The 60,948-nt window shown below is 38.6% G+C and overlaps 4 protein-coding genes across 5 annotated transcripts; 3 read left to right on the top strand and 1 right to left on the bottom strand.

Moving 5' to 3' along the window:
- Positions 1–2,041: 2,041 nt before the first annotated feature.
- Positions 2,042–12,940, top strand: LOC117301615 (integral membrane protein GPR137B-like). Of its 2 annotated transcripts, XM_033785669.1 has the most exons (6): positions 2,042–2,594; positions 7,309–7,584; positions 8,382–8,522; positions 9,739–9,867; positions 11,513–11,640; positions 12,180–12,940. In XM_033785669.1, the coding sequence occupies exons 1-6, from the start codon at positions 2,229–2,231 to the stop codon at positions 12,367–12,369; spliced, it is 1,230 nt and encodes a 409-aa protein (XP_033641560.1). In that variant the 5' UTR covers positions 2,042–2,228; the 3' UTR covers positions 12,370–12,940. The 2 variants fall into 2 exon arrangements, with proteins under 2 accessions (XP_033641560.1, XP_033641628.1); XM_033785737.1 differs by lacking the exon at positions 9,739–9,867.
- Positions 12,941–23,063: 10,123 nt separating this feature from the next.
- LOC117293577 (rab3 GTPase-activating protein non-catalytic subunit-like) lies at positions 23,064–44,406 on the bottom strand. The gene is made up of 21 exons (XM_033775939.1): positions 44,399–44,406; positions 42,424–42,563; positions 41,321–41,543; positions 40,150–40,379; positions 39,351–39,415; positions 38,532–38,762; positions 37,096–37,393; positions 36,506–36,603; positions 35,182–35,427; positions 34,658–34,870; positions 33,827–33,953; positions 32,529–32,675; positions 31,757–31,863; positions 30,913–30,979; positions 30,011–30,117; positions 29,514–29,588; positions 28,456–28,615; positions 27,264–27,409; positions 25,677–25,952; positions 25,142–25,300; positions 23,064–23,344 (listed from the first exon to the last, which is right to left on the bottom strand). Exons 1-21 carry the CDS (start codon positions 44,404–44,406, stop codon positions 23,198–23,200), a joined length of 3,270 nt encoding a protein of 1,089 aa, XP_033631830.1. The 3' UTR covers positions 23,064–23,197.
- Positions 44,392–50,967, top strand: LOC117293588 (E3 ubiquitin-protein ligase TRIM56-like). Its single transcript, XM_033775951.1, has 3 exons — positions 44,392–44,444; positions 44,615–44,910; positions 46,766–50,967. The coding sequence occupies exon 3, from the start codon at positions 46,799–46,801 to the stop codon at positions 48,770–48,772; it is 1,974 nt and encodes a 657-aa protein (XP_033631842.1). The 5' UTR covers positions 44,392–44,444; positions 44,615–44,910; positions 46,766–46,798; the 3' UTR covers positions 48,773–50,967.
- Positions 50,968–54,231: 3,264 nt separating this feature from the next.
- Positions 54,232–58,098, top strand: LOC117293725 (E3 ubiquitin-protein ligase TRIM33-like). Its single transcript, XM_033776156.1, has 2 exons — positions 54,232–54,461; positions 55,602–58,098. Exons 1-2 carry the CDS (start codon positions 54,428–54,430, stop codon positions 57,587–57,589), a joined length of 2,022 nt encoding a protein of 673 aa, XP_033632047.1. The 5' UTR covers positions 54,232–54,427; the 3' UTR covers positions 57,590–58,098.
- Positions 58,099–60,948: the final 2,850 nt, after the last annotated feature.

Genomic DNA, 60,948 nt, shown 5'->3' with positions numbered 1-60,948 from the left:
ACAAGGCTGTGAAGGCGAGATGAAAGGGGTACCGTCCGTGTGACGTGTAATGTGATTGTAGTTGTACATATTGTGATGTGTGGATGAGGCAGCATGAATAAATCTCTACGTGAACTCACCTTGTTTCAAATCGGAGGAGAGTGTAGAGAGATGATGCACAAATATTCCATAAAACAATAAGACAACGAGTCCCTTATACAGTGGTCTTCCCGTCAATGGCAAATGAGTATTTTGTCACTGAGTGTTGCTGTCCACTCTCCTTTCCCGAAGTCTCTTTTTAGTTGAAACTGTCCAATGTTTCTCAGTTGCTCACTTGTCAACTACCTAGCCCATGAGAGCTTCGCGACACATCATTGCCTAATTGCAAATAGTCAGGGTCCAGTTTACGACTTAAAAAAACACCACCTGCACGTCAAAATTGTACACAAACTAAATGTCGCCCTCTGTTGAAATTAGGAGATTGAGGGGGCAAATCCAGCGTAAATCATGAGGTGGTTGTTTTGGGTGGGCAAGGCGAAATTTTTGATCGCTTTTTGACTCCCCCATTTATGTCTCAACATTTTCCCCGTTTGTTAGTTTCCAAGTCTTCCAAGACGTTTCTTGGCATTATCTTAGGGTAAACTAAGTACACCAACATTTTGGTCAGCAGTATAGGAGAATCCCATTATTATAGAAAAAAAAAGAAGAAGACAAAATATTGTAAATGTTTTTCACTCGATTTTTCCCTGGAGCAAAAAAAAAGTTTACCACGATGATGAGAGACGCTTTTTGAGTTATTCAATAGTCAGTCAACCATGTCACATCCAATGTGTGTACAATACAATACTATACAATTTTATTGTCCTTGCAAGGGAAAACATAAAAACAAAACACAGTCACAGTAAAAGGCACAACATTTTTAAATGACCCACAATTTCTGTATTTTATTACTGGGTATTTTGTATTAAAAACGGGAATGAAATTCAAGAATAACAAGATGGCTGTGAGGATTTCATTTCATTTCATTTATTTATTTATTTAGTTACAGCATGGTTCCGTTCTTCCTCATTTTCTTACAGGGCCCAATTTCACAAAGCCTCTAAGCACAAAAACTGATTAGCCAAAAACCTTTTGCTTAGCCGAAATCACATGCAGTTACGGAACAGTACCTACCTACTGATCCCCTGGTCATTTCTTGCGTTGCCAAGAAATTTACTAAAAATTATGTTTTTTTTAAAATAAATTCCTTTGCTAAGCAAGAAATGCATGGGGTACAACCAGTCACAGCAAATGTATAATGTACTTTTTTTGGTAACCTATCTTTCATAATCAAGAGTTTTCTGTGCTTAGTAAGTAGTTTTGCTTACGGGTTTCTGGCTGAAGAAGCGAAAGTTGTCTTCCATTGTTTGAGCTATGATTGTGGCTAGACTTCGAGTGGGCCAATTTCTAAAATTTCTAAAAGCACGAAAATAGCTCGCTTATTTTACACATGTTACTGGCCAAAATTTCATGCCATATACATTGCTTGTGACTTGTATTTAGCTGTTGTTTACTTAGCATAACAATTGAGTGGAGTCTTGGCCTGTAATCTGAATTTATTCCTCCATGATTTTACTAAGCAATGTCACCACAAACATTTAGCCTACATGTTGACATGTACATCAGTTTATTTACGCACAATTCATGTGTATGTGGATGTGATTGTGATTACATCATTCACTGCATCAATTTGGGGGCGGGGTAAGTAGTAAACAACTGGGCCGGCATCACGTGAAAACTATGGAGTGTTCCATTCTACATTGAAGTAGTAATAACTATTTTCAATAACACATTGAATTAACTTATTACCTTATATTTATTTTTTGTATAGATTGAAACTTTAGCATAAATATTTATTTAAGTAAATTTTGTTAATTCAAATGATGATTTAAATCAAAACCATAAAAATGTAAAACTATTATTTAAAAAATTCCCCTTCAAAAGTGTGTAAGCTTCCATCTTTATGTCAAAGGTCAAATTTCTGAACGGACTTTTCTTATAATGTGGTTTGTGCTAGGCCGTATTTACAGCGTGAGCGACTGGTGTTTTTGACAGCGCAAATCAGAGTAAAGATGCCTGAACATTGATCAGAAAATGTTGGACAAAATGCCTGTAAAGCATACGCAAATGATGGTTTCCTTCTTATCCACCAGCAGCAGTATTACCGAGAACTTTGAACCTTCCAGATTCTGTGGAGTGAACAAGTTAAAATGGAGGAATTGAGTTGGGCCGAAATGCAAGACGCAATACCATCGAAGCTCGGACCGTCCCTCCCGTTGTTCGTCGAGCTAGGCCTGACGATTACCTTCCTCGTACTTTATGGCTTTCTCTTCGGTCTGGTCTTCATTCAGTTGATTTTGATTCTGTACTACGGCCACAAACGGTTCAGCTACCAGACAGTTTTTCTGTTTACCTGCCTGATCTGGGCAGGGCTACGGACTACGTTGTTCTCTTTTTACATCAATAACACAATTGAAGTTGACACAATGAAGATATTCTGCTACTGGTTTTTCTTCAGCTTTCCAGTGTGTCTTCAGTTCTACACCCTTTGTTTGCTGGTTTTATACTTTGCACAGGTGATATTTTAATCTATGCATTTTGTAAATAAGTATTCTTACAAAAATGTGATGAGGCCAACTAGGAAAGACTCCTAAAATGTTGAATGGCAGAGTCCAACCTTGGCTTAAATTATTCCAACTGTGTAAGAACGAGGTTTGTTCAGCTATTGCTCTGCGAACGATAGCGGATCGAACCTCATACGGGTGTCAAAATATGTGATGAGTGTGGCTTTTAAATTTTAGTGGCCACGACTAGACCCAATAACTGGGGTGCTGTACTCCTTTTTTGTTGAAATGTTGTCATCATCGCGCATCGGTTCGTATCTAGTTACTAGTGTAGTAGTAGAATGGACCAAGAAAGAAAAAAAGGAGTACAGCGCCCCAGTTACTGGGTCTAGGTTACGAAGTAGCCCACCCTTGTTGAAATGTTAATGGCTCTCTTGTAACATCGGTCTCATCACAGTTGTAATGACTGCTAGAGTGCTAGGTGGGAGGTACTCCTAGAACTATTTCGGTTTCGTTTGCTATCATCTCCCGTAACGGACGATAGTGGACGAAACCGAAATAGTTCTAGGAGTAGGTAGAAGGCAGGAACGGTCAAATTTGACTTAGACTGAGAGGGACATTCCTTTAAGTGTAAGCTTTGTAAGTGGACGGTCATGCTGGTTTCTTGGTAATTGCAACAATCAGTACCCTCCATCCTCCCGACAGTCCAGAGGATGAAGGGTTGACTTTCTATTGGTCAGGAGGATGGAAGGTAACGATCATTGCAACTAGTTTCTTGGAGGCACTCAATTTCACTGTAATGACACTCTTCGGACATTATTTGGAGGTTATTGGCAGATAACTCTCTTTAAAAAAAAATTATTTGCCAGTAAGATAACCTTGAGCTATTTTGAAACAATTCAACAGCTTGGGTAGTGGTTGACCATAAACCTTCTCTACTGTGGTTCTGACTGGTGTGGTATAGTCATCACAATTTAATTGTTTTGTTTGGACAATAGAACAACTGTGCACACAGCACTGCATACCCCTAGAACTATGAGGTTCGTTCTACTATTAAATTGTCTCCACGATAGTGGAACGAACCTCAATAGTTCTAGGAGCATGTACTAATATGCATTCACTTCTTGAGGAAGTCTTGTGATAAATATATCCCAATGTTGATTATTAACCAGTAATCCTGCTGGCCCCTCACGACCAGCACATACATGACCCCAGTGGCTCATGCATGCAGCTACCACACCTCAACACATGAACACAGGGCGGCAGGGCCCACACTGGCCACACATGTTTGTTGAAAACCACAAACTTTTTTTTGTTCTCGAGTTGTATGGACCTAATATCATTTGTACAATAAATTATTATATTTTTGTGCATTGTCCAATGGTTTTGAAAGGAAAATTGAACCAAGGACGCCTTTGGTCTGTAAACCTCTCTGAACTGCAGCCCACTGGAATGACAGCCCCTTTTATTTGTTACTTCAGCTCAAATTATCAAAAATCATAAAAATAAAACCATTTAGAACACCCCAGATTGCACAGTAGAGCACTTCAGTAAAAGACGTTCGGAGGACCTATCAGCATGCTTGTTAGGCCAAACTTCTTAAACTAAGGTCCAGAAAGCCCACAGTTTTGCAAAATCCTGGGGAGAACTCAGTACACATGTAAATGAGAGCAATGTGGATTTGCTTCAATAAAATATTGGAAAAAATATACAAGTATCAGGCAAGAATGGTACATGTAGCTGTATAAGCCGACTGGGCAAATGGGTTGCAAAAGATTACCTTGGAGTCCAGGCCACACACATGAAATCAATAATAGGGGTTCATAATTAGTGCTGTCCATAAGACTTCATGGTACATTACTAAATTTGCAAAAACTGTATGGATGACATTGGTCACTCAGGGCTTTTTTAATGTTCAAATTATAGGTCATAGGAGTATGGAGTCAAGGCCCGCTCTAACAAGTGTCAAATACAGTCACTGCCTCTTAGGTTGGGTGTAGAGGGGGGGGGGGCAGTGGATCCCAGTTACTCAGAGTTCAGACCGTCATGGAGGTTCAGACGTCTACCTGCCCACGTGTGCCGAATGAGAATGTCAGCGTTTTTAGATCCAAGCGTACTTTGTGGCATACAGGGCTGGGACAATTTCTTAACCATACACTCATACTCATGCTAGGTCAAGTTACAAGGCATCCTTGGGTTGCTCTTTAGCAAATCCCAAGACACTTTGTATTGCTCAGGTTGTTCGTACTATGAATCATGGCTAGGTACAAAGTTAGACTGAGAAGTATAAACTTAGAACAAGTGCTCTTTATAACATTCTGTTTCCTACTTTGTTTCTATTTAGCCCATTTTGCTTTATAAAAAATTCATTGTAATTATAACAGTAACTCTGACAACTTGAGTGGATTTCACTAAGAGTTAGGACAAATTACTTGTCCAAACTTAGGACTAGTTTTTAACATCTCCTAGTCTAAGTTCCAATGTTCTGAAATCGACCTCTGTACCCTAAATAAAATTCAAATTTTGATTTCATGAACAACTGATAGGGGTAAGTGAGTGAGGGGGTGGGGGAAATTATCTGGCTTTTGCCTCTCAAGTTTGTCCTTTTTTTTGTACATCATGCGGTATGGTTATATCACAAGGTTAATTTCTCCACATCTTGATATATAGATTTAGTTTGGACTTTTAAAAGTGTGGGCTTCAGGTCACAAGTTTGTTTTATAACCCCTGTGCTTGGACTTGTTTATATTGTAGATAAACGTAAATATTATCTCGATTAGATTGTTTTTCGTGTACGTTATAATATGCATTCAAGTAGGGCTTTGATTTTGTTGTAGTCCAAAGTTCGCATTAAGCAAAAGGTCATTTATATAATGCACAATGAAAACATACAAAAAACTATGTGTTTGGAATGAACATTGGATTTAAATGATATTTAAAATTTATTTTTAAACCAATCATCCAGACTTATTGACAAAGAAATATTTAGAGTACATCCTTAAAAAAAAAAAATGAGTGCATCACAAATTCACCTAAATTAAAAACCAATAAGAATTGAATATTTTTCATGTTAAAACATTGTGTACTTGATTGCACTTTATTTTTACCCAAACAAGGTCATGCAGTCACTTTATAAAAGTTGGAATGATTCCAAACCTTTACTGAACTCAACACAGTCAGCGGTAAATCCTTTCCAACTTGTTAACCAGCAGTACATGAGCTCCAGGCATATAGCTCTATGCTCCAGGCTCAGAAATGATGGCGTGAGTTCTATATTTAGAAAGGTCAGGAACTCTACGGGAAATGTTCAAAACTTAGTAAGTTCCTCGAGTGTAAAAGCTTTCCAGTGGGATAGTGTTGGAACTTCATTTCCTGAATGGTGTATTTGCTAGATTCCTAAAGTTTTCGGACTAACAAGTGCGAAGGATCAAGCTGTAACCCAGTATACGCAACCCTGTTAAAATGCGGTCTTCGGTATATAAAGGCACTTCATCTCAATTTTGAATTTGCGATAGATATCTGTTATTTAAAAAAAAATGATACCGATGAGCGTTTCCATTATCCTTAATGTAGCTTTGTAGGATGAAATAAAGGTTCTGAAATGAAACGGGGTTAGATTCAGTCGTAACATTACAAATAGTATTTTGTTCTGTTTTCCATTCTCCTGAAGACAAAAAAACAAAACTTTTTGCTTCAAAAATATTGAGATTCAGCTCGCCTCCTATTCCTCTTATAAATAACCACCACTTCAATAATACTATGATACAGCCGTCGATTTCACAAAACTTAACTCTTCCTAACTTAAGACTTATCTTAGGACTTAGGACGAGTCCCAACCCTGCACTGAAGCATGCAAACCTTAAGATTAATCCTAAAAAATCAAGTTAGGACAAGTTACTTGCCTAACTCGTGATAAGATGAGTCCTAACTCTTTGTGAAATTGATGGCTGGGTTCTTACAAAGCACACTTATCCTACGCATCCCTGTTCATAAGGCATACTTTTAGACAGTTCCTCTCACTTTTATGAGAACTCATCTTTTCGAAATGAGTGCATCACAAAACTAAAATTTGACTTTTTAGACCCTCCATAAAGGCACCCCTCTACTTATATCTAAGCTATGCTTCTTCAACCTGCCCACATTGATTGCTGCTAGGGTCCAATTTCATAAAGTGTAGTGCCTATGCACAGAACCTTGCAAAGCACAAACGTGTTTGCTGAGCAAAAAGAAGGTAACCAACCAGAATACCATACAGTAGTTCTTTGCTGAACCGAGATTTTTTTCTAAGCCAATTTCTTCTGCTTAAAGCAATCGCACAACATCGGTAAACAGTATTTTCCAAAGGCCCACACTTTGTGTATCACAACGTATATATAAAATAACAAACCTGTGAACATTTAGGCTCAATCGGCCATCGGAGTCGGAAGAAAATAACAGGAAAACCAACTCTTGTTTCCGCACGTTTCGATGTGTCACGACATGTGTTTAAAATAAATCTGTTATTCTCGATGTCGAGAATTGATAATTGTTTTAACGTTTTCTCAAAAAGTAAAGCATTTCATGGAATAATATTTCAAGGGAAGTCTTTCCCCATTACCTTCTGTAAAATTATTTGTAAATCTGTGAACTTTTAATTTGTGTTCTGTCCAGAAAGTGTCAAATGGCTTTGACAGCTTTGTGAACATTTTGCACTTTCGATGTCCTAATGGACTCTTTTCATCCTCAGGTCATGTGTAAATTAAAGGCCCGGATTAACCCGCAGAGTCACAATAAGCAGATACAGTACATACGAGTAACCTTCGCCATTATCATGGGCCTGTTCCTGGCGATGAACCTCAGCAGTGCCATCCTGTCCAGGGTCTACCCTAACTCTGTGGCCTTGATTCGGGTGAGGGTCTGCTTGAGCGGCTTGCTGTTCATCGTCGCTGGGGGATTCCTCGCTTATCTCATATGGAAGCTATCCAGGATGAGTTTTGTCGGGAGTGTGCTGCTTGAATCCAGGGTAAGTCAAAACTTTGGAAAGGATATTTTTGTAGATAAACAACAGTATTGCAATCCAGAGCTGGAAGTTCGAGTCCAATTCAGACACAATTTCCTTGATTGAAGTCAAGACCAAGACGGGAAGCTGGTTGAGTGTCTTGGCTGAGTGGTCTAGTTCGATAGAATGTTGGTTCGGTATTGACACTTTTCCTCGAGAAAGGTATTTATCCATAAATACTTCATAAAAAGTTAGGAAGGTAGTTCTCTACCAGCCAGGCTCCTAGTGGATGATACCCATGCCTACATCCTTAAGTACTGTGAAGGGGGTTACCCTGTTTCATCATAGTTTGTAGGTAGAAACATGCCCCTTGGTTGGACTTGATTTGTGTTTACAGCCCGAATGAGTTAACAGGCCTGATACTTCATGGAGGCAACGAAGGCAATTGCCTCCGTGTCCCCTGGTCATTGCCTTGGTGCCCTTGAAATGCTCCAGTACAAATTTGCAATTTCATCGAAGGGTGCCCTACACCAAGAAGAAACTGCCTTGGTGCCCTTGCCCTTTCAAAAACGAAGCATACAGCCCTGAGTTAAGTGTGGCTCTCGCCTTGTAGTGGCCATACAATGGTAATGGTGCAGACAAGTGCAGAATGTGTTGGTAGTCAGTGCTATGAATTCAGGTTGCGTTTGCGCTTACTTGTAAAAACAAATAAAATAATAACATTTACAACTATGTATGTTTTTTTCTGTAACTGGATGTCACCATCAACAATTGTATGAATAAAAAAGGTACTTATAATATTCCCACTGATTATTTTTCAGGGAGCAACTTTATGTCAGACGTCTACAGCCTGCGTGTTTATCATTCTTCTCTATGTATCCAGAGCAGTGTATAATCTTATTGCTATAACGACCACTATTTGCCCGTCATTTGGCTATAACTGGATTAATGTTTCTGACCAGGTAAGGTAACCAATTAGTTTTGAAATTTGTTCATTGTGAATTAAGACCTGGGCCCAATTGTATAGAGCTGATTAAGCAAAAAAGGTAGTTAAGCGCTGCAATGTTATGCTTTCCAAATTAAGGCTACCAGCTAAAAATACCATGTAGCATGCACACTTTTAAGTGGTATCCTACACATTTTCCCTAAGCAAAAAAACTGTTAAGCATTGTTTTCTGTTAAAGCAGCCCTGTGAAATTTGGCCCTGGTTTTACATTTAGTTACTGGCTTAAACCGGGTTACCGTTGATAGTTGACTTAGTCTAAGTGCATGTAAGCAAAAGCTAGGCTTCATCTTTATGTTCAAAGTAGTTACTTTCATTTTAGTCATGCTTTGTTTGAACTTGTTTAGTTTGTTGTACCTCATTGGTCTGGTATTTTTCAAGTGAAGTATTGGTGAAATCTTTTATTTTGAACTTTGGTAAATAAATGATGGCGCTGTCCAATTCAGTGACATTTTGAGACTGTTGACTTGATACCATAGGTTTGCAAACCATAAATGTTTGCAAGGTGTATGGGTGGGGCCCATGTCAGTTTAAATATATCTCTGTCAGTTGGGTTTACTGTGACCGTAGGGTGTGTGGTGGGTGGATATATTTGGGGTGACCGCGGAAGGCGTTATGACGGTTGCGTCATTGGTTTGTGAGGGTTGGGGTGAGACCTGGCTACACGGCAGCTTACAGTAGTCTGGCTACCGACTGGCACCCCTGTACAAAGATATTGACTAATAGGGAGACCGCCAACACAAGGCTAGAAAGCTTACATTGGTAGAGCACTGGTATGTTAAACCAGACGTCGTAGGTTCAATGTCCGCTGCATTCAATCTTTCGTTGTTAAAAACCCAAACCTTGAATTTCAGCGACACTTTACCTTACAATATTTTCCTCTAGAAATCTAAAAACAAACCTACCTGTTGACCCATTGCACCAACGTGGCCACTGTCTGCCGCTCTCGTCATTTGGGGAGTCTATTGCATGTAAACATTATGGTAATCATAAAATGCTGTGTTGCCTAAAATGAGCACTTTATAGCACGTTGAGACATATCCAAAATGGCAGCAACATGATTATTGTGATGGCATCATTGGGCTAACTTGGTAAATATATATTTTACTTATTATGATTTCCCTTGAAAACAGTTTTGTTTTTTATTTGTTTTTGTTCTCATTATCAAACTATAGGCAGATATGATATCAACTTTAAAAGGTCTTCGCTATCTGTCGTTTGGTGTTGTTCTTTTTATCTGGGAATTCCTTCCGACATTTATCGTAGTCATATTTTTCAGAGTGAGAAAGTTTGCTGCAAAAGTGGTGAGTTGTGAGTAAAGTGATAGGGCGTTCAGAAGGGCAAAATGCTGAGGTTTATTAGAAAAGTTTTTCCCTTCTTCTGGTTATTTATTTAATTTTTTTAAAAGTTACTTTGTTCATTGAAACTAGGGTAGTTTATAAGCAAAGCTATAACGAAAGATACACAAAAAGCCTCATGTGAACGTTTCAGCTTTAAAATGCAGTGTCTACTTGCTGAACGGCAACAAATTGTCAGGGTATTTTCACAAGGATATTGAATACATCTATGTTAGTGAGGGGGACATCGGGTACCAACCGCAACTCTTGCTGCAGCATGCATGAATGGATACCAGCTCTCAGAAATCCGAGGAAGGATTTATGCATGAATAGTTTCACAGATTCTTATAATGCTTTTGTGTGACAAATTATTCAAAGCATATTAATCGAAAGGGAATCCTTTCTCAAAATAGTTTATATTAAGAACAGCTGCAGTACTTCTGGACAAGTAAGTTTTTATGACCATTAACGTTTGGAGTAGTGACCAATCTATGACTCTACCTCTAATTAAATCAATAGAAACAGAAGCAGCAGAAGTTATATCAGCTTGTGGTGGCCCACCCTTGCCTCTTTCAATGACCACTTTGCTTTATTTTTTTTGCGAATATTTTCATCTCACTGTGAAGATTTACAATTAAGGAAACATTGTTCATTTTATGTCATTTGTGAGCTTTATCCTTGATCTGTACATGGAATAATTGTGCGTGGGCGCTGGTCAGTTTGCAGGCTGCGTCAATTTTGCTTCAATTATCAAGTTGATTTTTTTTTTCCACAATATGAAGTTCATCAATGAATTTCGCCCGTGGAAACAGTGGTAGGCGAGGGCAAGTTTTGTCAAGGAAGCAGATCAAATACTCTCTCAGCACAAAGAGTTGCAAAGCACCACATACATAGTACTTTGATTCTGACTTTTTATGGGCCCATTTAAGTGAGAAAAATACATTTGCAAGAAGGTTTTTTTTTCTTTCTTTCCTGGAAATATCATGGAATATTTTTTTTTTTTTGTAAAGAGACATGTGTTTTTGCAGACCGTTGGTTATGTGGAGTTTAGGATTGGTCAAACAAAGTTAGTACACACATTCAAATACTCCTGTCTCAGTCTGTTGCGAATTTTAGAGGCTGTGTTTGGGAAGTTCAGATTTGATGTAATTTTTGTAAATTGTTAATTAATTTAGCCAAGACCTGGAGTTCTTGTTCATGGTCCCCTGGGCATCTCAACCCTTAACCAAGTTATTATTTTTTTGCAATTGCCAGCTTGAAAAGGCCTCCAATAAAATTTGTTTTAAGAAGGTAAACTTTGTATTGGAACTCTGCAAGGGGCACTAGAGAAAAAAGCACAAGGCACCACGGCAATGGGAGACATTTGGACCGTCCTTTTTCTCACCAGTAGTGCACGTTCTCAGATGTATGCACACAATACTGAGCATGTGCACGACAACTCAGAGCCGCAAAAAAAAGTACCGTTTTGTGACTGCTGCCGCCAGCGTCTCAAAAGTCTCCCGTTGCTGAAGGTACCTTGGTTTAACTCGAGGCCTGATTCTGTACTCCTAAGTCAAGAACTAGTCAGCACCCAACGCTTTCATTGAAACTGTTGATCAAATTACCCTTGCAGAGCACACCTGAGGACACATCTTGCCGGAAAACCGAGTCTAGAACATACTTCTTTGACAACCCTCGACGGTACGACAGTGATGATGATCTGACACGCACACACAGCAGTACCAACGCTACCCCCAGCGAGTAAGTTTTATTTTAGTTCTAGGTTTTGAATCGTCAAGAGGTGGATAGTCTGGGTGTGGTGATATACCACATTAAAATAACCACTGGTCAGGAAACTATCGTTTACTTCATGCAGTGAGTGTAGACTGGAAGGTTAAAGGCAGGGTCTTGTTAGGGATCGTTTTAACCTTAAAGTATTTTCAATAATTTTGGTTGAAGAACATCTTATCAAAAGGATTACAAATTTTTGGTAGAGATAAAAACTTGCTATGCTCTTCGATCTTGTTGTAAATCCAGCTCAAGTAAATTTTTCTTTATTTAACCCAAACAAAACAGACATGAATGGTGGGGAAAATTCAATCGATTTCCGGCCGTATCCGGAAATCGTCGGATAACTGTCGGTGTGATTATTTTCTTGTGTTACAGTGCTTACACACATCGGTTTATGGGTAAAAATCAAAATTAATATTCTTTATCCCCGATGCAAATTTAACATCTCTTTTATTCAACCCAAAATAAATGAAGAATGCCGGTCATTCATATTTGTTTTTTCCTTCCAGTTATTTGAGGGATAATCTGTCCATCCCATCCACGCCCATCAGCAGTGTTCCACACGTTGGCTACGGTACCATAATCCGCAGCAGTAGTTACCCTTCAGGATACGGGATACCGGGGACAACTCCACCTATGCTCTTTGCCGGCATTCCTGGTAACGTTAACTTGGGGGGATACGGAGACGCCACAGATTGACAGGGGTGGTATTTATTCCTTGTGAATGAGGATGACAAAGGTGGTGAGTGTAGTATCGTTTCTTCAGAGTCGTTGAGAGGACGTCTATAAAGAAGAGGGCAAGAACGACATACTGAGTTCACTGTTGTACTGAATTCAATGTAGACACTGGTATGTTCGTCTTTGCAATAATCATGTCATGTTTTGCAGTCATGGTAAGTTAAACATTTCTTTCAGACATGAATGGTGGGGAAACAAAGCGTATCTGATTCGCGGCGGGTATATCAGGAAACTGATTTCAGGAATCGTGTTTCGTGGAGTACGATCCAGTCTGAATTTGTCGATGATGTTTTGATTGTATTTCCTCATGTAATAATAACTAAATGCTTTGTGCTGCGTTGCCCTCGTTGGTGTGTGCTTGACTTGATTACTTCCTGTTCAATGGTTTTGTTTTACAATGAAGAGGAACTTGGATTAAAGCACGCAGACAATATTGGTAATTGTCAAAGAGCAGTAGCTGCACTAAGAGGGAAGGTACAAATTTGGTTATTGTCAAAGACCAATCTTCTCACTTGATGTATCCCATCATAACCCTATAAATAACAAGCCTGTGAAAATGTGGGCTCAATTGGTCATCGAAGTTGCGAGGAAATTAGGAAAGAAAAAACACCCTTGTTGGACGAATTTGTGTGCTCAAGAATAAAAGACTTCTAGCTAGAAGTCTTTTATTATTTTAGTTAGAAATAACCTCTTTCTCTAAAAATAAGTTCCTTCAGAGGGAGTCGTTTCCCACAATACTATCAACAGCTCCACAATGCTTGTTACCAAGTCAGTTTTGAAGTTAACATTTGTTTTGAGTAACTACCAAACGTGTACCTTCCCTTTAATGTGATCCAACATATATTAAAAAACAAACCTAACAGTTAACAGTTGTATGGCTTCCTACTGGCACCCCCAAACAAAGATATTGACACAAGAGACCACCAACAAGCTAGATACATGTAGCTTGGTAGGTAGAGCACCGGCACATTAAACCGGAGGTCGTTGGTTCAAATCCTGCTCTAGTCATTTTCTTCTTTGTTCAACCCAAAAATCAAATAACAAACCTGTGAAAGTTTATTGGTAATGCCATGCTTTGGTAATGACCCCTAAAAGAAAATGTGTAATTTTGATCCCAAACTCCCACTTGCTATAAAGATGGTAGTAAGCATCCTGTGAAATTATTTCATATGAAGTGCTCCCTTTGATCATTGATTAGAAATCAAAACAAGTGTCAACAAATTTTAATCTCCAAAGATTTCCTGAGGCATGTTTTTTGGAGATTCAAATTTCCGTGGTGACTGTAGTGTTTGTCAAAGTACACTTATCAAGTTACATGTAGTCTGGTACTATCCATCCATTCAAAACATTCTCCATTGCCCTCCAAGGATACTATACCATTTGTTTCTCATTTGGAAACAGATAAACAGCTGTGTCTACTATATTTATTTCAAAAATGAATGGACGTCAAATTTGTATGTACAGATTAAAACCTAGCAGTACTTCCCACATGTACGTGTATGTGTATTAAATATGTATTTGGTGGCACATTTGGTATTGGTGATGTATTTCATGCAAGTAAAACACAAGATTGTCACTTAGTTTTGCATAAAGGTAATTTCTTACATGTATGCCAATCTGTGAGCATGAAAACATGCTAAGCAAAGACAAAATTCTGCTTAACAGAAACTGGTTACCAGCCAATATTCCATAAAGTTTACATTGTTAGTACTTACGAGCTGAACTTCTATTGACAACATTAACAATTATTGACAATTGCTATTAGACTTAAAAGCAAGAACTTATGTGACATGCTGTCCCAAAAACTAGAGTGAAGTTTAAGTTTGCCTTTGGTAAGTACAGATGTATTGGGAAGTATATTATGTTCATGTTTGGTGCTGAACCGGTCAAATATGTGGACTGGACACCTGCAACTCTTATTGTATAAATCTTTGTTTGTAAAAAGAAGTTTACAAAACTGTGAACACGCATTTCTATGAAACCACCTTTATTACATGAGAAATTTACAGTGAAGTCAGCTCTGGCAAATTCCTTGTGTTTGAGTGGAAGGTTTCTGCATTTCAGTTGACTACTAATTTACTGAACATATACGATTGTGCTATTATTAATTCTTTACATTTTCTTATGGGGTATTCCAGATTTAATACTTATATTTAGAAACAGCTTTTGAATCATGTTGCTTCTATTTTCGTCATTGTTTACCAACTGGTGGAATAGACCCCTAAAGGTTGCACAATGCAGAACGCACCTCCTAACAATGCGCGTCTACCATTTCTGCCTTTTTTGGTATCAATTCCTATGTGCACATTTTGGACAGGATGGGCGCATGTAGGTGCGTTGTGTGTTGTGCGAGGGATCTATACCATGCGGTCAAATCAAGAGTCCTCCAGTATTATGTGCAATAGCGTGACTGCCTGCTATATGAAAAGCCATGTAGGAATTTCTTTAGCGGCTATGACCGGAATGCTAAAGCGTCCTATTTGATACTGTAGCCGAGAGCCAGAGCTGTAGCCAAAGTCACTTGACTTGGACCCCGCAAGGCTTTCCAAAGGACTTCATGGTCATTCGGAAGCCACATTTTCCGCAGACCAACATTCTTTGGAAGCGGCAGAGCGTTGAGTCATAAATGACAAGAGTAAAGTTGTTATGTACATGGCTTTGTTGAACTTTTAACTGGTATTTGAAATAATATATAAAGGTAAATTTGGTTTTAAAAAGGTAAATTTGGTTTGAATGACAATGCATAAATACCCGGCACAGTTTGATTGGTTGAGAGGAGATCACATGGCCATGATTTATCTTACGGTATAAACACTGTCAGAAGTATTAAACATGCACAGTGCACACAAATTGTAGGTGCTAATTTATGCTTAACACAGTCAATACATGCAGATACTCAATCTAAAATCTGTAAGGACACAAAACTGTGGAATGTCTCATGCAAATTGACCCCTCGCAGAAGGGAGTCCAAGGGCATGACAACGATTAAAACTTTACAGAAAGATTTAACAGATTTCTCAAACAAAAAGGGCATACCATGCAATGCCTCAAAACCAATAATATATGACAATTGGTACTCCAAAATTTGCTTAAGTGAACCAAAAAGTGAATTTTAAAGTGCATGTATGGTCCTACTTTTCCAGAACTTTCCAAAGAATTTGTTTATGGAGCTCGCACAAAAAAAAAGAAGCCTGGACTATACATGCAAGTTCCATATTTTTTAGATTGTTTCTGCTTGCTTCAAACTGTCAACCAGTACTACATAAAGAGCAGAGACGAGGTTTTGTTTAAAGCCCATCCGAGTTAAAAGATTTTTGAAAAATTGAAATAAATGCAGAACTTCTATGAAGGCAATTAATTAATACATACATTGCCACTCTGCAATTAAAGATTAAGTGGTAAAATGAAAGATGCTCGGCTGAAATTTCTGAAATGTTTATGGTTAATGTGGATGTGAGAGTGTAACAACAATAATATTATTTTAAAAACTATCTATTGAGTTATAAATGTTTGGATATGTTTTATATCCTTATCATTTAGTATCATTTATCATCCTTATCATCAGATAGTATACAAATATTGAGTGGCTCAGAGTGGAATGGGAGGAATATTATCGCAAAGTAAAATTTGGACTGTTCCATGTCATGAGTCCAAATTTTACCGAGCGATAATTTTCCTTCCATTCCACGAATTAAAGCCACTCAATGTTTCTTTTATATAACTGACATATAGATCCTTGTCATTTGATGTATTTTAAAAGTATAACATTATGAAAAATCACACAAGTTACTGACAACCAAAAATCATATAGCGCCACGTAGCGGCAACAATGCACACATCGGATCACAACCTTTTGCACAGGTGCTCCTTTGTTTTAGCAGAGGCGCGGCGGCGCTGTACTGCTCAAAAACATTGGGAACAAGGATGATCCTAACTGTTGAATGGGAAATGCTATTCCTCATGGGCAAATAGGTCTTTTTGATCGCCGGTGCGGATGGGAGTAATAGTGAATGTCACGTGAAGTAAGTTCCACCAATCAAATGACAAGGATCTGTATGTCAGTTATATAATTCCACATAGAGGCCATCTTTACGGGTATTGTGGGTTTTGGCTTCGACCTGCCACAATCCTTGTAATTTTTCTACGCAGCCAAGTGGTGATCGACCGATCATGCAAGGGGGTTGATAAAACTCCAGCGTACCGCACCATGGTGTTTACGCAAAATGCATTAACGTTAAGAAAGAAATGTATCATTGCCCGCAAAGATGGCCGACTCTGCACTCTGTGTGTGGGAATGATCTATATGTTGATTGTAATCTCTATGCTGCACTAGCTGGGTAGAACAAATACAATCACATGGAAATATTGTATGCTTTGAACATGGATTGTTTAGTCTATGTAACGATGTGGCTAATTTGGTCAGGTTCCTCGTGTATAATAGTAGCATTATTACGTATAAGCGTTTGAGGGTCCATACTTGTTTTGCTGCATTCAACCTCAGTTTAGTGGTAAGCGTTAGTTATGTATTAAAGTTAAACTGACTGCATTATGATTAAAGACATTACAGCCATAGGCTCTGGCTTGGAGGCAAAGCTCAAACTGTAGTTTTAAAAAGGGTTTTAAAAAGGGTTTTAAAAAGGGTTTTTGTGCTTACAGACTTTATGAAATTTGGCCCAGGACCCAACAGTAGGGGGGGGGGGGGGGGGGCTGACCGTAATCTCAATTTTGCATCAAACTTTCCTGGTGTCAAATTGATAGTATACATGTGTAGCATCCCTACAGTTTTATGGTCCAATGTGCAAGTTCCTTATCATAGAGAGAAGGTCAACTTTGTGCATTAATGCACAAATGTAAATTGAGGTCCCATGACCATGTAGGCTGTTTAGACTTGCCAATGGGTTTTGTCAACTCATTGTTAGGGACTAACTTTAAAGCTAAGCACAAAATCAAGTTATCTGTACCCAATTTCATAAAGCTTGTAAGCACAAAAACAGAAAGGACAGAAAAGTACTGCTTAACAGAAATAGCTTGCCAGCCAAAGTTTGACATTGTTGTAACTGGTGCCCCACTCAATTTTTGCTTAGCAAAGAACTTTGTCAAGCGGTATTTTCTACTTAACAGCTTTACGAAATTGGATCCTGGATCCAGACCCACAAGTTGTTAAGCAGAAATTACAGCCAAGTTTTTGTAATTTGCTAAAGCAAACATGAGTTTGGGACCAGGCAAAGCATTCTTTTGAACAACGCATGGTATGACACCGACAGCCAATGACATGGAGGGCCCCAGTTTCATAGGGCTGCTTAAAGACAGTGGACACTATTGGTAATTGTCAAAGACCAGTATTCTCACTTGGTGTATCTCAACATACACATAAAATAACAAACCTGTGAAAATTTGAGCTCAATATTGGTCGTCGAAGTTGCGAGATAACTATGAAAGAAAAAAACACCCTTGTCACACAAAGTTGTGTGCTTTCAGAAGCTTGATTTCGAGACCTCTAGTTCTAAATCTGAGGTATCAAATTCATGGGAAATTACTTCTTTCTCCAAAACTAAGTCACTTCAGAGGGAGCTGTTTCTCTACCAAGTAAGGTTTTATGCTAATAATTATTTTGAGTAATTACCAATAGTGTCCACTGCCTTTCAACTTTCAAGGACAAACAGTAGCTCTCTCTCTCTCTAGTCGACCGAGGTCGAAATCATGTTGAGACTTGCCCATCCTTGTCTACAACAGTAGCTAAGCATAGCAAAATTACGCTCACCAGAATAACAAACTAATAATACCGTATCATATTTATCATCTGTGAATGGTGCTCAATTGTGGTTAGCAGAAAATTGTTAAGCAGCATTTTCTGCTGAAGCACATCTATGAAATTGGGGCAGGGTCACGTTTTTTCCCTGCTAATATTAAGCTGACACAGTTTGTATGCTTAATTGCATACAACATGACATGATAACAAAAAATTATGACTAGTTTACATTGAAATTTGTTTGCTGATTAATGGCTGATATTTACCCGCTTTATCAAATTGGGCAGTCCTTGAACTTTACCTCTTGAAAAGGAAAGATTAATATTACCTGCTTGAATAGCACTCTTTTTATTTTCAGGAAAAAGTAAATGTTCATGAAACATTGTCATGGTTGTTGAAACAACTGCCTTGTTTGGTTAAAGTTAAAAAGTATGTTTTTGTAACTTGCTTCTCAAATAACCGTAATTTAGTTCACTTGACCCAACACAAGATAAGGTGAAAACAGAAGTGAAACAAAGATCAATTGGACAAATGTTCAATCCACGATGTGATTCTGTCTGTAAAAATTGTCTGCGTGTTTGTACGTTTTGTATCAATATTTAAGAAAGTTTACATTATTACGTTTATGTGTTTTATAAGTATTGCGTTTTTGATCGAGTGTGTCACTACGTACCACACAGTTTCGATGTTGAATTTATGACCTTATAGCTTTATTTTTACTAATAAATTAAGAAATATATACAAATATATTGGGATGAAAGAATACTTGATTGGCCGATGATAATTTATTTTTTTGTTAAAGCGGCTGCTTGACTGTATTGTTATCACTGCACAGAATTCTTCTTATGGATTAAGTAATACTGTACAAAATATTCATATAAATCTTGAAAATCTATGAATTGTAACATTTAATGTAAACAGCAATGCAAAGTAACTATTATATATATTGAATTATCATCAAATGACAATTAACTTGATCTGAACCTGTTGTTTAAAATGGCAGTGAAATCATGAAAGAACATTAAATTAAAGAACAAACTTAAATTGTAAGATCTGTGTGGTGTCATGTAATATCATCCTTGCCAAAAGTTTACATGTACCCCAAAGAAACCTTTGCCAGCATATTTTTCAACAGGAACACCAATAAGACAACGTGACATGATTTTTGTTTGTATGGTTATGTCCAAGAATGCAAAAACCTTTTACCTCAGGCAAAGTCGATAAGCACATTTGAATGGATGGAAATGTATCTGAAATGGAAACCCCTATGTTCTGACACCCCTGTATTTGCCTAGTCCTAACCCTATTGAGTAAATCATGAGGGGTGTCGGAATACAGAGCAGTCACCAAAGTTACTTTCCGTTATCCACAACCATGCACAGCTTCAAATTTCACTTCCTTCCTCAATAACATTATTCACAACTAAAAACACATGACACAAATATTCAACTTTGAAAAACAAAATCAAGGTTTATTTTGTTAATGTTTTAAGTCTTCATTACATACCATGTACACTGATGTCTAATTTCATTGCTAGTAAAAGAAGTATCATAAATAGTAACCAAATGTTAAGATTGTGAGTGTGGACTCATTTCAGAACAATAAGCCAGTAGAAACCATACGTGTAGCTCCATAGTAGAAACCAACTACACTGGTATCATTGCATTTTTGTGGACTGGATGGGATAAAATTATTCCGCCAATTTTTGCGTAGTCTTGACCATGAAATACATTTATCCAGTGACATTCTTGACAACCATGACCACATCACAAAGAGTCCGACTTCAGTAATATTACTCATATGAGTTGTTAAAATTCTTACATAAAGATGACATCGTCTTCAACATACAGGGTTTGAATTTTACACTGCACCACTGACCCCCGACCAGTGGTTTTTAGTGTCGGGCCGATAAACTCCCGACTGGACAAGTCTGGCAAGCTTGTGTTTTTAATTTAATATAATGAATAATAATACCTCACTAACCCTCCACATTATTAACAATTGTAAATTTTTGTGTCTGATAACTACCTTTCAGGAAGGAAGATTTTTTTCCTTTTTGATTCTGGTCTTGTTATTTAAAGCCACAAGCCCTGTGGTCTCGACGATTTTCCCCCAAAATCGAGCCCTGGCATAAATTTTGTATTGTCATTTTCTACATTTTAAAGAAAAGGGGTTTGCCCCGAGTTTTCTTGCAGTGGCTGCTGAGTACGCCACAGCACTTTGTAAACCATTAGAAGGTGATACATAAATTGGTCTCATATGTCCTTAAAAACAAATTAAATTAAACGCTAATTAAAAACTAGTTATTATTAAATTGTGCAAAGCTTCCACACTCACTGAAGAATCATTTCAGTTATGGGACTCATTTTTACGACAAACATCTTGAAAATTGTATTAAAATAATGGTAAATTAGTGATTGCACTGTCCAATTCAGTGACACTCCCTTACTTGAAAAGCATAAAACTGAAGAATCCGTTATAGTTGTTATTTATTCGGACGGGTTTCCTCAAAAACTTTGAGCCTGCTCAAAACTTTTGGGCGACCATCCCATCCTGCAATTAGACAAAATGGCAACGTACTTAAAATAAGAAGGCCAACAACTAACGGAATTGCCTTACTTGAATCGTACTAGGGACATGCTGGGCGTGGTGCAACCAGTGGTTGTGATCAGGCGTCATTTAGACTCGGTTCCGTAGTAGAATGTCATCACTTTTACAGACGGACCCAACTCATAATCAGAATTCAAGTAACTAGGGTCACATTATAGATGTAGACCATAATAATAATAATATTGAAGTCTTATATAGTGCACGTATCTACAAACAAGGTACTCAAGGCGCTGAGTACGCTGAGTATATACAAACTTTCAGAAAGATAGGTTTATTGAAGTGAATTCTGAGACCCTATTATTTAGCACCTTATAAGGGTTTACAAGGTGCTAAGGCGCATACAAGCAGCCACAGCCACAGAAACATCGGGGCGAACCCCTTCTCTTAGCGATAAGTGCACTGGGTCTTATACATGCGTTACACAACACACGAGACCTACGGCTTTATATCCCATCCAAAGGACGAAGCATGGTTAAGTATCTTGCTTAAGGACACAAGTGTCACGATTTACATTTTCTTAGGACGGGTTGGGACGTTTTGAGAACTAGTTTGATGTGACCCAGCCTTTACATGTCTGTAGATCTTCATTGTTAAACCTCAGAGATGGCAGCCAGTGCCTATAGCACACACTCATGCTTCAATTTCAGGAAATCTTATAATGCAATTAATCTGTACTTTACACAATTCAAGAGAACATATTTCTACAGCTAGTATTTCTATAAATTGATTTGTGCAACTAAAATTTTAAATCATGATGAAAAAGTAAGTTTTCCGTTAAAGGATATGCCATCTTCCATCTTACACAATATTTTGCTTGATTCCTTTATTGGCAAGTTAGAAAAAGGCACGTAAAACAAAAAATGCAAAGTAATATTCAAATTTCTTTGATCACAGTTAAATAGAAATGATGTCAAAATATTTTTTACAAAGAAACCAATAACAAAACAAAATAAAAAATAACAACTCTGGACATTTGGTTCTAATTTTATTTAAAAAAAAATTTTTTTAAAAGAGAGGGAGGGAGAAATATCAAAAAAATGTACAAGAGTTTTGTCAAGTGAGTTAAATGCAGCCGAATAAATAATTCAAATATTTAGGCGGTATTTCATTAAATATCTGGAAGAATAAGATTAGAATTGCTTAATTTCTTTTTTAATTTTGTTTTGAATTTCATTTTGAAAACTTTGGAGTTTTAAATTCTCTTAGCAATAATGTTCAATTCTTTTATTTACGATTCAGAAAGTAAATCAACGTTTTAAAAATGCTTAATTATCTTGTGGACATTTGTTTGTTTGGTTGTCTGTTGTTGTTGTTTTGTTTTTTTTTTTCATCCAAAGTAGTTGCCTAGTAAAGAGTGATGAAATCCCAGGTTTCTGTTATTTTGATGGCAGCTCTGTTGTTACCACATGGGTCCAAAATTCCTTTTCTCTGATTAAAGAAAACTTACATCAAAATACAGGGCACCAGTGCAAAGACAACGGACCAGTTCCAAAGACGTTTTATTTGTGAATACACATTGGACCAGTCAAGAACAGCTATAACTATAGCAACAGGTGCAGCCATAGCAACATCCGCAGCCGCAGCAACAGCCGCAGCCATAGCTGCCAAATACGCCTCTCTTAATATTTATGCATGAGGTACGTCACAATGCTAACTCAAAAAGAGGCGATGGGCGCAGCCACTGCAAGTGATGGGGGATGTGCGCCTATAGCCTCATTTTGGGTAAGAATTATGACCTCATGCATAAATATTAAGAGAGGCGTATAGAACATGGCTGAATGACGTTACATGTCATAACGGCTGAGCGTGAACTGATTTTTACTGAACAAGAGTTTTGTCGCTGTGAAGTTTTACTCTTAAACAGGTCATCTATGCTGGTGTCTGGCCACTGTACTATTACATGTACCACATGGTGTCTGGCTTCTGTACTTTGACCACTGGTCTATGGCAACTAATCCCTGGCAGCTAGTCTATGGCTGGTCTTTAGCCACTGGACTTCGCCCACAGATCTTTGGCCACAGGTCTTTAACTACTGGTCGCCGGTCGACCACTTGTCACTGACCACTGGTGTTTGGCCACTATCCAGCAGAAAAAAGAAGCCAAGGGACTCTGTGGTTTATATGTTAATCATGGCTTTTAGAAATCTAGTGATAATGTTCAATGGCTGAATGAAAATGATCCTACTCAAAGTTTTATCCCTTAATATTAATTTTGGTTTAATCCATATATTCGATGTTTGTTAGCACTGTATACTCGCATGCATATTACTTGGGTGGAGTTCGAACCCACAACTTTTGCAAATCTAGAGCAGTGTCTTATTACCAACTAGACCACCGGGATTGCCAGGTGGTTAGAGGCAGTTTGAATTCTAAATTTTAGCAGCGAGTACCGCAATGATTTTCATAGCCCTTAAGTTCCTAAACCCCCCCTTCATGTGAGCGAGCCGACTGCCTCCACCAGCTGGAGACCAAGTGCATACTGAGGATGAGTCTCTGGAAGAAGACCAACGGCTTTACTGACGATATGAGCCGTGTCTGGAACGGGCGGATGGGGACATCTTAAGGTTGGTTCTTTAGCCTGTCATTAACGGATATCAGATAAGAAGTAATTAGTACAATCAAATCCATCAATGAATGAGTGGACTATACAGGTCGATTTTAGGTTTTGGGAATTTTAAAGCTTGTAAATGTGAAACTTACATGAATCTTTTTAAGCATATCTGTATATAAATATTTCTTATTAAATAGATTGGTTAATTATTTTATTGGTTCAGTCTACACAGGTTGGTAAACGTGGTACTGTTTGCATCAAGGCTATTATTAAATTGCCCCAGTGTAGGATAATAAAATTACCTATCTAGCTAACTACCTACTTCTACAATCTGTGATTCACATCTTTGTTTGACAAGAGGGAAACACATGTGTGAACAGCTACACTTGTTCATTTTATGAACACCAGGTTAAAAAACTACTGATGTAGCAGTTATCTCAATGTTCTTTATCATCAATTAACAATCACTCTGTCAATGATGAATACAAAGTGCTTAAGTTTGTCAAAAAAAAAAAAATCTGCAAAGATTTACCCAACGTTTTTATGTTCTTTGTAACGGAAAGTGTACCTATGATTGTGGCTGTGCACAAAATTTAAGAACATAAATTGTGAATCAAGAGATACATTCTCCAATGGAAACGAAGCAAAGATGAGATTCTAATAAATAAACTGATTTTTAGAAAGGAAATAAGTAGTTCTACAAGGAGAGAATAAAAAAGGAGTTTGAAAACAAGGTAAACAAACTATTTGACTTTCAGTTAATTAGGCCTGAAGGTTTCAAATCCTGCCGGTAGGTTTGTTTGACATAACTAAGTCTCTACAGGAATAATATAATTCTTCTAGTTATCAAAAAACAAATCATGACAAACATTATCGCACATATCACTTTAAAACTGAATCAATAATTAGGGAACACAGCATGTAACAGTGTTTTGTTCAATAACCACCGAGACCAAAACATTTCTTAAAGAGAGTGGACACTATTGGTAATTGTCAAAGACTAGTCTTCACAGTTGGTGTATCTCAACATATGCATAAAATAACTAACCTGTGAAAATTTGAGCTCAATCGGTCATCAAAGTTGCGAGATAATAATGAAAGAAGAAAACACCCTTGTCACACGAAGTTGTGTGCAATTAGATGGTTGATTTTGAGACCTCAAGTTCTAAATCTGAGGTCTCAAAATCAAATTCGTGGAAAATTACTTCTTTCTCGAAAACTATGGCACCTCAGAGGGAGCCGTTTCTCACAATGTTTTATATAACCAACCTTCATGTTAATAATTATTTTGAGTAATTCTTATTACCAATAGTGTCCACTGCCTTTAAAGAGAAAGCAAATTATCAATAACACATTTCTAATTGGCAAATGACGCATTCTGAAAACTCAGTCATGGGAATAAGGCACAATGTATACAATTTGAAGCATAATGAAGCACATATTCAAACTTAGAGTGCATACAAGAATGCAGTGAAAATATCTATACAAAAAAAATCACAAATACATATACCGAGAAAAATCACAATAAAAATGCAATCACAATGAGCAAGAAAAGGATAGACACAGTTTGTATGTGCAGCTGCTCAACAATGGAGGAGCAGCTGTAGAAATCAATACCCCCCCAACCTAGACTTGATGATAGAAGCATGGAACTTGGTACACAGCATGCCATAAACAAATTAAAAATATCTTTCTCATAACATACTCTGACTGCGCAAAATTCCCTGATCCCATCACCTACCTATACACTACACAAATTATTGTCTGCCTAGACTTTTTAAACCTAGTAATAAAATTTGAAGCAAACAAAAACAAACTTCTCACCAAAACTTTGAGCCAAGTGATGAGTGAAGCTGGCAGGGAAGACTGTCTCGATAAACTCACAGTGTTTGCATCGAGAATAAACATCTGAGCTAGACGAAGACCTATCACGTTAATTAGCTGGATGGACATCTGAGTACTTTCTGTTACAGTCACAAGAACCTGCGGTCGGCAAATATAAATGAATATTCATCAGCAATTAGCATATTTATGTACAATGAACATGATAACCCAATAGCCCAAGAAAACAACTCAAAAAAATTGGTGTTAGGGTAAAAATAAATTATATTCTTTATCCCCGATTATCATATTCTTTATCGCGATGCGAAACTATAACATATGATTGAAATATTTGCGGTGGCGCTGCAAAGACATAGGATTGGAACTGCCTCTAGCCACCGGGCTTGCTTGGTGGTCTAGTGGTATGACATATTCTCTAGCAATGCAAAGGTCGTGGGTTCTAATCCCACCAAAGTGATTTTTCTGGAGATTTTGTTTTCAACAGAACTTCAACACACTCCTCTTTTGTCATTCCTACCTCCTGAGCCATGGTGTCGTATCCACTCTTATACAACTCACACACATGATGTCTCTTCAGCGAGTCCACATCTCCACCGAACGCTATCGCTAACTGAATCGCCAGCCCTGGCCAGACATGAGCGGGATGACTCCGACGTATCCTACGTATATCCATCGGGCCGGGCGCCGGGGATGAGGGAACCGGGGAGTGACAGATCCGTTCAGCCTGGGAGGGGTCCACCGAGTGATTTGGAGGGAGGCTCTCCACAGCGGCGGTTATAATTCTTGTCATGAACTAAACAAATATGGGTTGTGAAAGTTATAGTTAATTCTAAATTAAATCACGCAATGTCATGTGATGACTCCTGATGACCACTGCAGCTCACCAGTTAAAGCGTTAAGAATAAACTGACTGGCTCCTTTTCAGCTCTTTATAGTATAGGTTTTCTTGGTCAAATTTGACAAATGAGCAGCCAATTTCATGTTCATGTGTTCGAATTAAAGCCGTTTTGCCTTTCCAGTTGTTACTGCGTTTCAAATTCAGATTTTGGCCATTCAATTTCGTTTTGAGGCATTCAAGTTTCTTTAGCAATGTTCAATGTAGCATTTCACATCAAGAAGTAGCTGCGAATTTGAATGCTGCTTTGATGAATTGTTAAATTGAATTATTCTTTGTTAAATCGAATGACGCAACCTTACATTGACTAATCATAAAACGAAATCAAATGACCCTTTTCAGTAGCATTCGATTTTGTGCGAAAAAGAATAGCTTGGTGGTTAAATTGGCTGCTCATTTACCAAAATCGACCGAGAAAACCTATAGTTAAACTGTCTTGTGGCTAATTACTATTTCATGCCTTTTCGATACATTTCATAAAATGATGGCAGTTGCTTCTGGTCATGAACTAAACAGATATGGATTGTGAAAGTTACAATTACTTCTAAAGAGAATCATGTGATGTCTGTATGGAAAAAAACCATTCGATTATCTTTGAGGACCACTGCAGTACTCCAGGGGTGTGTTTTTGTGGCTGAGACCAATAACTGTTTCAGTTATTGGCCAGTGATCAACTAATGTCCAATTCAACCGAAAGAGTTAATGGTTTTGACCATGAAAACAGACCCCAATTAAAACATTGAGAATAAACTGACAAACTCCGTTTCAGCTCGTTACAGTAGTTAAACTCCCTTGTGGTTTATTACTAATTTCATTTTTTTTTTTTTTTGTATTTCATAAAATGACAGTTTGAGATCGTCAAAGTGTTGTTTTGTGCTTGAAATAGCCTGGATGAAGTAAACGCACAAACAAGTAATTACGTGCCGAGATACAGTGTTTTTGCACAGAGAATTTGTTTTGCAAGATCAGGCATTCAATTTCATTCTTTAAAGGGGCACAGCATTTTTCCTTTGGTAAGGGGCACTTCTATCAGGAAAATCTTAGTTTGTATCAGAAAATTGCAAAGTTTACCACAGCAAAAGCACCAAGGTATAAAGTGATGTGGGTGCAGTGGGTTATTTTGAGGCCTGTACAATACAATGTTTTTGCAAGACTGAGAAACAACGTCCTTGATAGATAGGAAACACCATTTCTACTGGAGATACTTACATGTTGGCGATTGTTTTGGATGCCTAGGTCTACATCTCCAGCGGGTTGCATGACAGGAGCGTCTAGATCCCTAAAGAAGGCATTCCTGGCCTTGTAGTCGAATAACACCTTCAAAGGTTTGATGGACTTCATATTGAACACTAAAACTACAATGAAATAAACAGAAATAGACAATTTGAAATAGACATGTCAGATAAGATCATATAGCATTTGTTGTCCACATATAGACGATGTGACTCTGACGTCACTCGAAAACCATAACACGATTCGCGCGCATACCGCCAGGCAAAACATGATGTATACAGTGTTTTGTCAACAGAGGGCGGTTTGAATGTAATCATACGTAGGTCATATCGTCTATAAACAAAAATATCACTGGCAAATTTATAATCGGTTTATTGCTCACAAATCTAGCTGCAGCCGAAAAAGGCTGAAATACATGACATTGACAATATTTAAACAGACAAAAAGAGGCAATATTAAAATTCAGAAAAACAGAGACTAAAACATACAGAAATGCACATCATTTAAAAAGGACAAAAAGTCTGCATGAGTAGATAATGAGAAATACAAAATTTGATTAATGGGTAAACAACTAAATTATATAGTATACAATGGCTTAGAGTACAATAAACAATAAAAGAATAGCATTAAAATACAAATATACAATATGTACGAGTAGGTGCAATGATTACCAAAACACTACTATAACAAAATAAAAGATACAGCACATCAGAAGATAAAAAGAAACAAACGAAGGATAAAAAGGGTGGGGTCGTACTTTAGTAATAATACAAGACATTTATATATATCCATTGTCTCTATGCACAACACAAAACATATAGCAATGAAATAACATCAAGCAAATCGTAAAAAAATGTAGATTCCACACGCTACATGGGTGGATATTTCCGTCAGCTGCCAGCAAACAAATTGAGGGCGCTCCAATGACAAAGTTTTTCAGTCATAGTAAACTGTCTGCCGTTAGCTATTTCAGAAATTAATCTAATTATATTCAGTAAATTTATGTTTGTGTGTAATTAGTATTGTGTATTGCATGTATACAAGGAAATTGTCCTGGATGGTGGGACCAAAAAAACTGAATTGAATTGAAAAAGTTCACACGACATGAAGAGGTTTTACAGCATGATTAGCTTTGTCGAAATAACGACTGTACATGAATGAAACTTACTTGCATGGAGGGACGTAGTAAGCTGTTTATGTAGATCCACCATGTAGTGATTAGGTAGAGGCTGACTGACAGCGAGCTCAGCCAGCGGTGTCGGGCCCTGGATACCTTGCCATAGGTCTTCAACCTCAAGAGAGGGGGCAAGACAAGACTCCGTCTCAACCTACGGAAAAAAGCAATAATTAACCCCACAAAAGGTTTTGAGACTGTTGGGTAGATTTTGTTATGACTTTTGGTTGAGGAACCAACCACGGATGATTCTCATTTTCACGGTGACGATGTAATCACATCAGGAATATTGGTGGGATATGCAAGTACTTGGACAAGAGTGCCACATGTATTTGTGACTTCTCGCCTTAACAATGACAATGCTCTTCTCTACAGTCTTCCTAACAACCAGATTTCCCGTCTTCAATGCCTCCAAAATACTGCTGCCCGCATTGTGACACTGTTTAGGAAATCCTGTTCTATCACCCCCATTCACGAGTAATGGAGAGCTGTTGATAGTATAAAACATTGTGAAAAACGCCTCCCTCTGAAGTAACAGTGTTTTCGAGAAAGAAGTAATTTTCCACGAATTTGATTTCAAGACCTCGGATTTAAAAATTGAGGTCTCGAAATCAAGCACCTGAAAGCACACAACTTCGTGTGACAAGGGTGTTTTTTTATTTCATTCATATCTCGAAACTTCAAGATACACCAAGTGGGAAGACTGGTCTCTGACAATTACCAATAGTGTCCACTGCCTTTAATAACAAGGCTCCCCCATATACCTCAAGACAACTTCAAGGAATCTTCAATCAAGGTCCATGTTTCTCTTCATTCAACCCAAGTCTTGACACTCCTGGGGTGACTGGTCTTTTTCTCCAGGTGCGCTTAATCATAGATCTTGTCTTTGTACCACACAATTCAAATCTCTTCTCAAAACTTATCTTGTGTTTTCAAGGACTAATTTAGTTGCGTCTTTTTTTCTTTCTGCTTGTTTTTGGTTTACTGCGCCTTGAACACCTACCAGGCACGATAATTGGTGTATTCTTGTTAACTTGGCCTATAAAGCTTACCACATAAATCATGTCCAGAAGTTCACAGCATAGTCCCATAAACCTATCAAGAGATACATCACTGATACCTACATCCTGTACAAAAGTTTTAAAAAAACAGAACAGCAAACATTAACGATTAACAACAATGTAGATCTTTTTCTTTTCCACTTATTGTTCAAACTGTTTTATAACAGTTTCAAGCTGAACTTGGCCACTTCTATAAACCTGCTTAAGCCGAAATCCTTTTAACACATTTTCCTCCTGGCAGTTAGATGCGATATTGGTAAGCAAAATGTGTCACTCTAACCTTGACAAACTCAACAACTGAATGACAGAGGTACAATTTCAGAGAGCAGCTTAAGCACAAAAATTAGCTAAGCATACTAAAATTATGCTCACCAGAATAGTGCTTCCAGCCAAAACCACATTTCACTTTTGCTTACCAGCTTACCTTCTTTTTTTTTTAAGCAGCACTACAAAATTTGACCCAGAAGAGATACTATTTGTGGACATACCTTCCGGCACAATCTTTCCTTTGGTGCTTTGCCGATTTTATCGATGAGGAATGCCGCTGTAGAAACTCTCTTGACTGCAAAGGTGTGCCACATCATGCTGGCTATACCTGTATAAAGATGTTATGTAAGATGTAGCATTAATATTCATAACAAGACCATAATCAGGTGGGGAATGCCGCTGTAGAAAAACTCTCTTGACTGCAAAGGTGTGCCACATCATGCTGGCTATACCTGTATAAAGATGTTATGTAAGATGTAGCATTAACATTCATAACAAGACCATAATCAGGTGAGGTTTGCGGCGGCACCGTGTATAAGTCTCTTTTGAGTAGTGTTGGTTGTGAGAAGTTCGGTGGTTGACAACATTTCGATCAGTATGCTCTGATCATCTTCAGAAGATGATATTGATGGAAACGTTGAGTTGTCAACCAAAGGTTTATTTCAGAAGCATTACTACTCACAGAGATTTACACATGATGCTAAGGCAAACCTACATGTAACCTGATTAAAGGGAAGGTACACGCTTGGTAATTACTCAAAACAAATATTAACTTAAAAACTGACTTGGTAACGAGCATTGGAGAGCTGTTGATAGTATAAACATTGTGGGAAACGACTCCCTCTGAAGTTACATAGTTTTTGAGAAAGAGATAATTTATCACTAAAATATTAAAAGACTTCTAGCTAGAAGTCTTTTATTCCTATCTGAAAGCACACAAATTCGTCCAACAAGGGTGTTTTTTCTTTTATAATGCTTATGATGGGATACACCAAGTGAGAACACTGGTCTTTGACAATAACCAAATGTGTACAGTGCCTTTAAACTCCCAAGTTTGAAACCCAACTTAACAATATCATAAAAAAGCGATATGTAATAATTCAATAGTCTTATAGAGACTTACCATGTTGTAGAAGAGGATTACGGATTGTTTGCAAATGACCCAAAGCTGATCGGAATAAATCTGTAACCTGAGGAAAGATGGAAGATCTTTTGAACCACATTCTGTCTTTGTAATGGAAATCAATGATCCTCATACAATATCAACTCTAATAGGTTGGAAGTAGACAGTGCCTAAAAAGGTGCTCAAGTAGCTCAAAGTTCACTTGTCAAAAACTGCTAATTGTTCTACCTCTGTATTAATTGTAAACTTGTGGGTACAACTATGTAACAATTTTCTTTTGAGGGAGTTTTGGCTCTGAAAAGAGCCAGTTCTCATCGCAAGTTTGCTTACTTTTCAGTAAAAAATTGAGTGTTCGATCCAACTTCGCTTTGCCTCGATGTATTGCACATCTTTCTATTGAAAAGAGACCAAACCGGCTCTTTTCAGACAAAACTCCCTCAAAGACGAATTTATTACATGGTTGCAACTGCAATTTTACTTGGCCGCAATTTTACTTACTGAAGGCTACCTCAAGGTGCGGGCTACAATGTGTTTTTGCCAGGGGTCGTTGCCACCTACTCCTGAGGCTGAAACAGGGTTACCCCCTTCACAGTCCATACAGATGTAGGCTTGGGTATCATCCATCTGAAGCCTGGCTGGTAGAGTAGAAAGCACTACCTCCCAAACTTTACGAAGCAATCATGGTGAAGTGTCTTGCTTAACGACACAAGTGTCACAACCTGGACTCGAACCCACACTCTGCTGATCAAACACCAGAGCTTGAATCCGGTGCTCTTAACCCCTAGGCCACGACACGCCACAAAACTTATCCTTCACACCATGCAAAGCTTCAATCATCACTCACCTCTGTATTCTTATTCCACTGTACAACATACTCCCATGTACAGTGAGCTTGCATAACATCATGGCATAGACTGCGTGGAAACCTTGAGCACAGACCCTGCAGCAATTCTACAACAAATGACGTAACAAACAAATCAAATATTATAACCTCAATTTCCTTAAAAGGGTCTGCATACGTTTGGTTTCTGGAACCGTTTGAATGTTTCAATCCTATATAAATGTAGATTAGACAATAAAACTAACCCATTAAAATTGGTGGTCGCGTTTTTAAATGTCATCGAAGACCCAGAGTGATTATGTCATGCAGGAAGAATAATCTTTAATAAGATTATTAGAAGTGATACCAGTAACACTTCTAATATTAAAACTTTGGGGGACAAAAAAGTGATTAAATTTTTCACTTTGAAGTGAAAAGTTTCTCAAAATGCATTATACTATCCAAAGCTGCTGTACTCCTTACCAGGTTAGTTTTATTGATATTCATTTTCAAAGTCATTACCAAACGTATGCAGACTCTTAAACATGATTTCCTTATTGCTGTACCACTTTCTATAAGGTTAGGCTCTAAGTGGCGGCTGCAGCTAGGTCTTTGGCAGAGTATTCCCTCACTCAAAGGGGAGAATAAAAAGTTTGTTTTCCACATCAATAGTTTCAAATAAATCAAGTAAACAAATAAATCTTCTGTTAAAATTTTTTTTAAAGAATAGAAAAACCCCAGCACCTCAGCTGGAAAAAGACGTTTTACTGAGACTCGAAACAATGTTCCCACTCACCTTTAAGTTGCCTCGCGACATCATCAGAACTCGTCCCCTCACTTGCTGACTCTACGAGGGCATGGTTGCTTGCAGAGCAACTAGACAAGAAACTGGGTGGTACTCCGTGCTGGGCCACCCATCTCGCTACGATTTCAGCTATGATTCCTAAATAAAAATAATAATAAAAATGGATTTATAGAGCGCCGCCTTATGCAAGCCTCAAAGCACTTTAAAGAATAAAACAATCAGTAAAAACATAATGTAAAATTTGAGTGAAATGGGCAAAAAAAAAGCATACGGTAATAAACACACTCTAGCAATACCTTACATTGTCCATAAAATAAGTTACATGAATACAAGACGCCAAAAAGGGGTGAAAAGAGGGTTTAAAAAGGGGATAAAGAGGAAAAAAGAGGGGAGAGGTTTCCATCACATACATGTTCACTCTCTACCAAAACCCAAATAACGCTTCATGTCAATTCAATTCAATTCAATTACACATTTATACCTATACTTTGATAAAAATAACAACAATTTCTTGCAAATAAGTAGTAGACAAAACAACAAATAAGCAACAATAAGCAATGTTAAATGGAATAGTTGGAGCAATGGGTTGTTTTTGATAAGCAACCAAACAAACAAATAAATACCCAAATATGGCAACGAACTCTAAAAAAAACACATGACAATGGTTATTATGACACAAAGCACATATTAAATATAGATCAAAGGTAGCATAATAATGAAAAATAACATGATGTAAATGTCATGGAATCATAATTGACGCAAGGAAAAACTTCGTTAATGCAAAAGCAAAGCAAACATGGAAAAGCAATTTGTTTTGCTTATAAAATACAAGTTGAACCCAAAATCAGACTAAAAAGTTACTCTTGGTAAGGGTTTACAAAAAGACAATGTTTAAGATGGAAATAAATCAGAGGAGCTGAAGGTAAGGAAAATTGATGTAGAAAATACAGGGGCTGGCTGTGCCTGTCAGGGGTCCGATGCTCTCAAGCTTTGCAACATCATGGGCTCCCCTGCAGTATTGACCCAATTCACCAAACCTCATCACAATAATCTTGGTTGCACCATTTTTGGAGTCAACGAAAATACTGTCCGAGTTTTTTGCAGCTTTCTCAGCAAGTAGACACTTTACTGAGCTGAAACTTTCACATGCAACTTTGATGTAACTGTATAATTTTTCCCTGTAAATTAGCATAACGTTGACTATAAACAATCAACAACTCCACCTTTCAAGTTGTGAAATACATTTGCTCTTTAGACTAGGGTTGATGACTCTTCATGCTTATACAGACCTTTCCCTCCCTCCAGTATCTTGGTAACAGACACCTCAATAAGTTGACCCTCATTGATTAAAGCGCCACTGTCTTGACTTGCTGACCAGGCCTTGGCGCTAGCCTTCTCAGGTTGTGAGAAAGAATCCTGAAATATCAAATACAGCCCAGGTTATCGATTTATTGTATTACACATCCAACAGCACTATAGACCTTTATCACGGTGTGGTCATCTTGATTTTACTCCATTCCAATGCATTGTAACCAAACTGGGGCTGGACGAAATACTAGTCTGGTGCTATGTTTGCGCAATGAACGTTAGAATTCATTACTGTTATTGGAAACAGGGAACATGACAACGGTCTATTAGTGCCATTTACAGGATACAAAGGACCGAAGAAAATTTTTCAGTTTTAGATGTGGGAGGAAACTGAAAAACCCAATCCACATGCAAGGCTCAGGTCCGAGGTGGTATTCGAACTGGGGGTCAACAGAGATGAAAGGAGGCTCAGAATGAAAAAGGCCTCAATCGTAACAGAAAATAGATAGTGCGCCCATGTTGACATTGACAGCTTTTCTTTAAGGCGATTACATTTCTCCGTGCTTAAACTTTGTAGCTTGAAACAAATAGCAAAATCCATAACAATAGTATCTCAATGGGATTGTGGCCTTAGATCATTATACATTGATCATGCCATCTCTACTCATAATAGATTTTGCATGTCTCGCCCATATTCAAACTTCCAGGACCAAATTGGTCACAACCATATTGAGTTTTACTTTCACAGTCTATTCATGAATATATAAAAAAAGGTTTACCATAAGAAATATTCATTCTCCATAAGTATATACCTTGCTAGGTTTGGAATGCGCAATACAGCTCAACGCCAGCACATCTTCAAGACGTCTTGCAAGTTGGTCCCATAGTTGTCTGTCCAGGGTTATGTCCACCCATCCCCCACCAGATGCGTCAACGTCCATCGCGCTGCTCTGTGAATCGTCAGCTTCTGTTTTACTATGTTCGTCATCGAGGCCAGCCTCATCTGTCGCCAGGGTTTCTGAGGTCTAAATTTTGAGGAAATAAAAACAAACCATTGAATCCATTAAATTCAAGCACATCAATAGTGTGGATTTTCGGCGGGAAAACTTTGGGTGGTTGGTAATGGTTGGGGTGGTCCGGTTTAAGTAGTAGTATCTTTCCTACCCTTCCCTTTGAATATTTTTCGAGGGGTTTTCCTTCCGCATCTAAAACTGAAACTTTTTTCCTTGTCTTCTCTCAATTGGGTTCTTGGCTAGTAGTAATTAGGCTTGATTTTCTGAAAGTTCGTGGCTTTACGACCACAATATGAAATATTAAAAAAATCAGGTTCACTCACCTCACTTGCTGATTGGCTACTCGCTGTATCCATGGCAACTTGCTTAGCAACTACTGCTGCCATTAGAGCAGCCCCGACCCTCTCTGAATTGCTGAGTAGTTTCTGCATCTCCGTCCAGCACGTTGCCTTCTTGCTCGCTTGAGTCGACTGTGAGAGCGCCACTAAAAGATTGTGGAGGGTCAGGGTGTGAGACCGCAGCTTCAGGAAATCTTGTTCGTTCTGAAGCCAAACTTTCAGAAGCAATATCTGTTGTGACAAAACATTGGTTTTATACAACAGGTCAAGTTTTTATCAAGACACATTTTAAAATACAGATTCAAAATTTATGAGATAAAATTCCCCAAGAGTATATCACTCATTTATGTGCAGGTAAAACAAAAATAAAATATTACCCATCCTTGTAATTATGACATCTATTGTATTTATATATTGATTTTACTTACTGACTGTTTTGTGATTGTTCAATGGCCAAATAAAAAATAAGAATAAGAATATTGTTTACAAAGATATATCAATTGTCTTTCAATATTGCGTTCACAATCAAATAGACAAATCCAGGAGCGCACCTGGCGCACAGGTATTGAGCACAGCGCACCACTGCTGCGGTGTCTTCAATGCCTAGATTGTGCACAAAAAGACACCGCAGTTGGTAATTTTTCAATAGAGGGCGCTACCAATTTTGTTTCGTCGGATTGGTCTATAGCTTAACTAAAAATAATAAATATATACAAAAATTACAAATATGAAAATATTGCATTCAAGTTATGCACACAAAAGAACAGAAATGACCACAGTTACTGCTGTGTGAATGTAGACAATCTTAAACATTGTTAGTGGAATCAATAGCCACAGCCACTCCCAAAGACATTTAATTCAGACAGAAATTGAGATATGCAACTTTGGCAATGATTTATCTGGGCCCAATTTCATGGCTCTGCTTACCGTAAGCACAGAATCGGCGCTTACGGAAGCCGGAAATTCTGTGCTTACGGCAAGCGTATATTACGGGTTAGCGGCGAATTTTGGCTTCTGCGCGTGCGTACTCCACGTTACTAGGCATTCTTCGGCAGAAATTCGGCGCTTGCACATAAGGCAGGGAATCGTGATCGTAAGCGCAGAATTCGGCGGTAAGCAGAGCCATGAAATTGGGCCCAGATCATATTTGAATTTGTGGCTACAGCTTTGGCTGAAGATAGATAGCAATATCATGATACAAGTGAAGCATAGATCAACCATAGCAACACCCTTAGCAACAGCCATAGCCGTAGCCAAAGCTGCCAATTCGTACATGGCCAAGTAAGGTGTCCTTGCAAGGTGCTCTCACCATGAGTTCTTCTGATGGAATGTCCATTTTCTTAATAATTGCACATAAGTCGTCTGCAGAACACTCGCCTCTCAAACATCCACCATACAAAAACAAACCTGAATAAGTAAACAAAACCAAAGAGAATGTTTTATGAGTCAAATTTTAGTTTTTGTCAATTTTATGAACAACCGTTTGAAACCACTAATGAAGCAGTTATCTCAATGTTTTTTTATTTTTTTAATGTCAGTTATAAGTATCTGCGTCAATGGTGAATAAAAGGTGCTTAAGTTTCTCCAATACAATATCTTCAAAGTGTTACTCAGTATTTATCTGTAATTCATTTGGTGTCTCTGTAACCCATGATAGTGGCCTGAACTTATTCTTGTTTAAGTCTGAGTACAAGAGAAAAGTGTTTTACTGGCACTCAATCCTTGAGGATGCAATAATCTCTCGAAGTTGTAGTATGTGAGAAAGCAACACATTTCCATACTTTATTAAGTTTGACTTGTTAGTAGGGCCATATCTGATAAAATACATTGCCACTGTACTCACTCGTTCTTTATGAGCAATACACTTATTTTCCTCAGCTAAAATTGCAAAACACGAACCTAATTTGATGGAATATTCCTCAGTCAGGGTGCTCTTAAACTTCAACCTCATCTTGAGCTCATCTCCCTCTGGGCCTCCTTCCTCCACCTCCTCCCTGTCTCCTTGATCAGGCCCGGACGTCCTTGCCTCCTGATGTTCCACGTAGGACTGGAAACAACCAACGAAGGCTGAGGCTTCCATGTGATAATCAGAGGCAAAGTGAACCTTGGTGTGATGGGCGACCACAAGGTAGGTAAGGACCTGCTGATGCCATGAGTTGATGCTGTCTGGGGTGACATCTAATGCAGCAGCTAGATCCTGTGAATGGTCAGATGTATTGGTTTGAATTCTGGTTGTAAGGAATCAAGTGTACGGAATCAAGTAAAGAACTCACACAGGACGCAGAAGTAACTGATCAGACTGCTTTCATATTCATGTGAAATTGGGGGGCTAATCATCCTTACTCGCAGCTAAGAGCTGAATTGCGAAGGACGCGGCTACAACGTGTTCGAGAAGCAGGCATGCAAGGGCGCCTTTGGCTGCCAGCCACATCAACCCATTATGACCACGGAGCACAACCAAGATCGAAAGTGTTTGATTTTTCCCGAGTGAGGAAAACCGGATGATCTGGAAAACCCTCGTGGCACAGCAGAGAACCAACACACAACTCAACTCACATATGGCCCCGACCGGGAATCGAACCGGGGTCACCTTTGTGAGAGGCGAGCGCTTTACGCACACCCCAACCATGCCACCCAACCATGTCAAAGCTTAATCAGTCCAGGATGGCATAACCCCAATCTAATAGTATAAAACTAGAGGGTGCACTTCTAGCTTACCAAGGAGACAACACCAAGTATAATGGAGTCATTTGGTCACCTTGTCTTCCTTTCCCAAGTTATTTCAACCACAGTTTGCTTGAAAGCAAAGAATACCTTCGGTTTTTGGAACTGTTCAACTGTTTTAATCCTCTATAAATGTAGGCGTTTACAAAAAAATACTAATTTTTTTCTTAGAAAAGACATTTGTTAAAGGCACTGGATACGCTTTGGTAATTGTCAAAGACCAGTATTCTCACTTGATGTATACCAACATATGCATGCAAAAACAAATCTGTGAAAATATAAGCTCAATTGGTCATTGAAGTTGCAAGAAAAATAACGAAAAATATGTCATTGAAGTTGCAAGAAAATAATGAAAGAAAAAATACCACTGTTGCACAAATTTGTGTGCTTTCAGATGCCTGAGAAAGGCTTCAGGCCAGAAGTGAGAAATTATTTCTTTCTCAAAAACTACGTCACTTCAGAGGGAGCCGTCTCTCACAATGTTTTATACTAAACAGCTATCTGATGCTCGCTACATATGGTAATGCATATTTTGAGTAATTACCAAGTGTGTCCAGTGCGTTTAAGCAGTATTTGCTTCTGAGCAGTTTTTAAAATTGAATTTCACAAACCTTAGCAGGTGTTTCAGTTTCGCACCTGTCCTCCTGTATCGTATGCAGACCCTGCAGTTTTGTATAGACCTGAAGCAGCTCCTCTTGCAGTGTACAGTAGTGCAATAAACATCGCCCCTCGTAGTCTAAGCAGTCTGGTTCCTGCGCTTGTAGGTGTGATGCCATGGACCGGACAACATGTAGAAGGACTAAGGGGCTCATGCCACGGGCCAGAAGGACCTTTTCAAGGGCCTGAAGAAAAAAATGAACAGAAGAAAAGATTTAGTTGAGGATTTTTATTAATCTATGGCCCTTTTCAAAACAACAGCTTCGGCTCCAGTTTCGTCATGCTTTGCATACGTGCTCAGGGCTTCAGACTAGAGAACAGAGAGCCGAACCCAAAGCCGAATACATGTATTCCAAAAGAGCCATAGACTTACTGAGATTGGTAAACACGCTGATGATAATATACACTATTTTGAGAAAGGATTCCCTTCAAAGTAAAATGGTTGAAACAATATTCCCCCCCCCCCAACAAAAAACATTTGAATCTGAGAAACAACTCATACATGAATCTTTTCTCAGATTTCTGAGGGTTGGTGTCCGTTCGCGAATGCTGTGGCCAGAGATGTGGTTGATACCCACGTTACCATGCTTAAACATGGATGGACTTGTAAAAATATTGTGACATTTATTTTTTTGCTGAAACTTAGTTCAAAGAATAAACATTGACAAGTTTAAATATAAAACAACAAAAGTATGTAATTTCTTTAAAACATCTGTTTCAAGAGAAGCAATTTAATAGAGTTGTTCATTGAAAGAGGTCCCCACAACACCCACCTGCTGTTTATATGATGAGATCTTGATGTCTACAAGGATTGCTGTAATGGCCTCGCCCAGTGGATCTGAAATAATGTAGCAAGTAAAAAGATTAACAACTAAAATGTATAGCTCAACTTTATGTGTAAAACCAAAGACACATCTCTGGTGAGCTAAGCATCTGTACTTGTAACGTACAACTTCCAAATTATGATGCAATAAAATAATAAACCGCTAAGAGAACTAAGGTGTAACTATTCGTCGTGGCAGTGCAAAAATGTTGTATCTCGATTTTGCAACATGAAGTTTCTAGATTGTGCAAAAACACTGTATCTCGTTTCTTGCACGAAAATGCTTAGTGTAAAAAACTTATCTAGGTACCCTACATCCGGGCTAATTCTAAGCAGGATATAATGTTTTGACAATTTGACACTCATAACATTTTTAAGGTACTATTTTAGGAGATACATTTTAGCAGTGACCTGAAGAAATTAAGCTATTGCAGTTACGTGGGGTGTCCTGGTCTAGTGGTCTAGGGAGTGGACTCAAGTTCTGTAATTTACAGAATGTGGGTTTGGTCACGACACTTGTGCCCTTAAGCAAGGCGTTTTATCATAATTGATTCTCTCCAAACAGGAGTACAAATGGGAGCTTGGGAGTATTTTGCGCTGGACTGGCATCCTGTCCAGGGGAAATAGAAATATTCTCAGTCGTTTAATGCCAAGGAAACCTGACTTAAACACCGGCTTGATGAGCCATATTGGGACAGACTTTACTGAAGAAATCATGTTATTGCAATTACATTCCCATGGACACCAACCTTTAACTGTGGACTTATGATGTAGAAGCCCAGACAGCTTCTTGACGAGATGTAAGTCATGGGCCCTCTTGCTGTTTTTATCACTCAGTGCCAGATGGAACGGTACGCCGATGGTCCTGACTAACCCGTCTGCTTGTATGAGGCAACACTGTAATGTCCGAGGCTTGGCTCTAGAGTCTTGAATAGAGAGACTGTTGAGACCCATCATGCCGTAGCCGGGACAGAGAAGCCTGGTAGAAAAAAAAGAAGACAAATTTGTTTTGTTTTTGTATTGATGGTTTATTTTTGATTTCATCAATACTGATTAAAAGACACTCGAAGTAGAAAATACCGAATTATGGTTTCTTATGGAGAATTTCAAGGGCACCAAGGCAGGGGCATGGATGCAATCGCCTCTGTGGAGTATCATGCTTGCTGTACATGACGGTACTTAATATGATAAAAAGCAGTGCATGCTAAATGACAAAATGCACTTACGCAACAAAACCTCAAAGACATAAAGGCAAATGACCTAGAATTACACAAAAGGACAATCTTATTCCAATACTGTCCCTACACAATTCAGCAAAACACAACGATGAAAGTTTAAAAACAAGTCACAGACAAGTTTACAACATTTAATCACACAAGCAACATTAGTAGACCAGTATCCACACTTTGTGTAATCCAACATGGTTTAACAAAAAAAAGTTGAACAGAGTAGGACTTGAACCTGAGTTCTCAAGATATGCTGGCAGTCTCCCTATTTTTTCAGTATCTTTTTCAAAGATGATGAGGAGGACGAATCGCACACATGTAAAACTAAAGAATGGTTAGGACCAACTTGGGCCCAATTTTACAGAGCTGCTAAGCATAAAAATTTGCTTAGCATGAAATGTTTGCCTTGATAAAAACAGGATTACCAACCAATTTTCACGTGATTTTCAGGATAAGCAAACAACAGCTGAATACCAGACTAACAAGCAATATATGCAACAAATTTGTTTGGTAATCCTGTTTTTACCAAGGAAGAAATTTCTTGCTAAGCAAATTTTTGTGCTTAGCAGCTCTATGAAACTGGGCCCTGGTCTCGGAAGTTTGTAAAGGTGCGAAACTTGCACAGTCTATTCTGGTACACAATGAGGAGCGAAAGATTTAAATTCAATCTGGTTACAGAAAACACAAAACTTACTGGCATGATTTGGGTACATTGAAGGCAGCCACTCTGGGTCCCTGTTGGGTGTTCCATATCTCCAGAATGCCTCGTCGCGGTGCGTAGATGACAAGAAATAAAGCCACTCGGGCGCCAAACTGTCGCGTCCGTTGGCGTTGAGCTTTGGTCGCTGCTGGGTCGGACTTGTCCCTCAGGATGTCCTCGGTGACTGATATCCATCCGCATTGAGCGTCGCGGTAACCTGTAGGGTACAACAGGAGACTGGATGTTTAATTTGTACGAAGTAAAATAAAGTACAGGTTAGGGAGGAGGGGGTCACACCTGCAGGGCACAATTTCTTAGAGCTACTTAAGCACAAAATTTTGCTTAAGCAAAAATCCTTGCTTAGTAAAATCAGATTACTGGCCAAGACTCCACTCAATTGTCATGCTAAGTAAACAGCAGCTAAATACCAGTTACAAGCAATGTGTATGGCATGAAATTTTGTCCTATAACATGTGTAAAATAACCAAGCTACTTTCGTGCTTAAGAACAAATTTTTGCTTTAGCAGCTCTGAATTTGGCCCCAGGGGCCAATTTCATAGAGCTGCTCAAGCAGCTCTGAATTTGGCCCCTGGTTACTACTTGGCCAAGTCTTTCATCAAACATTGCAGCCGGCCTTTCCATGGTAAAATTGAGAAATTCAAAAAATCACATTTTGAGAAAAGCAAGTACAGAGATGAGCTGTTTTGCCATAAACACAAAGAGAGGCTTCAATACCACATCTTATATTCACATCCATACATAGTATGCCTATAAAACTTTGCAATGAAACAAAAAAAACGCCAATTTGCCTAGAATTTATGCTAATACGAAAACACAAATTTGTGAGTTTTGAAAATGCTTAGTGTATGAAAATAAATGATGTAACAATGCAAATCCTTGGTGAGCATGCAAGCTTCATAAATGTCTTGGTACCCGTTGAAATAAGCTTGAACTTAAGCAAATATTTCTGTTATAATTAGCACAGATATGTGCGTACCCTTGCCCAGCGCTATGAAACTGATCCCAGGGTGATATATAAGCAATTATAAGTACAGCTAATTATATCAAGCAAATTTAACTAAAAATTGGCTACCAACCTTTCCACATCCTGACGGCGATTCCTCGTACCAGATCAATCAGAATGACCCTGCCGAAACTGTCTGTACTCACAGCAACGTTCAACCCAGGAGACAGTAGCAACGAATCCCCACTTCGCCTCAAGTCTGGCAAACCAAACCTTTAAAAAAATGAATAGAACCAAAAACATTCATTGAAGTTTAGTTTTGTCTTAACTTTGTCAATCAAATTTCATTGTTCATTTACTGTCCTTTTTTCTCAGTAAATGTAAAATTATTTGTCGAACTCTGTCGTAACAGGAAAATCACCTATATCGTCTTGTGGATACTTGACTAAGGGTTGGTAAACACCACTTCACAACTTGTTCTGTGGCAGAGAATAATTCAATTCAATTCAAGGTATTTTATTCAACTATTTGTAGCCAAAGGCTAAATTACAATTGAATTTACAAGGTAAAAAACATCAAGATTACATAAATTGAAGGGAAATATACAAAACATTAAACCAACATAACATTTAAATAAGAATGAAGGAGATTGGCAATTGTAATAGTGGCATGGTATAAATAATGCCAATAACTTTTTCAGAATAACCCTTTAACTTTTTCATTGACTACTGGGAGACCAGTTAACCTGTCATTTCACGCGTCCGTCAGCTTTTTTATGAGTCCCTTTCAACACTTTTGGACTTGGAATTTGAAGGGATATGAGAAATCATTGGTTTACATGTAGCAGTGGGGGCTCGTTTTAACAAGCCTGACATACAGAATAGAATTGTCCTCCAAAGTTTAAACTGGTTTTTGGGCAGTGGACCACTGAAGGGAGAACTAACAATAATATTTATTACTTTGTCTTACTGATCATTTCCAGTATCTTTGGGTTTTATGTTTAGCAATATTTGGAATGCTATTTTACAGCTATGTATAAAGCAAGACAACTGTGACAGTTTAAGGCTGTGGACACTATTGCTAATTACTCAAAATAATGTGAGAAGACTTCGTCTTTAACAATTACCAATAGTGTCCAGTGTCTTTAAGTCATAACCACTTGATTCATGTTCAAGTGCAATATGTTTCTCCTAAGTTAAATGAGAATTGTCAGCCATTGTATTTTAAAGTAGGATTTGAAACTTTGCATGGTGGAAACAAGATATACATGTAGAAGAGTTTGCGGTAACACCATGTAATGACTATATCTAAATGAGTTGGGGTGGTTCTGAAAAGAACTGTTGGATTAACTCTTTCTCCAGAAGACGATCAGAGCATACTGATCGAAACGTCGAGTTAATCCAACGGTTCTTTTCAGAACCACCCCAACTCATTTAGAGACAGTCATTACATGGTGTTACCGCAAACTCTTCTATATCATTGTATTTTAAATAGTTAAACGTCTGGGGACACTAGCAGAGTCTTTCTCTAAGGCAGAAGTAAGACACTGCTTTGGGTTGGTGAGCAGTTCGCAACAGCTAATTCTATTGTCCCATTTTATTTTAATTCATTCCAAAAAAAATGCCAAAACCTTTCTACAAGTTTTATTACTTCCCCTTCTGTATTTGTTATTCCCCTTAAAAACATTTTATACTGCAACTTCATAACAAAAACATCATTATCATAAAAAGGCAAACTGTCATGAGGTGTGAAACTTCCTAAACGAAAGCTCTACAGAGCAGTACCATGGCAGTACACACTGAATCATTTTATGCAGACTATATAACTTTATAAGCCGAATAGTCAATTTAGCATAGCATTCCTAAATATGCTGGTATGTAACATGGAGACCAACTCCATACGCCAGGTTTAATCTCAGGTCACAGGAATATTTTAAAATACTTCCTATGTATGAAATCATACAATGACTGGTGTGCCCATGCAGGCTAACACCAGTCACGCTCCAACAGGCTCCAGCCTTCAAAACTAATTCATACAGAAACAACAACCACCCCCAACCAGACAAGTAAAACCGCACCACATTTTTATTTGCCAAGAACTTGTCTGACATCCCCATGGTGACTGGCTGAGATGGGTTGACCCTGCCTTATTGAGGTAGTAAAAAAGACCCCCCCCCCCCAACCATCAATCATGATGGTATTTAATCATCACATGGACCTATTCAAATGTGGGTCATATATGACGGCGAATTGAATGACTGATTTTGAGGTATGCAAAAGTGGTGTGGCTTATTTTTGTTTGTGCCTTTATTTTTTTTTTGGCAGGGACCTGTGAATGGATTTTATTGTACCCGGCTTTAACTGTGGCTCCATATTGAGCGCCACATCATCAGGTTATACAGGCTGTACTGATCAGGTGTTTGTGTTCGTGAATGAGTGAAGCCCACACACAGGGTTCAAGTTGGCTCGCTGCCCCCGCTGAAGTTTGCTCGCTGCCCCTGATTGAACAAGTTGGCTCGCTGCCCTGGCTGTCCTCCGAGATCTATTTTGAAGGACTCTCTTTAAAGACAGGAGTCACCCCGGAATAAACTCTGTTGTGTGTTTTGAGATTCAGATAGCAGGTGAGGGTTTGTTTTAGAATACCGACTTTTGGAAGTTTTCTATTTGGGGAATTTTTCCAGACAGAATGTATTCTTATGTGGTTATGGCATTGGTTTGACATTTAGATAACACTAAGGGATAGGTAGTTTACAGAAAAGACTTTTTCAAGTTTTCTATTTTGTAAATTTGTTCGAAAAAATGTATTCTGGCATTCAGATAATTATGTGTAAATTACAGAACAGACTTTTGGATGTTTTCTAATTTGTTAGTTTTTTAACAACTTTTTTTTTCTGTTGATGACATTGGTTTTACATCTAAATCAGTACATTAAAAGTTTTTCACAAAAACAGACTTTTGGAATAACTTTGGGAAAACAATCGATTATGTTATTGTACTGGCATTCATTTCACATTATACCAAGATAAAATAAAAATGTCTGGGTTTTTATAGAATAGACCTTGGAAGTTTCCTACTTTTCATTTACTCAGAACTCAGAATTGATTGGTTTGGGAATTGAACATTTGTTTTTACAAGTGCAGGATTTGAACCAACGACCTACAGAAACGTGTCCACGCTCTACAACATGAGCTATCCATCTCTATGTTCATAAACTATTCTAATCGAATGAAACTGTTCCAATGGTTATAAATATTGACATTTTCTCAAATTGAGATTCAACTTCAGAAATAGCTTTGTTTTTTGTCATACTCTTTGGTTTAGAAAATACTGATATTACTAATTGTTACAAACTTGTGTGATTATTTCATCAATTGTGTCATCAACTTCCACAAAATATTATATAAATAAGTAAGTATCAGTCTGCTTAAAGGCAGTGGACACTATTGGTAACTACTCAAAATAATTATCATCATAAAACCTTTCTTGATTACGAGTAATGGGGATAGGTTGATAGTATAAAACATTGTGAGAAACAGCTCCCTCTGAAGTGACATAGTTTTTTAGAAAGAAGTAATTTTCCACGAACTTGATTTCGAGACCTCAAGTTTAGAATTTGAGGTCTCGAAATCAAGCATCAGAAAGCACACAACTTCAGGTGACAAGGGTGTTTTTTTCTTTCATGATTATCTCGCAAATTCGACGACCGATTGAGCTCAAATTTTCACACGTTGGTTATTTTATGCATATGACGAGATACACCAACTGTGAAGACTAGTCTTTTACAATTACCAATAGTGTTCACTGTCTTTAAAAATACTTAATAAAAAATGTTTCTTACACGGCAAAAAGCAGAGGACAAAAATCTCTAAGCTTTTACAAAAGTCAATCTAATTACTATACTTGTTTTATTGTTATATGAAAGTCGTTATTGGTAATGAAACACAAATAACATGTCCTTTTGGTTTTAAACCAGTTTACATTAGAGCCTACATGTTTGCGGTGTTGTGTTGTGTTGTAATTCGGCCTCCGAGAAAGGATCGAAATGTCAGCTATTAAAACAAAATTGTGTTAATATATTTTTCTTCAGCCCCAAATTATTTCAAATTTACTAAAAGTCAGTTTCCCTTGTGGTTTATTATTTTAATATCTGAAATAATAAAAAGTTGCATCTCCTTTTAAAGGTGATCCCCTGGCTGTCAGGTTGTATCCAAAAACTGGGTGTGATCCCTGGCTACATTGCAGTTAATGATTATATGGCTTCTGACTGGCCCCCTGAACAAAGATATTGACAAAATAGGGAGACCGCCAACATAGGGCTAGATAGCTCATTTGGCAGAGTGCTGGCATGTAACCCAGAGGTCATTGGTTCAGACCCAGCTCTGGTAAATTTTCCTTTGTCCGAACCCAAATCAGTATTTTATCATGCTTAGGTTAAGAAATAACTAAACTGATTATTTTTGGTTTTTACTTTGACAGTTCATCATTATTGCTGACGAAAGTTCACTAACCATGGCCGGGATAACAGCCAAGACAATACTGGACAAGATCAGCTTAGGTCATCTCAAATGTACCATCTGCTGCAAGCGCTTCACAGACCCCAAGACCCTGGACTGCCTTCACAGTTTCTGCTGCAACTGCCTGGACAAACAGAAGCAGATCCAGCAGATCAATGGCCTGAAGATCACCTGCCCTCTCTGCAAGCGGGAGACGCCGCTGCCTGAGACGGGAATCCAGGACCTACGAGACAACCTAACGTTGATTTCACTGGTTGAGGAGGAAGGGCTTAAGGAACAGCTGGTCGCCAGTCAGCTCAAAAAGATCAAGTGTGAGGCATGTGATGAGGGAGAGGAGGCAATATCACGGTGTATGGACTGTGATGATTATCTCTGCAAGGATTGCCAGTGGGCTCACAAAAGGCTGTCCAAGATGAAGAACCACAAGATTGCCCCGTTGGGCGACCTCCGCTCCGGAACGGTCTCCTTCAAGAGTAGGGTTCGAGACACCATCCCGAAGTGTGCCAAGCACTCCAATCAAGATATCTGCACCTACTGCATCACGTGTCAGATGCTGATCTGCACGGCGTGCGCAGTGGCAGACCACAAAGCTCCTGAGCACAGCTGCGAGGACGCCCGTGACGCTTCCGGAACCTGCCAACTTGAGATCAAGCAGGAGATGACCAAAGCAAAAGAACATCAGGATGAGTTTGAAGCGGCGAAGCTTTCCACAGATCATGCCAAGAAGCGTCTGACGGCTATGGTCAACAATGCCACCAATAAGATCTCCAAGAAAGCAGACGAGGAAGTGGCAAAGATCAGACAGAGAGAGATGGAGCTCAAGCAACAGGTCAAGCAGATTGGGCAGGACAGGAAGGCAGAGATCGAAGCCTTCCAAGCCAGCCTGGTCGCCAACATCAAGTGGTCTAAGCACACCATGGACATCGCTGAAGACTTCAACACGCAGGGAAGTCCATTTGAGGTTCTGGATCTCAAACACAAGATCTTGTTCATCGTGAAAGATCTCACCAAGAAGCCAGTCCCAGTTCTTCAGCACGGCCTGTCTTTTGTAGATTTCAAGGAAAGCCAAGTTGAGAACGACGGCTACTTTGGGAAGCTCCTCTTGGAGGAGAAGTGGGAGATGAAGGATGAGTTTGGAAAGCGGGGTACAGGAGATGGTGAGTTCATGGAGGCCAGAGGTATTACTGCGTACTCCAACAGCGATCTCGCTATCGCCGATCCTTTCAATGGGAAAATCACTATCTTGGACTGCAAGGGGCAGTACAAGAGCAGCATCCGGGGGGTCGCTGAAAACCCTGATGGGCAACTCCAGAGACCCTGTGACATTGCCACAGACAGAGATGACCTGCTCATGGTGGTGGACAGCCCCACGGTGAAGGTGTTTAACAAGCAGAGGAAGCTGATGTACCAGTTCATTCCCGGTGAGACCACATCAACGCTCAAAAACGGCATCAAGAACGGCAATGCAGAGACAGAGGAGCCAGAGAGCGACCTCAGATGCATCGCCGTGGATATCAAGAATCAGATTGCCGTCGGCGACAAGGGCAAGAGGCTCATTTCTCTCCACAATGTGGACGGCTCTCTCATCAAGACCGTCCCAGCTGAGATGATTTCCAAACACCTCACCTTCGGCAGCACAGAGCGCTTGATCTACACCAACCTCCAGGCTAGGATGCTGCTTGCGTGTGACTTCAAGGGCCAGGAAGTCTTCGCCATCCATACCATGTCCGAGGAAAACCCCGAGTACGAGCCAACCGGTGTGTGTTGCGACAGCTCCGGGGATATCTACATTGCAGTACATTCCAGGGTCAAAGGTCACAAGGGTGAAATTCACCACTTCAGCCCTAAAGGAGAGCACATTGCCTGTATCGTGAGAGGTCTCAACGCCCCCTATGGCATCACATTCACACCAGATGGTGACCTGGCCGTGGCTGATGTCCATAACGTCAAGATCTTCCATCGTGTATGAGAACCAGAACACACTAACACAATTAAACTTGAAAAAATAGATGGATTGCACAAAGCGTCATCCACCGCCATATTTGATGTAAAACAATGGAAAAGTGCTTGAGTGTATGCACTGCGCACAACTCCCAGTCAATAATAGCCTTTCATGTGAGTAATTTCATCAACGATGGCGGCCAATGACATCATTTGCAATCCATCTATTGATCTAAAGGACATGTCACATGGGGAAATTTAGTCACAGACAACCAGTTCCAGTTTCCAAGAAGAAAAAACAATCAAGCGTTAAATTCCACAAATTTTTCTTTCTTGGGGACAGTCAGATAGTGTCAACAAATTATCAGTTGCACCATGTAGATCTGCAAGTGAATTTGTATCAATGCAGCTGTTGTTCTTTCAAACAAAACACTCAATGTGAGTTTATACTATGGCTCACTCGATTAAGCTTTTCAATGGATATCATTTTGGCCACCATTTTAGAGGTAAAACAATAAGCAAATTCGGGTGAGTGACTAGACTTGACCATAAACTATGACGTAGCTCTCGAATTGACCATGTCGACCACGCTCCAGTACGTGGTTCGATATAGTCAATCTCCCTGTGCTCTATGGTTTCTGGTTAGTCAAGTTGGTGTAGTCAAAATTAGCCGCTACCCTAACTTGCTCAAAAATGATACCATGGATCAACACATAGCTACAAGTAGGCAGGCATAGCGCACTGGATGAGCAAATGGCAACCTTTATCCGAGGGCACCCTACTCAAATGACATCATGTGCATGAGGTCAATACTTTCCGAGTTAAAAGATGCCATGAACAGAAATTATGCAACAAAAATATTTAAAAACTTATTATGAAACTAATATCTGCTCAATTGTGGCAACTTAAAAAAGTGGTACCCTGTACGTTGTGGCAGTATTTTGTTAGAGGTTTGCTGTGAATTGCAATTACTACATGCCACTACATGTCCATAGTGTTAAGATTCAAATTCAAATTCAATTTGCAAAAAAATAGTTAATGGCCTGACGTTTTTACCCTAGCAGAGTCTTTCTTGAAGGCTCAAAACTTTCTATTTGTTAACAGTAATAGGGAAAACAACCTCATAGTCTGTAAATTACATAACTCCACTCAAAGTTTGCCTCCATTTGGAGCGAAGTGTATGTACTTTGTTTATTTTAGCAGCTTTTACATGAAACCGATGACTTTCATTCACCACTCGAAACCACTCAGTACAGTCCCTTGGCTAGCAACTTCATACAGGTTTCTAAATGCAAAGTCAAGGTCGTGACCACAAAATGACCCCCAAAACAACAGGTTCAATGTTGACCCTTGACCCTCCCACACATCTACTACTTCAAAGAATCCTTACCAGTTGTGTTTATAATGTAAGGACTTCACACACAAACTTTATTGGTCTCCGCATTCCATCAAATCAAGTCTTCATTACCCCTTACCGAGAAAGGGAATTAATACCTTTGAAAAGTTAATAGAATAGCTATGCATTTTATTATATATCCTAGGAAGTTGCTGTGTAATCAATAAGCCATGGTGATCGTCAGGGTTCTCCCCATGTACAAGCTAGCAAGTCAGGTGGACAAGCAAACATTGGGTGCTAATCTGTGCAACTGTCAACAGATTCGCACAAAATATATAGGCCTACAGTGTATATTTCTTTAAAACTAATTTTATACAACTCATCATAGATAGAACCAAAAATAAAGCTCCAGAATGCACATTAGGGTATTTCAAACCAAGAAAAACACCAAGTAGAAAACATTCCAAAGACCTTGTTTCAGTCAGCATCCTTCCTTGGGCCAAATTTCCACAATTTGGGTACAGAATGACACACAGTCTTGAAAATCCTGGGGCGAACCCTGATCATTATACGAAATTAGTAGCCTATGTATCTTAACAGAATGTGATGTATTCATAGTTTGCCAGAAAACATGGAAAAAATTCATGTTTGTAACATAGTAAAACAAATAAAATGCTGCTTTGTAGTAAGAAGAATGTGACCCACTCCAACAACAGTGAGAATAAAGCCATGTCTTATATGGTGGCTAGGGCTACGGCTATGGCTAGATCGCCATGTCATCATACGTTGTATAGGAAGTCATTAGCAACAGCCTTAGCAACAGTTGTAGCCATAGCCAGAGCTGCCAATTTGGATACTTTTTGTAACACAAACACAAAGTCCACAGATTTACATCAAACTTACACCGTTTGAAGATAATGATAGTAGAACATTTTCTGTCTCATGATCACTGAGAAGAAAATTATTTTCTTGACATTGTTTTACTCGTTTCTCAAAAACTACACCACCTCAGCAAGTAATATTTTCAGGGAATTTTTCTACTATCATTTTCTTCAAACGATGTAAGTTTTGTGTAAATCTGTGGACATTGTGTTTTCTGTACTACAAAAAGTACAAAGACCCTTTAAAGAAAAAAATTACTTTCAATGATACAGTACACTAGGGGATGCAAATACTAATATCCTGATTGTTGCATTGACATCTAATCCCAAAGGTTTGGCAATTTGCTTGCAGTAGTCACTTTGTTTGAGCAAGTCACACATTATATGTACCTTATTTATGGGCCTTTTTATGTAATCCTTTCAAAATAGTGTTAACATTCACATTTCAATAGATCACTTGTAACCTGTGACATCACGTTAACAACAGAGCCACAGAGCTATCACCTGATTTCATTAAGAGTTAAGACTAGTCTTATCTCGACTAAGTCGTCCTAACTTAGGAATACAGCATTATGTTTTTAATAACTCCTAGGACTAGTCCTAAGTTAGAACTATCTTTGTGAAATCGGCCCTGGACTTCCTGCAGGCAAGTTTCCTACAAAGCTTAAAGCCATTATACACTTTCGTTAAACAGTGTTGTCAAAGTCCCACACATCGTGTATCACAACTTATATATAAAATAACAAACCTGTGAAAATTTAGGCTCAATCGGTCATCGGAGTCGGGAGAAAATAACTTATTTTTTTCTATACCAAAAGTGTATGATGGCTTTAACGGAAGAAAACATTAAACATCATATTTTATTTTAAAAAATTGTACTGTCTCCTTTTTAAAGGTGAAGAAAAGTGGCACATGTTACCTTTATAACTCTTGAATTTATGTGTCCAGAAATTATCAAACAAAATGTAAAATTTCCCATATTGACCAGAGTTGTTTCTTGCCTTCCAGCGGTCCTACTACTTGCCGTCAACTCGCCGACTTGCCGTCAACTCGCCGTCAACTCATTTTCGTGACGTCAACTCATTAAATTTACATGACAAATCTATAAAAGGGGCATGGATGTGTTAAGTCTGGGCTAAACTACATATTTCTCATGATTTTCAGTTAAAATTCATTCAGAAAAACGACTTTGTGTTGATAAAAAAAAGTACCAATCATTGACATATTGGGCCAAGACTAATCAATGTGAAAAAGCAAGATGGCTGCCGACAGTTTTGCTGCTTCGAGAAAAAATTTCATGAGAAAAACAAATCAATTTTTATTCCGAAATATGACCTAAAACTCACGCAAATTCTCTTTGAGCTGATACTTTACAGTTCTATGCTTCTTTTGTGGATTTTAAATGTATATTGGAGGAGTTGACAGCGAGTTGACGGCGCAAGTGAGTTGACGGCAAGTAGTAGGACCCCCTTCCAGAAAGACGTTGGAATGTACAAGGTGTCCCTTTTTGTTAACAGAGGTTTTATGATCTAAGCAAAGTCTATCCATCTATTTATCTTAGCTCCCAAAAGTGTTACATTTTGATATGTAAAATTAAACCTGTAGTATGAAATCTGAATGGTATGTTTCCAGTTAACTTATTTTGCCCATCATAGGAGGCCAAGTGAAAAAAAGAAACATGTATAGCATCCAGGTTTTTCAAAAAAAGGAAGGAGGATGGGCTTTTTATTTCTTATTTTTTATTTCAAGATGGCCGCCATTCTTTTTAAAATGTTAAATATCCATTGGGTTTTTTTTCTACTGCTCAAACACACAAAACTTAAATGAAACATTTGGACCAGACATTCAGACAAGACATTCAGATCGTTTTAGCTGAGATCATTTAAAATAACCCCCTTTTTTATTTTTTATTTTATTTTATTTTTTTATTTATTTTTATTTTTATTTTTTATATATACATTTTTTAATGTGCATACAAAAAATACAAAATAACGGAGGCGGCCTATCAACAGGAAGTGGGCGGGGACGCCAAACAAGTTTCTTTTTTTATTCTAAAAATACTTTATGCTATCTAACCAAGTTAGTTTGTTTTTATTGCTGTTAATTTAAAGAGTAACCACCAAGCATACTATACCTGCGGTCCGTGGGCTTAAAGGCAGTGGACACTATTGGTAATGAATATAAAACATTAAAATAAAACAAAAACAAAGGTTAACGTTGTGGTGTAGAATGGGATCTGCCTTAAGTGATTTCACTTCTGGTTTTGACCCCTGAATCCAGACATTCACACAATGAGTGAGTCCAATGAATAATGACCTGTAAAGTTATCAAAGTGTCTTGTTTCCCCGGGTACACTGCTTGGAGGCTTTGCATGAAAGCATCAGTGGAAAGGGGGTATTGTGGGTGCAGAAGTGTGCCCAAACTTTTAAATAGGGGTGCTCCAATACAACCCCCCCCCCAACTCTTACCAAACACCAGTTCAAGTTGAAAATGTAGAGTACAGATATCATATAAAAATATGGGGGAGCTTCTAAATAATGGAAATTATAAAGTAACACTATTTTTGTTTTTTTAATTACATCTAAGTTGGGGAGGTAGTGCTTTCTGTGACTACCAGCCAGGCTTCTGATTGATGATACCCAAGCCTACATCCCTATGGACTGTAAAGGGGGTAACCCTGTTTCAGCCCCAGGAGTAGGTGGCAATGGCCCCTGGAAAAATAGTTGATTTGTAACCCACACCTTGAAGTGTCCTTCAGGCCTTGTGTGTCTGGGGACTTGCATAAAACAAAAAATCCCTTACAACAAAAAAGTTCCTGTATATTTATTACTGTACAAATCTTTAAAAAGTATCAATAACTTGCATTTAAACAAACAAACAAACAAAAGTTTTGTCCGAAGTTTTCAAGATTTAAACAAAAATCAGGGTAAAAGTTCCTCACTTGAGAACACGGTAGCAGAGAAAAGTTGACGTTAGGAAATTGACATTTTGGCCCTCACATACAGGTCGGGGCTCAAATCTGAAAGAACAATTTAACACCAGGTTCCATTCAAGGTGAAGGCCGTAATTGCTCGTCAGAACTCAATGTAATCTATAAGTGTGATACAATCAGTTTGTGTACATGTGTATGTGTACTCTGTATGTTACGTGTACAATGGACATGTTAAATTCTTGGATGCGTCCGTCTAGACTCCATTGTGTCAAGTGGTTTATTTTTTAGTACCCTTGTCACTTGTTGCACAAAGTTCAGCTACAGCGGCATGTTATAGCACAATTCACAACAAAGTTCCAGTACAGAGGTAGATGCATGGATGAATAACGGGAATTTTTGGGGTGAGAAATCCAGACATGAGAAATTCTCCAAGCCAACGGCCGTACACATCAACTTATTGCACTGCAAATGTTAAGCACAAACATTCAATCCAGGACGATTGTCTAAGAGAGCAACAACTTGAATTCTACCAAGATGGATATTGCCAGTACAAGCTCCGCATCAACTGGTGAGAATAAACAACTTTTTTTAATGTCAATTTGATATGGACAGTTTTGCTTTTTTCCCCCTCTTTTTTTTTCTAGATGTGAATAGTACAAATGTGGTGTTTTTTTGCTTTTCAGGGTTTCCCACAAGTGGTTTTATAAGCAGGCGCCAATCTTTTATGTGTGTGAATGATCTGATCAATCAATCGGTTGAAATCGCTGCCTAATGGTTAAAGTTTTCAAATTACATGTTCAAAATCTTGGCTTATAAAAGTTACTAGGGCCAAATAAAAAGCACAGTTTACTAGCAATAAAGTCAACCTGTCCCCAATAAGAACACAAGCATCAAGCTCTAGTGTTTCTTGTCAACAAAGTGTGGGTTCGAGTCCCAGTCCTGACACTTGTTTCCTTAAAGTCACCTGGAAATATAATTTTGTTTCGTCAATCATTAGAGTATATGTTTATGAACAATAACATTATTTTTTGAGTAATTGTTTAAATAATAGATAAAGTTGTTTTGGGGTGACTCCGCCTACCCCTTTTGTGATGTCAATGGAGGCAGACTTTGCTTTGATCGAAAATCGAACACACGTACGTGCAAGTACATGCAAGTCCCAGTCTTGAGTTTGTATGTTTCGGAAAAAAAGTTGGTTTCTTGCATTTTCCGGCAATGTCGACCAGGTGTATTGCTGCTTGATGCAGCAAAACAACTAAAGATGGGGTCAGTATGCAAAGTGGTCCGGTCTGACGTCTTTCCCAGCACTGTGAAGCGAACACTTCGAGCCGTCGTGCTTTGAGAATCCGGAATACACCACACATTTTTACATGAAGAGAAAAATTCCTTTCTAAAACATGAAGCCATCCCAACAATTTTGTCCAGCTAGTGGGAAGTTGAAGAAGGCACCTGAAAGACGTGACGAACCTAAAGGAGCATTTGCCTAACGTGAAAAAAATCGGGTATTGTTTCAACTTTGAGGGCATGATTTTGGCTTACGCCAAAATCTGTATTGACACTGGGCCCAATTTCATTGAACTGCTTATAAACAAACCTTTCTGCTTAGCACAAGTAAGCCACAAAAAAACCCTCACACATGGTGAGCATATTTTTTTTAAGCAGCTCTATGAAATTGGGATGATCTTGATTCAACTGTTTTTTCTTACAGAATGTCTTGAGGTTGTCCAAGTCAAGAAAGAGTTTAAAGACACAGAAGCAAAGGATGTTCCACTACCAGAGGATATGGATGATTTGACTGATATCACATGCCCTCTTTGTCAAGATTACTTCCATGAGCCGAAGATACTGGACTGTCTTCACACTGTTTGCAGACCGTGTCTGGAAAAAGGCGTGTCAAAAAAAGAGGATGGTTTCAAAGCAGTCCTCTGTCCCGTTTGTGATGTCGAAACGAGAGCTCTGAATGGCTTGACAGGGCTGATGAACAACAACACCTTAAGAGGCCTGGTGGAGGAGGCAGTCCTCAAGGATAAGATCTCTGGCGACGTGTCTAAGATTAGATGTCAAGGATGCGTAGAGGATAACACCGCCGTCTCAAGATGCATGGACTGTGATAACTTTCTGTGCCTTGAGTGTCAGAATGCTCACCAGCGTTTGATAGCCCTGAAGAACAATAATATCGTACCCATGGCAGACCTGAAGTCCGGCAAGATCACCTTCAAGAGCAAGCTGAGAGATCAAAATCCAAAGTGTAGCAAGCACAGCGATCAGAACTGCTGCTTCTTCTGTATCACCTGTGAGATGCTGATATGCACGACGTGCACTGTGCTTGACCACTGCAAGCCGGACCACATCTACACTGACATTACGGGTGCTATAGACTGTTGCAGATCAGAAGTTGGGAGTTTAATGACCCAAGCAGAAAGATCCAGAGAGTCTTTCCAAGATGCCGAGACTCTGACCAAACACGCACAGAGCAGGCTGGAGCAGCTGAACAGTAACGCCCAGAGGAAAATCTCGGCCAAAGCTGATCAGGAAGTCGCCAAAATCAGAAACAAGGAAAGCCAGCTGAGAGAGGCGCTTCAGTTAGTTCACCACCAAAGAGTCATAGCACTGGGAAAGGTAAGAATCAACAACAGCAAAAAGGTCAAGATGGCAAAACAAAACCTTAAAAAGATTGGCAAAATTATGTCACGGGCAAGCCACTCTGAGATTTTGAGCCTTAAATCCAAAATTAAGCATCATTTGAAAGATTTGAACAGCACAAGACGTGACTCTGTGCCATATGGCTTATCATATGTCAACTTCAAAGAAAGCAAGTCTAACGAAAGCCTGGGAAAGTTTCAGATGACTGAGAAATGGGACTTGAAATCAAAGGTTTGTGAAGAGAATGAAAACACCAACCAGTTTGATGATTTGATCCATGTCGCGGCTTTTCCAAGTGGAAACCTCCTGATCTTTAACAGACGTCGTAACCAATTAATGGTTTACAGTCCTGCTGGTGAGCAAATGAAGATCCTACCAGATGAAGTAGGCCCCCTAAACATCTCCACTGCGATCGCCGTTGTTTCAGAAGACAGAATTGTTGTCACTTCTAACGGCGCAGAGAAGAGAAGTGTCAAGATGTTCGGTCCAGAAAACATCGTCCTCTTTGATGTTACACCATGGGCGGATTCGGGAAAACTTGCCTGCCTCACTGTGGTTGAAGGGATTCAAGGGCAAGAGATTGCAGTTCCCTTCAAGATTGCAGTAGGCGACAGAGGAAAAGGTCGAATTGGCCTTCTAGATGATGCTGGGTCTCTGCTAAAGACCATACCGGCCGACCACATCGGCCAGTATCTGACCTTCAACAGGGCCACTCAACACCTGATCTACACCAACTATGAAATGGGGAGACTGGTCGCCGTTGACCTCGACAGCAACATAGTCTTCTCTGTTGAAACGTCAGACATGAGCGGAAACCAGGTCTTCCCAACGGGGGTCTGCTGTGACGACCAGGGGGAGATCTATGTGGCAGCTCAGAAAAGTAAGTGTAAAAGAGGCAAGGATGAGATCTACCATTACACCCCCGGGGGTATTTTTGCCAATACGGAGGTCAAGGAACTGTTTGACGCTCATGGAATCACCTTTAACATTGACGATTCTCTTGTGGTAGCTGATTGCCGCTCTTTGAAAATCTTCCATCACAAAGAAAATTGAAGGCCATGACAAGAAAGGCAATATCCTGTATTTTTGACTGCATGAGGGCGCTCTCATACTATTGTTATCACTTCATTTAGGCCGTGTGCGAAACGACGAATTCGGCTACAGCTACGTCTAGATCCGCGCGTCAGTGTTGAAGAATAGGCAGACACGCGCGATCTAGCCGTAGCTGTAGCCGAAGTTGCCGTTTCGGACACGGCCTTATATTCATTTATACCCCAAAATTGACTATTGAAGACTGGAACACATAACCACCACAGACATCACATCCATCATGGACAAAAAGATATATTATTGGATGCCATGTTACAATCCTGTACATTTTTAGTAATTGGTTTTTCCTCTAAATGACAAAGATTTACTTGGATGTTATATAAAACCCACAAAATCAATAATAAATGTTTTGCATTCATGCAATGGAGAGAACACTTTCATTTGTTGAAAGATGAAACGTTCCATTCAACTCATGAAAATATTCTCACCAATAAACTCATACACAATCATTATCTGTACGTTATTCTCATGTAATTTTGTATAACGACTTTTTTTTGCTTATCTAGAGTCTTTTAAATTTTTCCCCCCTTTTACTCTTTAATATTTTCAGGTTTTGTTGTGTTTTTGTAGATTTAGGCATATTTATTTTTTCATGTAACCCCAGGGCCTCCAATTCTTTGATAACTGACTGGGCTACTCTGGTTAAACAAGACCAAATAATCATTAAATAGCCTTGGGTTTTTCGTACATATAGCGCATGCTTTAGGCTGTTTGGGGGCATTACTGCATCTTGTTTATTCTTACTAATAAAATTTTCCACAACAGTGAATAGATGTGACTAAAGGAAGAAAACCTGCGCAACCTGAGCCAATTATCGTATGTTATAGTCACATTAAGCTTGGGCGATACCACGATATTATCGAATATCGCGATACTAATTTGGAAACGATTTCATACGGATCGATTTGGTTTTAATCGAAATATCGATATAATCGCGATATCGACTAAGTATCGCAATATCGCGATGTATTTCCTAGCTGAGACATCTTGCATCCCATAGGTTTGGAGTAAAACCAAACGAATAGGTCATTAGAACACCTCTCTTATGCTATGACTGTCTCTTCTACAACTTTCACTGGGAGTTTGAAGACTGATGATGTCAAATTTAATTAATCACGATCATATCAAATAATATTGTCGGCGATATATCGTGAATAAAATAAATCTATATCGCCCAAGCTTAAGTCACATACATGTAGATTTATATTGGACAAATTGCCGTTTTTAGGCAACCATTATTCAAAAAGAAGCATTAATAATAATAATAATAATAAAACCATTCTTATATAGCGCATATCACAGTGAGGTCCCTATGCGCTGTAAAAGGAAATCAACAATTATTGAACAAAGTAAACAGATATGTTTTCAACCGGGTTTTGAATTGTTCTGATGTCTCAGCCTGTTTAACAACCTCTGGAAGACTGTTCCATAACTGAACTGCTGCATATTGGAAAGAGCGGGAACCGTACGACTTGGTTTTGATAACTGGGGGGGTCAGAAGGGATTTATTTGAAGATCGCAGATTCCTGGTTGTTTTGTACTCCTGAACTAAGCTTTGAAGATAAACAGGGGCAATACCATGGATACATTGATAAGTCCAAACCAAAACTTTAAAATCAATTCTAGCCCGTATTGGTAGCCAATGTAGATCCTTAAGAATGGGTGTGATGGATTCCCAAGTGCGAGTTCTGGTGACAAGTCTGGCCGCTGAATTTTGTATGCGTTGTAATCTGGCAATCTGAGTGTCCGGTAGTCCGTAAAGAAGGCTATTGCAGGTATCTATGCGGCACATTACAAAGGAATGAACCAAATTTTCAGTAGATTTCACATCCAGATATTGTCTGATGGAGCCAATTCTATGAAGAGCAAACGAAGCAGCACGACAAACATTGCTGACATGATTGTTAAGTGAAAGATGGGTATCAAACAGAACTCCGAGGTTGCGAGCACTTGACACTGGGCATATGGAGGTATTGTTTAATGTGATACTTGAGAGAGGACTAACAGGTCTGTGACGACTGGAAAAATGAATGACCTCTGTTTTGTTCTCGTTTAACTTAAGAAAGTTCTTAGTAGACCATGACTTGATGTCTTTCAGGCAATCTTGAAGCTGGACTATGCCTGATGCTCTTTCATCATTTTTGAGAATAATATAAAGCTGGGTGTCGTCAGCGTAAATCATATTGGAGATACCATGGTGATTAATGACGTCTTCAAGTGGTGAAGAATAAAGAGTAAAGGCTAAAGGGCCAATAACTTGCTAGTCATTTATGCAGCTTTCCTTCAAATTGCATTTTGTTTATACCCATTGAAAATTTGAAAATGTACGTTTTATCAAAATAAATACAGCAACAATGTCTACATTGAAATTAGTTTGCAGCTTTTATTTATGCATATGAAAAAGAACAACAGACTATTTTCAAACTGTAGCTTTCCTTCCAATTGTGTTTTGTTTATACCCATTGACAATTTGAAAATGTACGCTTTATCAAAATAAATACAGCAACAATATCTACGTTAAAATTAGTTTGCAGCTTTAAGTTATGCATATGAAAAACAATAACAAACTATTTTCAAATGTGGGTACTTTCCTTCCAATTTTGTTTTGTTTCTACCCATTGACAATTTGAAAATGTACGACAAAGATCAATTGACTAAAACAGGACTTCAACCTGCGACCTCCAGTTCAAGTCTAACTCTAGTCAGTTTATATTTGATCAACCTAATATTAGTAAAAAATTACCCAGTCAGATTACCCTGTGATTTATAACTTGATATTTACGATAATAAAGAAGCGAACATGGGTATTTCATTTAACATTGTTTTATTCATTTCTCAAAAACTACAGCACCTCAGCAACTAATATTTTAAGGTTCGCTTTCTACTATCATTATCTTCAAACAGTGTAAGCTTAAAATAAATCTATGGACACTGTGTTTGGTGTTACAAAAAGTACTCAAATCCTGTAAGCGGATATCTGCATTAGATACTGATTGTGAAATTATTGAAGAATGTGGGTACTTTTTGTACAACACAATAACACAATGCCCACAGATTAACAGTAAACTTACACAGTTTGAAGATATTGATAAAATTATATGTGATTTAAGGGCATTGCATGGTGAAGTATCAATTTATATTTGGTTTTTGGTAACACCATGTGTGTATATTATTGCCAGGTAGAGTTCATTATTTAGCCCTCTAGTCCCTGCACCGCCCGAGTTTGCTGAAAATCAATTTTTCAAGAATATTGCAGTAAACTACTGGAATCGTAGCTCAAGTTTTAAAAGATAGACATGGCT

Source organism: Asterias rubens, chromosome 1 (genome assembly GCF_902459465.1).
Source record: "Asterias rubens chromosome 1, eAstRub1.3, whole genome shotgun sequence".
NCBI lineage: Eukaryota > Metazoa > Echinodermata > Asteroidea > Forcipulatida > Asteriidae > Asterias > Asterias rubens.
Note: the sequence above shows the minus strand (reverse complement) of the source record. Positions and strands in the feature narration are given on the sequence as shown.

What these genes read in the sequence shown, in the direction of transcription:
- LOC117301615 (XM_033785669.1), top strand. Translation starts at nt 2,229, where the DNA reads ATGGAGGAATTGAGTTGGGCCGAAATGCAAGACGCAATACCATCGAAG. An exon ending in GAAAGTTTGCTGCAAAAGTG is followed by an intron (nt 9,868 to 11,512) that starts GTGAGTTGTGAG and finishes TTACCCTTGCAG; the next exon opens with AGCACACCTGAGGACACATC. An exon ending in ACCAACGCTACCCCCAGCGA is followed by an intron (nt 11,641 to 12,179) that starts GTAAGTTTTATT and finishes TTTTCCTTCCAG; the next exon opens with TTATTTGAGGGATAATCTGT.
- LOC117293577 (XM_033775939.1), bottom strand. An exon ending in TCTCATCATATAAACAGCAG is followed by an intron (nt 38,763 to 39,350) that starts GTGGGTGTTGTG and finishes TTTTTTCTTCAG; the next exon opens with GCCCTTGAAAAGGTCCTTCT. An exon ending in CGCATTCCAAACCTAGCAAG is followed by an intron (nt 33,954 to 34,657) that starts GTATATACTTAT and finishes TTGATATTTCAG; the next exon opens with GATTCTTTCTCACAACCTGA.
- LOC117293588 (XM_033775951.1), top strand. Translation starts at nt 46,799, where the DNA reads ATGGCCGGGATAACAGCCAAGACAATACTGGACAAGATCAGCTTAGGT.
- LOC117293725 (XM_033776156.1), top strand. Translation starts at nt 54,428, where the DNA reads ATGGATATTGCCAGTACAAGCTCCGCATCAACTG. An exon ending in TACAAGCTCCGCATCAACTG is followed by an intron (nt 54,462 to 55,601) that starts GTGAGAATAAAC and finishes TTTTTCTTACAG; the next exon opens with AATGTCTTGAGGTTGTCCAA.